The sequence below is a fragment of the Struthio camelus genome, chromosome W (assembly GCF_040807025.1).
Source record: "Struthio camelus isolate bStrCam1 chromosome W, bStrCam1.hap1, whole genome shotgun sequence".
In the NCBI taxonomy this organism is placed as follows: Eukaryota; Metazoa; Chordata; class Aves; order Struthioniformes; family Struthionidae; genus Struthio; species Struthio camelus.
In genome coordinates, this window is record NC_090981.1 from 33619251 (window position 1) to 33680198 (window position 60948).

Genomic DNA, 60948 nt, shown 5'->3' on the forward strand with positions numbered 1-60948 from the left:
ATAGTCTCTTTTCATCTCTAAAGCCAAAAGGAAGGAAAGAAAGCAAAAGTCATGTGTATTTTCTTCTAATAACATTTGGCTTGTACTCAGCTATTTACAGAAAATATAATCACAAAGAGTTCATTCATATGAGAAACCAAGAGTATTACAGATTATTGCTTGTATTTCAAAAGTGAAAGGAAAGCAAGAGTTTAGGTCTGTCCTCTCTACTGCTTTTCATGAAATAACAAGACTGCTGCTGATTTAATTTTACGCCTATTTTTAAGTCTGGAAATTAGTACTAGATAGGATCCAAGTACATTGGAAAGATGATCAGAGCACTGTTAAGACAGAGGATATGAATAGGCTGTAAGGTGAGTTCTTCACCACTAAGGCCTTGTCTACAGGAAAACTTGTACCATGTAACTTAGTCCATGATTCTACATTCATTAATACCAGCATCTGCGCATTAGTGGAGAGTCTGATAGTATAAATTTGATCTGGATTAAGCAAAGTATAGTCAAGAAAACATGTACCTCCTTTTTCATTTAATCAAATTAGTGTTTAAACAATTCTCACTGCTCAGCCTGGAGTATCAAACAGGCTAGTTTATTTACTTTTTACTCACTGCGCAAGTGCTACAGTGCTGGCATAAAAGTACGATCACCGTTTTGACAGATTAGTTAGCAAACATTATGCTTTGCTTATACTGGCTTTTTGTTAGCTGCTGGAGAGCAGATACGTAAACCAGCAAACCTACCAAAAGAAAATTAACTCTACAGAGTTTTCAGGGGGCCTTTTTATACAGGCTTGGTGCTTTTCATCATGGGGGCAAAGGGTTTTTGTCCAGAACAAGGCTTTCATGACTGACAAAGTAAATGAACGACACTTAGAGAGAAATAACATGTTAAATTAAATTGTCAGGGCAGAGAACAAGTATTTTTTAATGTTTCTGCTTTAGACAGACATGATTTTAGTTTACCTTTCATCCTGCAAGCCCTTATATACGCACTGAACTACTAGCACATACATAGAACTAGTCTTTTGGGACCGTGGCCTAAAATACATTAGACTTAAATAAAACAGAGAGCAACAACGACAAAAATCTTACAAACCTTTCTTTGAAGTAGCCTTTCATTTTATTCAGCTTTTTGAAATATTAACATAAGTCAAACAATACATTTCTTATTGACTTAACTGTATTTTCATTCTACCCTGAAAATAAATTACCTCTATTTTATCCCCTGTCTAATATTAAGCAATAATTTAGTTACAGATCCCAAGATAATTTCAGAGTACTATACAAATACATCCTTTTGCAACTGAAACTACTCCTAATCAAAATTAGAAGATTTGCTTCAAAAGCATCAAATTATCACGGCATGATTACATTTGTAAGTAATTGATTGCAGAAGTGGATAATGTCCTTTTTGCCAGATAAACTACTGATTGGTTTTCCTAGTTCTTCATCCAAACCTTGGTTACCTTAGCAACTTCCCATTATCCAAAGGAATGTAAAAGATATCAAAGCTACAGAACTTCTGCTAAAACAAAGAAGGCATGTTATGCTGTGTAAGGTAGGTGTTTTCTAATAGTTACCATGCCTATATGTAATGCTGTTAGTATATAGGACAGTGTTTATATTCCTGTCCTATATACTAGGACAAGAATCCACGTGATTCTTTGTCTACCACATTCTAATTTTTTCTTTGAGTAGAATAAAGAAAGGGTTGTATTTAATGGCAGGAAAGATCGTAGGAGTCAAGAATAATTGCAGTGTACGTTGTACAGGTGTGCTTCTGTTCTACAATTCTGCTGAATCCCAAGGGGAAAAAAATAACAGTGATGACTAGTATATTTACACTATCACAAAACAAATTCCAGTTCTTGTATTTTTTCAACAGACTTCTGAAAAAAGAAACCTTGCTTATGCTTTGATACACATATGTATGCCACAGAAATAAACACCATGCATACAAGTATATACATATATAGGCACAAACACATTTAGCGCTGAGAGAAAACAACCATTAGTTTAAAACACTGCATAGAGAGTGTGTATGAAGTAAAATAATTATACTTCCTAAATGCTTCTCAATCTTTCATGTGCATCATATGGCCCACTAACATGCCGAAATGATCCATTTAGGTAATTTAAAAATGACATGCCTCTCAATTTCACAGTCAGTAAACAATAGTAAAAATAACATACAAGCCCCAAATTATGGAAGTCCAACCTTAGCACTGTACAGATTTACGAGGAAGCTATACAAAGGACTAGGAATACATAGGAATTATGCATTTGGAGGCTTTATGAGACTTGCTGTGGGCCATGCAAACTCACAAAGAAGTAACAGGGAGGTTTTATTTTTTGCTACAGTGATGAATGACTCCATATAGAACAGGCCTTTAGGGATTACAGTGATAGTTATAAAAACACGGACGATACAGGTAATTCAGCATAGCTGACATGCTAGATAGTATTTAACTAACTTACACTGACATTTCATGAAGACAGTTCAAGAGTTTTGTAAGTGGTTAAGTACACTACAAAGTCAGTAATGCACTGAAATTTTTAAGCAGCATGTTCAGTTTTTATTTTTATAACTAATTGACTACTTAAGATTACATAAAACTAAATACAATCCTTTCTTATGTACATTTAAAGATCTTGTTTCCACTATCTGTAGAAGAGTATTTCTCTGTAGAAGAGTACTTTTAAGCTGTATAATGACAAAATGGAGACTTTTGTTGGCAGACCACAAAAAACGTCCACATCATTCACCACTCCATCAGCAGCATGAATTATCACCGAAGTCTCCATTTGCTTCTAAACTACAGAGAGCTCACAGTGCATTAAAGATGGCGCAAATAATGCAATTGGCTGCTTTGCAGCAGTAATTGGCTGTGTCTCCCAAACACTGGCCACTTAAATTAAAGTGCATTCATTAGAATAAATGCTGGCCAAAAGAACTTTAGGAATCTTGTTCATCCAAGTAGGCCACATGTTTCACTCTCCAGTGAGTTTTGAATTCGAAGTAATCAAGTAACAATGAAAACAAACTACAAAAACTATTATACATATTTAAAAAAAAAAGTGAAGTGGTAAATGTACCTGGTGATACAGGGAATACAGAGAAGGCAGCAATATTTTCAATATTTGGGGTTTTTTTTTCTCCTGATCTCAGTGCTTATGATTACGCACCATAATAAGAGTGGCCAGGACTGAAGCCCTTTAAACTTTGGTTATAGTAACTAACAATTACAAAAAAGAAATAAAAGGCATCTCCCAAAAAATACACACTGGGTCACGGCTACTGCCTGTGAGATATGATCCTACCGGTGTAGAAGTGTGTGCAAGTCCTGCCATTGATCTTAATGAGAGGAAGATCACACTGAAGACTTTTGATTGTAAAAGTTCTTTACAGTTACAGTCGTCTTTAGCAGGATCCTATCAGTCTGTCCAGGGTCTATGGTGCTGCATTCTCTTAAGCTAGTGTGACTTTAGCAGTGCTTTTGTACTCATAAACACCATCCCGCTCACAAGTGTGGTACTCAAGAGGACCCCTTGCTACAAATGAAGAATTTCCAAAATAGAACCATCTCCTTTCTCCCTTTATGAACACAAAACAAAGCAGCATGGGTTTATGATAACAGCATCACTGGAACTATAGCCTGATTCTTACCGTCTGTGAAGTAAGCCGAGGGCTGCAGCACTGCAGAAACTAACATGCCATGTATCTTACGACTGCTGCTAATGCTTGCTTTTTGATATTTGTTTTTTGCATAAATGAACTACGGTGTTGAAAAAACTGTAAATCACTTTTGCTCATTTCAGTATTGAGTGAAATAAGGGAAAATCTTCAGAAGGAATGCAAATAATCTGTTTTTATCCATCATTTCCCTTTGGTTTTTAAATCTTCTATCAGTATAATTGTGCATCTCTGAATCACATCTGTTTTTTTCCACGTTCCCCTCCTTCATCCTTTCTGCATATACGCCAGTCTGTCACACCTCAATAGGCAATGGATGAATGACTCCGTTGCCCAGCTACCAAGCTTCTTACTTTACAGTTCCTTTCTCCAAGCAGCTCTTCTTGGGCAAAACAGACGACAGAAGAGGAAATGATACACAAAAGTATCAGTATAATCACCCCCTTTCCTTCATGTCCTCTCCTTTTCCACTTCAAACAGCAATAACAAAAAATAACCAAATCTTACATAGGAACAGATGTTGTCCCCTATTTACACAAAGCAACCTTCAGAAAGAAACAAGTAAAATATTTTAAGCTTTTTAAAATGAACTTAGCTTGTTGACCTTGGCATCTTCAGTATGCTCTTTGAAAAAAATACTAGTTATCAGAAGAAGATATAGAAATTGCACAAATCTTAAAACTCATCTGAACGTAGAACCTGCACTTTAAATGACTGAAAAAAATGCCTTCTTTCAGATCCATCTGTATCAGGAGAGGAGATTACCTACTGTTTGCCGCTAAAGCAGTTTGTGTCAACATTTTTTAATTCACTTTTGCAAGATAAGCTTAAACAATTTGCAGTGAAAGAAAACCTCTGTCATTAGCCTACAGGTGTCCACTTAAAAAAGCTGCACCAGTTTAAGTAGCTCAGCATGAAATCACACCTTTAATTAAACAGGTGCAACTTCAAACATTGGCAAGACCACAGGTTCTTCTCTATATAGGTAAGCCCTAAAGAAACCAAAATCCGTGGCATTGAAAACACAAGTCCATTAACTTAAATGGGACACTACGCAGGGTTTTCTTCTGAGGCTGTTTTCAGGAATAGGCCTTACAATCTCACTTTACAAAACAAAAGAAAAAGCTTTGATAGAGTCATTAACCTGGTCCATTATTTTTACAAGTCTCATATCAATCAGCTGCAGGTTTGTATCCTTATTCACTATGATTCTGATAATAAACAGAAGCTGGACCAGCTCCTAAGTTAACTGAATGACCAGAAATGTTTCATTTCCTGCAAAAGATTACTTACATGCTGCATCTTCTCAGATATGAAAATTAACAGCAAAAAAAAAAAAAAATTGAAAGTAGATTAAATAAGGATAAGGCTTTGCTTTTGCAATTGCTGAACACGTTTATTTTTCTCAAGATAAACATTTGTCACAGCCTATTTTATTATATCCCCTGTTTCTATAGCTTACAGACAAGGTTCTTGTTGCTGTTCATGGAGCTGTTTGGGGAAAAAATGCATCTGCTTTCTTGCCAGAGTTCCTGCCGTGAAGTGTTTGAGAGATTACTAAAGGGGGGGGCTAACAGAAAAGTCTCAAAGTCATAACCTGAAGCAGACTGCTCAGTTCTTAGTTTTTGGTTTTCTCGATATCTGAAAATATTGAGGAAATGATTATATACCAAACACACACACAAACTAAAATGGAAGGAAAGTAAAAAAGTATTCCCTAAAGGACTGAGAAATAACAGAATGTGTTAGGGAATACAGAACTTGGATAAGGAGGAGGAACACGCTGGTTTCTCAAAAGCATGAACTCTCTTCAGCCCTCTCAAACAAAATACTTTTCCTTCTACCTTCTCCTCTTTATTTTTGTACAGGCTCTGAATTGCCACTTGCTGCATATGGTATGACATGGTGAAATGTACCTTTGCGCCAAACTTCAAGACCTACACATTGAGTTCTTTGAAGAAATCACTGAGGCCTGCTGTCTATATCCTATTGTTTCCTGTGATGTTATTTATATAATAACATAGTCATGTTAAGAAAGATTTACATTCCAGAGAACCAGTCTTGCAAAGAAATATACACAGGCAATGTTGATTTCAGCAGGGCACTGCACAGAGGCACATCTATATGTATAGTCTATATAGGAGTTACTTAAACCTTTCTTAAATAAGGAATGACACAGTATGGATAGAACTATGCATTATATGGTCAAAAGGTTGTGATAGTTCTTCTATTATTATTACAATGTATTTTACTTGCTTAGTTTGGCCAGTAAATGATCATCATTAAAAAGAGAAGCTAAAGAGGTATATACTGAGAAATAATCTGAAGAGGGTTGTATGACATATGATGAGAAAAGATATTTTATTCTAGGGCAGTCTAGAAGAAACAGCAACTACTAGGGGAGAACAAGAACAAAGCTGGTGGGGATGAAAGCTGAAATGATAAATCAGAATCTGAACATGGCAGTCAGGAGAGGTCAGACCAGGAGAGCGTCTTGAAGGTGAAGCTAAGTTCTGAATTTCTGACATAATGAAGGGTATCCTAAGCAGCCCCTCCCCTACAATAAAAAAATGCTTTTGAAAATGATAGCCAACCTATTTTAACTAACATGCTTTAACCCTGTAAAGATTGGGCAATTTTTTTGTTTTTGTTCTTTTTTTAATGTCAGCTGATTGAGATGAATCGTAGAGCAGCAGTAAGACTGGGAATGGGAGAAATGAAATTAAAACTATTTCAAGCTCCCTACAAAATTCTTTCCACATGCAGAAGTAACTTGAACGGCAACCTGCCGTCAGTAGAATTATCAGCGTATGATTTTGGTAAGTGCTCTTTAATGTCAGCTCCTTTTCTGCCAAGCACATGTAAGCTTTTGCATTTTTCGAAAACTGTGGGGCAAGAGGAGACAAGTGGCCTCTGATCTTTTCTCTCATTTTTTTCCCAGAAGAATTAAATAGATGGCATTTAAATGATCCTCACGGGGCACCTGCATTAGTAGTTTCCAGGCTCCTTGTAAATTGACATATCCTCCTAAGAATCAGGACTGGTCTGCATTAGAAAAAGCTATATGTAATTGTTCTGGTTACAAGTATTAAGCTGCTGTTTTACATATGACATAATAAAGAGAAAAGTTTTCTAGAGAGGCAGTCAGTTATACTTGATTCAAACTATAAAGCCTCTTTGACAACTTGAATAGCCAGCATCTTCTTTTAAAAAAACAGTAATTTGTCATAGTGGAGAAGCAGGTGCAAAGCTGGCAAAAATATACTAAAGCGTCAAAACACGCTAGGCAATATATTTTCTGATGTTTGTGTATATGTTGGCTGGTTTTTAGGGCCTGTGTAGTCTGACAGCTTGCATAACACAAGCCAGAGACTATAATTTGCTATGCTCTATATATGCTCCATCTGATGTATAGCATACCTTGAGGACAGCAGCCAGCCCTGCCCTGAGAGACTTCAGGGGACAGAGGACCCTCTCAACTGTAGAGTACCGTTTTTGTTAAAAATGTAGATCTTAGTTCTACCTGAATTTGTCTAACTTCAGATTCCAGCAGCTACTTCCAATGCCTTCTCTTCTAGATTAAGACGCTGCCATCAGAACACTTTCCCTCATTTTCGGCAGCCTGCTGGTCCTGGTCAAGTCACTTCATAGCCTGCTCTGGGGTGAGGAAACAGAATGAACATTTTAGACTTCCCCACAAGGCAAGTTAGCCAAACCTTCAATCATTCTTGCATTGTTATTTCCAAATCTCTTCCCTTTTTGTAAGAACATTTTTGAGCTGTTACCACATCTGAACAGCTTTAGTAGCTTACTTTCATATCATATACAAATGTAGTACGTTTTTACACCTTATTGATTTGATCCTCACTTAGATACCTGCCTAGTGTATTCACCCTTTGATTACAGCATCACACTAACAGCTTTTACTACTACTATATATCTGGACACAGACGACACCTCTCAGATGGGGTCTTTGGAGACACGTCATCTGGTTAATCAATTAACTCAAATTAGAAGATTCCAAGCACGGGAAACCCAGAGGATTACTTAACTGTGGAAGTGTGAGGTGTAGGCAAATGGGGTGGTGATGTTTTAGAAAGCCAATATGTTATTAGCACCTAGATTGTTTTGAAAGAGCCTAATTGGAGGCTAGCAGAGGAGTGTGTTTGGTTTAAAGGAGAAGGAGCAGCAGCAGTAACTTTGAACAAGCCGGGATACTGAAATGCAGGTTTGCAGGTCTATTTTGCCACTTTGCTTCAAGAGGGAATCTCCGACGACAGGAGAGTGAACCAAGAGACTGTGCCAGCAGCCAGGGAAACAAGAGAGCCCGTTTTCCAAGCAAAATGGGTAAATAAAACCCGAACCCAACCTCCAGCTTCGCATGGGCAGAAGGGCGCAGGCAGCTTAGATGGGTCGGGGGCCTGCACCCGCCTCACGTGGTGACACAGCTGTTTTCCAGGGACAACTCTAGCTGTATTTCAAAAAAACACTCCTGGGGGCTCTCTTTAAATGCGTTGTATTTGCTGTGCCAAGCGCCGAGGCGGGCGCACCCCCAGCCCCGCGCCAGGGAAGCCCTCGCCGTCGGGCGCGGCGGGGCCGAGGCTGCGCGCGGGGCTGCCGCTGCCCAACCGCCCCCAACCGCCGCCCCGCGCGGCGAGAACCACGTGACAGCCGCCGGCCCACTCACTGGGAACGTCAACAATGACATCAAACATGCTTTAACGCACTCTCTGCTGACGTCAGCCGCGCGCTCCTCCCCCGTCCCCCCCCCGCCTCTAACCGCCGGCGAGCCCCGCCCCGGCCGCCGGGGGCTCCTCCCCGCTCGGCCAATCGGCGCGGCGGGCCGGGCCGGTGGGCGGGCCCGCGGCGCGGCGGGGGCGGGGCGCGGCGGCGGCTGCGCGGTGGCGGGGATGGCTGGGACGTCAGCGCCAGGATGGCTGTAGCTGCGGCGGCGGCGGCAGCGGCAGGAGGTGGTGGCGGCGGCGCGCGGCCCCGGCGGTGGCGGCGGCGGCGGCGGCAGTAGTAGCGGGGCGGCGGCGGGGGCGGCGGCGGCGGAAGAGGGGGAGCGTAAGATGGCGGCGCTGCGGGAGGGGGGCAGGTACGGCGTGTCCTGCGGGAGAGTCACGGCGGACAACATCACGGTGCTGCACGTCAAGCTGACCGAGACCGCCGTGCGGGCGCTGGAGAGCTACCAGGGCAGCAAGGTGAGGCGGGGGCCCGGCCCGGCCCGGCTCGCCGCGCCCCCTCCCTGCCCGAGGGGGGCGCCCGCCCGCGGGCAGGTGGCGGCGGCGGCGGCGCCCCGTCCCCCGCGGTGCCCGCCGCCCCCTCGCGGCCGACCTGCCGCCCCCCGCGTCACGTAGGCACCACCGGCCGCGCTGGGCAGAAGCGGGGGGCGGGCGGCCCTTGCCGGTTTGGCCGCGCTGGCCCTGCAGGGCGGCGGCTCTTTCCCCTCCCCACGGCCTCCGGCAACGTTGCGCCCCCCCCCCCGGTGCGGCTCCGGCGGGGCTCGCCGAAGGGCCCGAGGGACAATGGCCTCCGTGGCAGGGCTGTTACGCGTCCGCGGGGGGCGCCCCCCTCCCACCGGGCTCCTGGCCCCCCCCGGGGAGCGGGCCGCCCTGGCGGTTGTCACCGGGCAGGGCTCGTCCAGCGCCCGCAGGGGCGGCTGCGGGGCTCGGCGCCTTCCCGCAGAGGCGAAGCCTTGGCAAGGGGCACCCCTCGGTCCGTGGGGGAGGCTTCGTAGGCTTCGCTGTGAGAGATAACTTGGCTTTTTTTAGTATCATGTTCTTTTATTTGATTTTTTTTTTTTCTGGCGAGGGTAACCTGACTATGCTCAGCTCTTTCAAAAAGATGATTGAGCGGTTTAAAATTCCTGATAGCTTTTGCCAAAATTAAATCTTGTATGCTATTCGGAAGCTATGTACACTGGTGGGGTGGCTTCTCTAATTTCTTTCCTTTTTTTTTTTTAACTGTAGTTTTCCTATAGAAATTTGAGACCTCAGTATGTTTATTGGAGTTAAAAGCAGCTATGTACAGCTGTGTGTTGCAAGGAGGGAAGGATTAAGCTCTAATTTGCCTATATCCTTCTATTACTTTTCAACTTAAATACCTATTTCTTTTTTTTCTTTATACTCTGTCCTTTCTGTATAATGATGAATAGTGGAGTTCTGGGGAGTGGTGTGTTTTTCTTGGTGGTGTGCAATGCAGGACCTGGGGAGAGAGGTGCTGATGTAGCATTTCTTTTCTTTTCTCTTTTTTTCTTCTGTGCCAGCAGGCTTTTATCCAAAAGGCCTTGCTTGTTGAATCAGCTTCTAGCAGCATGTCTTAAAGATAAGAGAAAAGTTAAAAGTCGTTATGTCAAAATGAGACATAAAGCTCAATGGTGACTTGTTTGCAAATAATAAGCTCCTGACTGATACCAGATTCTTTTCTCCGAACCCAGTTGCTCTTTTTCCCCTTTACATCCTCCTTCACACTAAGGACTGACTCAGACTTGGGCTTCCCAGAACTGACCCCCAAATTGCTCCTTTCCCTATGACTAATGACTGCTTCTCCTTCCTCCATAATAAGTGGGTTACTTTAAAATAGAGCATTCAAGTGTGCTGCCCTGTCTCCTCCGGTGTGCTGGCATCCTCTGTTTGTTTTAACGTGTTTGGCAGCTTGCTTCCATGTTGCGCTTGCGATTTAGCAGTGTCTAGTTGGCCCCCGTTTCCCTGCTGCATAATTACACCACTGCTTGACTCTTCTCTTGCCTGTCTGTGATTCTTAGCAGTTGTAAAGCTGCCAGCTGTAGGGGAATCAAATCTTGATTTGCAGTTCCTATTCTCTTTCTAAGTGAGAATTTGCAGCTATTTCTGGGAAACGCTTAGTTTTGGAATTTGCACTTTTCTTTTTTTTTCTCCTCCTCTGGGTAGATGTCACGCTGGTGGAGTGCATTGATTACTGCAGCCCTAAGCCTTAGCCATCCCTCCCACCCTTTCAGTCCCTTTGGGTCTTATGCATTATTCACAGTAGTGAGAGCTCAGATGCCAGAGCCAACTCCAGGGAAGGCTGGCTGGGCAGAGTTAGATGTCACTCATGCTTTGTAGGCTTTTAAAGACACAGCTGTTCTTCTGAACCACAGGCTTAAAAATGATGGCTTTCAGGTCTTAAATGCTAAATAAAAGTTGTAAATTGTTGCATATTCTGCATGTCGTGCACTTAATTCATAAACTTTCAGCAGCTCTTCAGTAGGCTTTCTGACTAAATTGGTTGTTCTCATTGTTTATACAATTAGAAAGCATTTCTTTGCTGTCCTCTGGAAGTCATGGTGGGTTATGTAATTTCGTAAGCTGGCTGTGGAGGTGATTTTTATCACTGTAAATGCTGTAAAAGGTTTAAAGTGAGCATATGTGTATACAGTGTTTAAAAGTGACTAAGATATCTGATATTTGCAGTTGCAGCTGTGTTTCAAGGTGTGAGGATCCTTAAAGCGTAAAGCTAATTCAAAGTAATTATTCAGGATGAACAAGTTCTATGGTTTTGAAAAGGCTGCCTTTTTACAGGTAGCATAATACAGATGAAACATACTTTTTGGGCTGGGATATTTCCCTTGTGATTGGAGCCAAGCATCAAGGAGTTCAAATAATTCCATGTTAGAAATTAGTGTTGTAATTTGGAGTTGATTTCTGAAGGGTTATCCACACACTATAAAAGTGATATATGTAATGTTGTAGTTTGAAATTGGACACTTTTGCATGTTAGAACATATGACAGCTTGGAAATTGTGCTGACTGAAATAAAACTGCTTTCTTTAGTGCGGGTAAATACTTCTTGGAAGAGGCTTACTTATTTGTAATTAGCTGTGGTAAACTATTTCCCTGTCTTTTTTCTAAACGAAGATCAATTTCCAAGTTCATATCATTTCATGTAAAAATGAGTATGCCTAGTCTTCAGGATTTAACAAACTTAGTAAAGAACTTTGTGATTATGATCAAGAAAATATTGAAATAATATTTCATATTTCACTATTTCTTCATCTCTGTAACTGTAAATGGGACTCCAGCTTTTCCCACAGACCCACTTATCATAATACTGCGGGAGCTAGAATGTGAGGGGCAGTGCAAACTGTTCCATTTGCATAGTGGTAAGTGAAAAAATAAATCTATCATGTAAAACTGTAAACTTTGTTGTTTTAGCCACTGAAATGTATGTTTTTAAAAATGACTCAACTTATAAAATGACCAAATAATACAATCTTAAGTTTTTTTTTTTTTTTTTGGCCAGTATAAAAATTATCAATGCTATTTGAGAAGTGCTTCTCAGGTTATTACATTTGCGATACCTTTCAGTTTTGGTGAGGAGGATCTTTGAGGATGACTGCATTTTTTGGGGGGCTAAGAAGAAACACTATCCATTTAACTTTTAAAGAAGCTCCAGTTATAATATGCTAGTTTACACAGATCTGCAGTGTCTGAGGAAGGCAGAATTTACGGATCTGTAGTTAATACCTTTCTTCTACTTTAATACTCAGCTACATTGCTGACCTATCTCATTTCTCGCTGTGCAATTGAAAAAATGTGTAATGAAGGCTTAAAGGCATTGCAGAGAACTGAAGAACGCTGTAAAGTGAATGCAAAGAACAACCTACAGCTCTGCCACTGCCCCCGTTCTGTGTTGGAAGACCTTATCTACGTAACACAAGCACTATTTCAAAAAGAGTGTAGAGGTGAGAATTCAGGATAACCCTCAAATGACCTGCTTATCCCATCACTTGTAGAAGCTAGGCAACATGTAATCAGGCTCTATAATTGCTGAACATTGAAATTTAAATAGTTTGCATAAAGAATGAAGCGCTTGCTCTGTGTTGTTACCTTTGCTAAGCATCTGTTCAACTTGTATGAAAACTAAAGAAAACTCAGGCTTTTGAATTCTCTTATGAAAAAATCTATGCTCCCCTTCCTCTCTACCTCTAACTTCAGAAATATATATGAAGGTCATATTTTCAGCAGGCCTAATCTGTTCAGCTTAGTGTAGGTAGTGAGAAATTCTGGTTCCCTACTTAGCTTTATACGCTCTGCTTTCAAGGCATCGGGTAGACTGAATTCGAATGACAGAACATTATTTTTGTTTAGAATTGCTTGGATAGTGTTAAGTAGTATGAGTAAAAATACTTGAGCATTATCTGTGACAGTATTAATTTAAAGCATGACTAATTGTTTTTTAATCAAGTTCTGGTTAGCAGGAAGTAATACTTTGGCTCTAGTTCAGTGAAGTGCTGCATGTTGCCATCAGAGATCAGAACTGTAGCAGTGTTTTGGAGCTGCTCTCCAGGACAGTGAAAAGAATAGTGAGAAATGCAGGATCGCTTACAGGGATATGATATATTTGTCCCATATTTGAGGATATATAGGCACAATGTCAGCAATGTTTAGATGCAGACTCTGGGGTCTTTAGTTAGCAGATCTGATCTAAAAGTAGTGCTAAACCACATAAAACACTGCTCAGAAGTAAATAAACATGACATTGTAAGGATGGTGTTTTCCAAATCTGTCTGTGCCAGCTGAGGTTAGGGTAAGCAGGCCCCAAAAGACATGGTGTGAACAGGCCCTCATCTGTTTCAGGCACAGCCATGTGGCTTAGCTCAGGTGTGCTTGCAGGTGAGGCCGCACAGCAAGGCTTAGCTGGTTTGGCATCCCACCATTGCCAAATAAGACTTCCCTGGCCATGATATGTTTCCCTTCCTACCCCGTTCCCCCCCACCCCAAGTCTCTTGCATAGTACTCTGGGACTTGCTTGAACCATTTTATTTTGTTGCAGGGTTCATTTTTCTGCTGCTTTAGCGCTGGACTGACAAGCATGACAGACATAATGGAAGGGAGTAGAGACCCTATGTCTAGGAAGAAATGGGAGAAGAACCTCCCTTTTCCAGTGGTTTTCTTTTAACTGTTAGATTAGCTCAAGTCATAGCATGCAACCCTGCCCTGGGTCCAACAGAAACTAAAAAATCTTTTTTTGTTGGTTTAGCTATAAAGTTGGCCTATTCTGCAGTCATCAGAGTAGTGTAAGGAGAACAGGTTCAAGAGAAATAGAATCATCTTCCTGCGGTGCACAGTGAGCGTCTAGGTCCTCATTGGTGGTGGGCTGACCTAACCTGCTGACTGTTTCTGAAGCAGATCAGGGAATACTGCCTTGATCTCCTTTGTCTGCAGAGCGGTGGGGCAGTACTGTCTTCAACTGACACGGCTTTTGATGAAATGAGCATCCATCTCCAGTCGCGTTTCAGCTTTGATTCCCCACGTAAAGCAATTTGAATACTAAGTCTTAAACTGCATGGTATTAAAGCAAATGTTTTTGGCCTGTTAAATCAGAGCTCCTCAGATCAGAGGATAACTGTGAGTCTTGGGACTGTGTGCCTTGTATTTGTGTACTTCAATTCCAAATGGTTTTGAGTTTAGGTGAGTATTTATTCCTTGAATAATCATTCAGATGTTCCAGCTGTAGAGATTCTAGATTAGTAAGCGTATGAAATGCAATGTTTGCTCAAGTTGCCTGATGTTACTGTGTTCTGAGCAATTGAAATGAAGTCATAGGACTCTGCCATATTTCGTTTAGCAGGGTTGAATTCTCCATGACTAATATGTGCTGTAAACTGCTGGGGCTTGGGGTGGGTGGTTGAGAAACTCTTCTTAGTTTTAAAGGTTTGGCCTTTTGGAAGAGTCTCGCAATATTCTGCTTCGAATAAGGAGAATTTCTGTTAATAGATGTGGCCATTTTCTTAGGTTTTTTCCCTTATGCATATACTGAGAGTTTTGCTGATGCTCCAGATGGAGTTATAAGGACTGGCCCTGGGACTTGGGAAAAGTGCAAGGGAGCCTGAGAGCCTGCCACAGGGAGGAGCTACCTCTAGATGAACAACTTGGGAGTTAATGAGGTAGGAGGGACTGAAAAAGAGTTGGTTGGAGGGAGAACTAAAGATGATGAAGCAAGGAAATAGAGAAGATAAGCCCTAGAAGACCGAAAAAGCAGACTGCAAACTGAGGTAATCGGGACTGCTTGAAAAGCCTGGGAGCCAGAATTATTTGGAGCTTTGAGTGGGGAGCCCTTGGCCTGAGGTCAGTTGGTTCCCATTCCTCACCTTTCTAAGGGAAGAGAATGAGAGTGCAGTGGACAAAAGCAGGGCAGGAATTACGTTAAGGAAAGAAACATAACATCGATTTAGGAACTGGAGTAAGCAAAAGGGTCTCTTAACCACAGTGCACTTCCAGAGCCCAGAGTGCAGGTAAGAATGCTTGAGTCACTCCTTTCTGCTGTCAGCAAATAAGTAAAAATCCACTTCTAGTACCTTTGCTATCACTATGTAAGCTAGTCTTACAGGGGAATAATATTCACTTTTATGCAAAAGAAGAGATGCCTTTGTGATGTGTCTGCATTTTGCCTCTAAGTTGCCAGTTTAAATGTACTGATTAAGAGTTGATGATATGTTGTGTAATTTATTTTTGTTTCATTTCTTGAAGTCTAAGACTGCATATGTCTTAAAATGGTGCAGCTGATATTGCAAAGTTAATTGCTGATTTAAGCAATACAGGTATTCATTATAAATGCATTTTCATCATTAATTGGTTGATCACAAACTATTTTTAGCCTGGTTTCTTATGGCAACAAGGCCTGGGTGATGTTACTCTGCATGTTTTTGTATCCTTACAAACTGTTAGTGGAAAAATCTTAATTCCTGCAGTTTCTGTGAAGTAGCTAAATGGAGGAGAGGCACCATTTAACAGGTGAGTTAAGAAAAAGGCTGCAGTGTAAGCTCACATCTGTGTTAGAGATAACAGGCTGCACTTGGGGAGAACTCAAATGGCTGAGTCTGTTTAATCAGCGCCCACCCTTGAGCTCTTATTTGTGCCCCCTTCTGGGAGCTGATGGATGTGTTGCACAGCTACCATATTGGCTAATCGGTCTGTATGACAAATAATACTGTATTTTGATACATATTTAGGGTGGCTCTGCCACAAAGAAGCCTAGAAGCCCTTCTTGCCACTTTCCATCCTCTCTCTTACTTTTTTACCCTTCCAGTGCAGTCTTCATTTTCTTTTTGCAAAGATTTGACCAGCAGGAAGCTGAATTGAAGGGGGAAGGGTGACTGCCTACTTGAGTTAGAGCAGTGCCAAAACAACCAATCTATTGTGAGAGAGACAACTCTAGAAAACAGATTTTTCTTTTGCTTCCAGTACTGTTGTTAGCATTATTTTTTTTTCTGCCCGTCACAGAACCTTGACCTTGTTTAGTGTGCAGGATGGCCTGTGCTCTGGACAAGGATCTGGTTATGAAGATGACTAAGATCACCTATCCTACTGTGGATGTCAGAAGACTGTAGTTAATGAGATGAGACTGCGGGGAAAAACGTGAGGCAATTAGACTGTGTCCTAACAGACTGGATTGTTTCTGTCCCTACCATGGAGTTGCTTTAGTGCTGGTCCTTTACCTGCATTCTGCACAGGTGTTCAGTAAAGGCATAACTGAGCTGAATATTAGTAGTGAAATTGTGAGGTAACTTGAGCAGATCTGAGTTCTCAGGGCCCCTGAGGGGAGGAGTCCTAATTCTTTCCACTGCAGAAAACTATTTTTTGGGAAACTTTCTTCTGGGCTAGTGAGGTGAATAAGTTTATGGAAGAGTTGCACAAATGCCAGAAGGGACAGTCTACCAGGAATACGTGGAGAGAGGAGTGAGACCTTCCTGTTCTAGGAACTGTGAGCTCTTAAGCAGTGTGCCTGAGTTGATGCAACTCTGACTTTGGTTTGAGACTAGTTCATACATCAGTTTAAGGTAAATTGTGGGTCGCTATGAAAAGGAGTTGTCTTATATACCCTCCAACACACATGCACCCTTCTGTTGGTAGTGGCAGTTGATGGCCATGCAGCAGTAATGCAACTTTTTTCTGTAATAGTTTAATAGGCTTAATATACTGTCTGTCTTACTAAGTGCCTTTTTTTTTTGTGAGGCCTCTGTAATTCCACAGCACAAGTTGTGCTGGTGTAAGGCCATGCTGTGAATTAAATAATTTTTTTACAGGCCCAATGAGTGATTGTAAGCCCTGAGGCAGGAATGAGAACCTACTGAAAGGTTGAGGAGGAAAGGGAGGACCTCCATAGGTTGGCACTGCTACTGACGCACCTATATTCTGGGACTGCATCTTATCCTAACCTCCTTCTGCATGACAGCTCTTTAAAAGTTATTAAAACATATGCAATTCTCATTATATGTCAGAATCTCTAACGTGCTGATTATAAAGGCATCTTTTGTTCACTGTGAGTCAACTTACCTGCAAAACAGTAAATAAAAACAGTAAATAATTAGCCTTATACACAAGGATGCTACCTTGTAAAAGTCGAGTTATTTACAAAGAACCAAATGAGTGCATGGACCTTGACTCTTGCAAGCAGACATAGTCCCTGCCCAAAGACTGTTAAGCGGCATGGTGAATGTGGACTGTTAAGCGGCATGGTGAATGTGGACTGTTAAGCGGCATGGTGAATGTGGACTGTTAAGCGGCATGGTGAATGTGGACTGTTAAGCGGCATGGTGAATGTGGACTGTTAAGCGGCATGGTGAATGTGGACTGTTAAGCGGCATGGTGAATGTGGACTGTTAAGCGGCATGGTGAATGTGGACTGTTAAGCGGCATGGTGAATGTGGACTGTTAAGCGGCATGGTGAATGTGGACTGAACAAGCTGGATAACCCTTGAGTTTTTTCTCCAAAACTGGAGATTTCAGATGTGATTGTAGTACCTCCTCTTAGTAACATTTTTTAACTAGTTCTCTGTAGGAAATGTCTTTAATAAAATCTTAAGATGAAAATAAAGAATAGTTACTTTAGTAAAATGTGCTTAGAGTTGTTTACAACTTTGATTTTTGGCTGAGTTGACATGGAGTTGATTACTCCTCTTACCTCAGTGAGGTGACATGCAAGTTGCTTCAGCTCTTTGTTTAGGGTATTAGCAGTTCTTCCAGGTCACTTCCTTTGATTGCTAAGCAGGATTCTAGAGTTTACGCTCAGGCTGTAGGATCACAGGGATTTTAAGTTTGCATTGTTACACAGGTCTTAGGCTGAACTAGCAAAGCTATGTGGTTATTTCAGGGGGCAGAGAAAGGGAGGAGGTGGAGGAGGATCAGCTGGATGCAAGTTAAGTGAGAGTTGGTGTCAAATTGTTATCAAAGAAATGATATGAAGAAATGGGTAGGGCTTAGTGGTCACTCTTCAGGATGGAAACGAATCAGCTTTAGTTTCCCAGGGATCAGTCCTGGATCCAGTTGTTTTTGCCTGGAGTGGTGACCTGGAGAAGGTATTGAACAGTGAAATGTCCAGGCTTGCAGATGATACTCGGCTTTTTCACATGATCAGAAGCTGATGTTGAGGAACTCCAGAAAGACCTCACAAACCTGAATAAGAGGCAAAAAAGGTGGCAGGTGATGCATAGATAAACATAAGGTAACACATCTACAGAAAAATAAATTGTGTGACACTAAACTCAGAGGCAGTAGCGACTGAGGGAAGATATCTTAGAGTCATGATTTTTGGTCCTCCAAAATCATGAAGTAAATGTGCAGCAGTCAGAAAAGCTAGAAAAAGTTGAGCATTATCAGGAAGGGCATTAAGAATGATGCAGAGGTGTAATTTCTAATATGTCTAGAGGACCAGTGGCTGCTGCACAGTTGTGCTCTGTCAAGAGATAGGACAAGAGAGTGGAAACAGGCCCACATTTGCTGGGATTCCACCTTTGCCACGTGTGTCTCCCACCTAGGTTCAAGATCCCTTCTTTTGGTGAGCTGAATGACAAGTTTGCCCAGTGTTAGCCATCAAACTGCCTGGGTGGACCGTTGGTCTGACCTAGGAGGACGTTTGTTCTGTTCCAATAATCATGCCCTGAGTTAAAGCTTAATGTGGATCTCTGATAGAAATGCTTGTTCAAAGTGGTAGGCTCATCAGAATTTGAAATAGACTAGTGGAAGGTTTGGTTATGGGCAGTCGTCTTCCCTTCTCCCCACCATAAGGTCCAGTGCTGCAGATAATGTGCTAGTGAGTAGGTGAACCTATATAATAACCTGTTAAATTTGGACTTTTCATGGCATTTCCTCTAACTGAAGTAGAAAACATTGCTGGTTCAGTCAGCATTCTTCCTCTGGATCAGAAACTAGCTTATGTTAAATTCTGTGAGCTACTGTAAGAACATGATGGCTGCCACATTAGCCTACACAATCGTTGCATTACAATGTCTGACTGAGTGTTTTGTGAAGTACTTTTGTACATAGCTTTTTTTATAGAACATTAAATTTCACTTTGGAAAACTGAAGCTGCAGGTGAATATTAGGATTTGTAACCGTGTATGTTAGTATGTAAAAGTAACCCATGTGTAACCCATCACATTTTTTAGAGGTTACTTTCCCTTGCTGGATGAAGGGATGCATTAATAATTTAAGCCTCAGCTCACTTAAAAAATTTCAGCTTTAAGTCAGAAGGCTTGTGAATGGGAAACAGCAACAGAAATAGACAAATCTGTAGCAAACCATTTCAGCTGTGTGAATCTCCTGCTGTGAAAAATAAACATAGTCATTATTAATGACTCTGCCCTCCTTGTTCATTTGGGAACTTCATCCTTTTCTGTACTCATGTATATGATGGTATTATTTGTGCTTGAGCTCTTCTGCATTTTCTAATGCTAGATGTTGCTTACATTGAACGCTCACATAATATTACATGCTCTCAGGATCTACTGATCTTGAGTTGATCCTTCTTGCCTATATGTACCTTGTGGGCTCAGGTAGTGCTCAGTACCCAAGCACAAGAAACCTCACTGATGGTGATACCTCAGCATTGCTTAGGTTGAAGTTTTGAGACACCTTCAGCTGATGTAATGGCTTGTTGCTGCTCACAGAGTGAGACTCAGCTGTTAATCTTATACACTTGCTACTTACACTGGGCTGACTCTAACAGTTGTCAGACTCCTCCATGAACAGGTTTGCTTCATTACCAAGCCTGAAGAAGTGGATAGTTTTCTGTTGGATTAGCAAGTTGAATTTTTATTGCAGAGGGGTGAGGCAGGAGTGAGTGAAGAAGCAGAAACTTCTGGTTGGAAGCAGGAAAGGACGGAAGTGGGACCTAACTTCCCATTTTAGTGATGATGAGCTATTTTGTTTGCTTATACAGCTTCACCCTCCTGAATGGCACCAAAATGTTAAGTTTGTAATCACTTGGTTTTTTAGGAATAGAAAGTGTATTAATTAGGATTTCATCCTTCAATGTGACTCTTTCACTATGAAAATGTTTACAGTAGGCTAACAATACAATCCAATTGACAAAGCCTGGTAAACTGAGTTAGCCAGTGTCAATGCTATATATTTTTTTTCTACAGCAATGTAATTTCAGAAGTTGTTAAAGCTAAACAAAGTCAGCCTTTCTGCTTAAAGGGGATGTTCTTGTTAGTAGGCGCTTGCTGGCACTGGTGTTTTTGCTGTTATATGGCAAGATGCATCAAGGCAGTTGATCTGACTACAAGCCAGCTTATGACAAAGAAGTAGTTTTCAACCAGACAAGCTTCCTGATTTTACTCAACACTTAAGTCTTCATGGATGGTAATGTCAGCACAGGAGAAGTGCAGGACACGTCCATCCTCAGTATTCAGGAGCAGGCTGCGCTTACTATTGTGAAATTACAGATGCAAGGCACAGGCAGCTCTTAGGCTATTTGGCTATGTTACATATTTCTTTTGGCAGATATGTAGCTGAAGAAAGCAGGGTTGTTTGAGGGAGCTCAGGGTTCATTGGAGCCTGCTTGATTATGTTGATCTGCTTTCATCTTTAAAATGTGTGTGAGCTGAGATGTTTAGCTTAGCTTGAGAATGGTTAAGTTCAAAAGGGTGGTAATCCTTGCATTTCTGGGGAAAGCAGGGTGCCCTGTACTACTGAGAGCAGCCTGAAAGTTCCATTGATGGGAAGTTTTGTTTGCAGTGTTTCAAATATTCTTCACGTTATTGGTGCACAGAATGTAAGTTAAAACCCCTGCATCAACGTTTCTCTCTGTGTGATAGAGAACTTGCTGTTCTATCAGAACCATGGTATTTGTATGTTTGGAGGGGTCTGGACAAAGTTGGTAGTCTGTTGAAGCTGGGAAGTAATAGAGGCATTAATGCTGTCCTAGTGATTAGGGACGTGTGTTTTTTATCTTTCAAGTAGGGCACACTGTGTAATTATACAATTCAAGCTGATACCCAAAACTCAAGTACACTTAAAAATGTAATCATTGAATAGTCTCTTCAAAAACTAAGCAGATACCAAACTGTAAGTGTCCAGGACTTAAGGACACTTTGTGAAGAACCCCACTACCACCACCTTTTTTTGAATTCTTATATTTCAGTAATATTTAGAGAGGAGAGGGAGTTGTTTTTTCTTTCAGTGATAGCAGTGCCTAGTATGCTCAAGTACAACTTTGGGCATAACTTTTTGGACTCCCCACAGTGCCCAAGTGTTCTAGCTGAGAACGGCAGAACATCAGATGTCAAACTTTTAGGTGCTTAGTGGAACGGTTCAGAGCTGCTGGGAGCTTAGTTTTAGTGCTGGGGAGCAACTGGTAGGAGCTTGGGTGTTTGCTTATGTGGAGGGTCTGCGTCATAGGAGGGCATTTGAAAAGTAGTCTAGTTGGTTGTGATTGTATCCATCGTATGCGTTATATTCATGCAGCAAAACTTTTACCAAAGCATGGAGGTTTGTAATTTTTCTGTTAGCTTTCTAAAAACTTTTAGGCAGTTAAATGAGTAGCTAGTTTTAGAATATTTATTTTTTTAATTAGCACTGCTCAAAATCATTAACATTGCAACACAAACCCTTTTCCTACTTGTTGTTGTTCAGTAGTCATAGTACTATTAGACAAAGTTATATTTGCTCTTTTAGTGAAACTTGTGTTTTCATTCCTATTCAAGTTTTTATTTACATTTTAATGTGTAGAATGTTAGAGAGAGGTTTAATCTTCTTGTTTATCAAGGTTTATTTAGGGAAAACCTTAAGGGTTTTTAAATTCAAAAGCTCTTCTGCTTCTTTTTTCGTGTACTAGTTAGTCTAATAAAACACCCTGCCCCTACTTAGTAACTTTGTCTTGAATATGTCCTTAACAAAAATAATAGAAGTGCAAGTCTCTTGTTTTTCTTAGCTTGCATGTTCATTTTCAAATAAAGATGGATTAAATCTTCAGTTAATAGTTCTGGTTGTACAAATTAACAATTTCTTGCTCCGTTCAATATCTTTTTTGATAACACATACAGAAGTGGTTTTGCTTGGTGGTACTTTAGAATTCATTGTTTATGAGTTTAGTTAAAGCATTCTAAACAGGTCTTGAGCTATACATGTCAACCAACAGTCTCATTTTTATATAGATAATTTGTATCTCTAGCTTCTAGTACATAAAAAATAGATTTTACTGTTCACATTGTCCTGAATACGCTAATCCCAGGTACTAAATTTGCTATCATCTGTGTGCCTCTCTTGTTAGAGGCATTTTTCTTTCAAAAAAAAAGAATCTTTTTATATTGTCCTTATTTTCTAGTAGGTTTTAAGATGTGTAATTTTAAATGCTTGTTTTTGTCTGTGTTTAAGTTGAAATAAGCATATAATCTGAAGATAACTTGGCTGTAATGTGTTTAGCTTATTTAAACTTGCTGTCTGTGCAAGCATCTAGCTGTAGAGACGTAAAGCTGAGTGAAAGAACGTAACTCCCATCTGAAAACAAGTGACAAGATTAAAGGCTCAAATCTGCACTGAATAGCTTCAAAATCTTAGACTATATTAGGCCTTTAACTGTTTCTAATCATTAGTTTCTAATGTGTGACAGTAATAAAAATTGTACGGTAATCCCAACTTAGATGTAAAGAGTTAAACTATTGGAAGATGCAGAGAATCTGTAAATTACCAATAGTTATATCTGACTCTAACTTCTTTATATGTCCTTTGTGGATGAAGTTCAGTATCAATATATGCAAGAGTTGGAGAATTTCTGGCATAATTTCTAACATATCTTTAGTACAGAAACACATGGTCACTGTATTTTATCCTGACAAGTTTGGGTGGGAATGAAGCTATTTAAATTCCACTGCTTACATATTCTTTCTCTCATAGGATCTTATTTCTTCTCGACCTTCAATTCAGTTTCAAGGACTCCAAGGGGTGAGTATTTTATACTCTTGTTATATTGGTGAATAGATTCAGCATAAATTAATCTTAATTTAAAAAAAAAATCCTGCGAACTTTTTTTAATATGTGCTTCGTTGCAGATGTGTTTCATTGTATATTTAGTTGAGAGTTATAGCTCAACATGGAAAAGAATCATGCTTGAAATATGCTTTTTTTCTTGTTTGTATCACCTTTTAGCCTAAATTTGAAAGGAAAAGAAACTGTAAGACAATACTACTTCCACAAATATGGGAAACTGTGATCCTGTTCCAGCCTAAGTCTGACTGAATAGTAGTCAGATTTTTTGGAGAATCATATCTGTAACAAAGCTATTTATATGGGCAAAATTGTCTTAACACGGGAGTATTTCTAAGAAAACCTTTTCTCAGTATAGCTTATTCTCAATACAAATTCTACTGGCAAAAGAATTTCCTTGCCAGAATAAATAACCATCTTGGCTAAGATGGTTAACCAAAATAGCTGTACCAGAAGCTAGTCAAGGATGGAGTGACTGGGAGTACAGTTCAATTTGAATCCATGCTACCATCAAAAGGGAAAGTCATACTTGCTAGTCTGGCTAAAAAGTAATCTGGTAAAACCAACCAACCAACCCAACTGATCAGCTTCTGGTCTGCTGAGTGTAGCAGCAAGAGTGCTAATGCTGCAAGGTGGGGAGCAGGAATGTGGACCTAAAACTGGCTCAGGCTTCTCATGAAATTGTGCTGTAGTGTAGACAAGTAACCTTAAGACATGGTTACAAAATTTCTGTAGTTCAGGTCTGGGCTGCTGGTGAGGGGCAAGTCCTGCCCTTATGCTCTGACTTGGACCAGTGCTAATGGTTATGCAGCTGCTTAGTGAGCTGTATCAGGGAAGTGATCCTGCTGAGGGAAGGGTGATGTTTTCCACCTCGCTTGCTCTATCTGCCCGAAGACTAGCCCTTACAAAGGGGGAGGCAGTGAGGAGAAATGCAGCAGCATCCTTTTAGGCACCTGCATGGATTTTTCGTGCCATGGCCATGTAACCATTCTGAAGTTTTGTTCAGTGTTTTGTTCTTGTTTACAAAACCTAAAACATTATGGTTTTACCTCATTTGTTCGAAATAAGTCCTCAGTTTATAAATAAGTAACCCGCCTATTGGTATGCAGTCCTGCAAATATTGCGTTGTGAAAGAAAAATTGTCAGCACTCTTATCTACCCTACACGTTCTCTTTTTCTGCAAAAGCTTATGTGCTTGTATTTTCTCAAGTAACTACTTTAAAGCAGTAGCATGAGAGTTTGGAGACACTGGTAGACTGGAGGTACCTTTATTCCTAAGCTGTAAACATCTGAGGGTTTTGTTAAAGTACAGTAGTTATTAGAGCTTTCAGGTTCACCACATGTTAAATATGCATATGTCCCTAAGAATACTCTAATCGGAGCAGTAAGGATTGCTAGATCAGCATATCAGAGCATTCTGGAGGCTCATCCCTGTACTGTACATGGAAGGGAAATGCTGAGTTTATATACTCAATATCAGCACAGTTGCCTAACTAATTTTGAGGAGCTAAATTGGGAAGAAGTTTGAGTTGATGAGTTCTGGGCGGGATGATGTGGGGGTGCCCTGCTTTTACCTGACCCGGCTTTGCTTCTCTGTGGGGAAAGTGGGGGCTGCAGGGGACAGTGCTCCTTGTTTTCCTTCCTCAGCTCCAGCAATGCTGGATCTGGGCTGGGAAAGGGGTGAGGCTCCCTGGTGTTCTGCTCTCTCCCCTTTCCTCCAGAAAACGAAGAAACGGAGGGAGGACACTTGCCACCACCTCGGACTGTGATGGGCACAGGATGCTATAGTGTGAGATAGAATCACAAACTTTTTCCCATCTCTCCTCCTCCTCCACTGATTCATGCACACATCTGAAGTCATATCCGTATCTAACAAAAATGTGTGATCTACAGAAAGTTTTCGATGTTTTAATTACCTGAATTGTCTTTTAGAAGGAAAGTAATACTACAGTTGGTAACTTGCAGCCTTTATCAGCTTGTGTTCAAGTCAGCAAGAAATAATTACTCTATCAGTTACTACTTTTTAAAGACAAAGGAACAGTTCTCGAGACTGAAGTAACAACCGTTATTAATTAATAATGTTGTCATCCTTGTTTCTATTAAAAATTAGTCAGGGTCTGAGTTCTCTCAAGAGTGAAACTCAACAGCGAAGTCTGTTCCCACACTGTGTGAGATGGAAATGTTTGCAAGGACTTAGATTTTGCTTCTGTAGCAAGTATTTACAGAACTCTTCAGATCTACTCATAATTAATGAAATTCAAACTGAGGAATTTATTGAAGGAGAATCCTATATCCGAAGTATCTGCAATAGGGACAGGAATGTAAATTCATTAAGACAGGTGATTAAATGTTATGAAGTTTACTGCTGTGCATACAATAGGAGGAAGATCTTAAACTCATTCTTTCGGCATATTGTGTGGCCATGTTCTAAGTTTCCCAGAGCGCACAAAATTGCATGATAGGCTACCAGTCTAGCTTCTTTGGAAGCTCTTTTATTTGCTACCTATTTTTACAGTTGGAGCTCTGGGTGGTGAAGAATGTTAGAAGCGCATTCCACAGAATGTAGCCATTTCTTAGGTGCCGGTGCATTGCAAGTTATCTACGATGGCAAAAGTATCTTCCTTTTCCTGAAAATGTTTTTAAAAACAAGTACTGATTTTATTTGTATTCAGTATCTTCAGAATAATTCCTCTGCAATTCAGGCAGCTGTGTAATGCTCAGCAGAGACTATAATACTAACATTAAAAAAAATTTTCAAAAAAAAAAAAACTCCACCTCTAGTTATTGCATATTCTAGTCCCCTTCTGTGGGTGATCAGAAGCACTTGACGGGAGAAATAAAAGGGTTATGCTTGGGGTGATCGAAAGCTGTGTTAGATACAGGAATTGAAAGCTGAGCCTTAAGCTGGAAGAGTTTTGTTTTATTCACGTCTGATTAGAAGCCAAGACTGGCGTCGAATAGTTTTCCACAAATCTTTTAATTCTGCCTCGCCTCTAAGGTAGTCTCAGATCTGTGGACTCTGTCAGTTAGTGCTCTTATTGTTTTAAGTGATCCACAGTAAGTGCTACTTACTTGAAATTTCAGTATTTAACTTACCTTGTGTTTGTTCTGTGGTTGGTCTGTGCTGTTGGTGTGGTGAGAGTGAAAGAGGCTGGATCACAAAAGTAAAACTTGATGAACGATTACATTAATGCCTTTTGAAATCTTGTCAATGTACATGTTCAGAATATTCAAGAGGAGACTTAGTCACAATCTGGTCTTCCAGATATCTTCAACCCCAACTAATTAACTTACCTGGATTATGAAAATCTTAATTTCTCAAATGCCAGTGCAGTTGATGTATTAGTATTTCTGATAGTAAAATATTGGAGTATTGTGAAAGTCATTAAGAAAAAATAGCTCGAGAGAGCTAGGTTTCATGTCACATCAATAATTTAGCATTAATAGAAATGGCATTCTTTACAGATACTGGAACTGCTGCTGACTGAGCTTAACATTGCGAAGACAGACTTTGTATCAATGTATTTCCTAATTTGAACGTCTGCCTTTTTGGTTCCTTGGTCGTGTCTCATACAAACACTTAAAAAGCAAGCTTAATTTCTTTTTCTGTTGTAGGATAGAGTTGCTCTGAAGGGATCTGAAAAGGGGTGGAAGTATATTGGCAGCCTCAGAAGGTACAATAGAAAACTCAGTGATACAGAAAGGTGGTGTGCATTTGAAATGAAAATGATTGGAGATCTTCTGTATGTGAAGCGTAATTAGCCTCTAGATGCTTTTCAGTAAGATACCATTGAAACAGTACTAAAACTTTCAGTTGTTTGTGAATTAATGAAATATATGTGAGTGTTAGAATAAACTTTTACCCCAGAGCGCACGGTTCCCCTTTCCCCCTCCCCCCCCCAAGGCGGGGGGACTTTTCTCCTGGGACATCTTACTCATAAACTATTTGGGCTATAACTTATATCTTCTGACGTAGCTGTAGGACAAAACTGCAAGAAATGGATCATTATCCTCTTTTAGATTCAGAGCAAGCATCCACAAAGTACAGAACAGTCATGAGAAATAAAGGGGGGTGATTGTTTGCTTTTTGGAATGCATGTGCAACTTCATGACTCAGGATAATTTTAAAGAAATATCTTTTAATTAAATATTGCATTTTACACATTGTCAGTCTGGAGAATGTAGAAGCTTTGCTGTTCTAGGTAGACTATATCTAACTGATTTGAACAATGGCAATATATGCTTCATTATTACATAGTAGGGGTAAGTAAAGAAATGTGTTGTAAGTCCACAGTGATATTCATTTTTAAACAAGTATGTTCTTCCCTCCTGTGTTTTTGCTGTTGTGTTTTTAACTGTTTCTCTGCCATGTCCTGTAACTTGCTGATACCTTTCTTACATAGAGAATTTAAAGACAAAATTGATGGAAAGTACACCGTATCCCAAACTGGCAGGAGTCTTGGTTTCTTTTTATAATGCATCGGCCTTTAGCATGTTTCTGCTTTGGTTGCTATATGTATTTGGGGGAGTTGCAGCAATGCTTGTCTTTCTCCAGTAAGCTTATAAATGGAGTTGTCTAGTTTGGGGAATTGAGTATTATGCTGAAATTTGCTTGTAACTGCGTCAATTTTCTTCTGCTCTGCAAGGTAAAATTACTTTTTCTGCAAAACTCAGCCCTATGACAGTTTACAGGATAAATGGTTCTTGGGAGATGAAGATTTGATTGTCTAAAAAGGCCTAATTATGTTCCTTTGTATATCTGTTTCTAGACTAATGCTTACAGTATTCATCTTGTCAAATGCTACTTCATTTCGTGCACATCAGTGACAGTCTGGTGCCTGACTCTAGTTTCCAACTGACTTAATATTAAGGGAAATATTCTTTGCTGTGAGATCATTTAACTAAACAAAAACATTTATTTTCATCTAAGAGCTGAAGTGCTGCTTAACTGTCATGTCAAAACAAGTAGTAAAGCAATTTGAAATCAGTCTTACTTGAATTTATACACATTATCTGTTGGGGCTTTTGTCAAGATGGTTACCTTGAACACTGAATTGAGAAATATCAGCTCTAGTTATTTCTCTAAACACTGCTTGAGTGGCTGGGAATGAGACTCGTTCATGAGAAACTGAATACGGCACAGTAAGTAGGTGTTTTCGACGGCTAGGCAGTGCCTTGCATATGAGCTTTCTGAGTTATTTTAGCCCTACTTATGCTGGACTGCTGTCAGGCCTGTGGCTGAAAGCCCTCTGCAATCAGTCAGTGTTTCAGCCAGCTCGGTTTGCAGAGCATTAGCTCTGCAGTTTGCCAGCACCTTGATGTAAGGCTAGCAGAATGAACTCAAAGGTGTGGGTCTGCAGGGTGTCGCATGCAGAGGTGGAACGATTAGAGGTGTTATTGCAGAGAGTCAAACTGTAGTATCTGCAGGTTTATTGGGCAAAGACTGCCAGATGTTTCTTAGTAAAGGTGTATAACCCTGCCACAGAGCAAAGCAGAATGTTATCAACTGCTGCTGATATCACTCTAGGGAAACAATTCTTTGACCCCAAATCTATTAATGATTTTTAACCAGAGCAGGAGTAGACGTCTGAGAACTTTCTTAGCACCAGTTTTGAGTATCAATGCATGCAACTAATTAGCTGATCTCTAGCTGTGGAAAGATTGTTGTTTTGGCAGGAGCATGGGTATGTGTGGAAACAGCAATGCTAAACTCTGTGACAGAGGAGAGGAGAGAGGAACATGATTATTTCTGGAAGCTGCAGGCAGCCAGCTGAACTTCTGTAGAATTTTCATCACCTTCCTGGGAACTGAAGTCAGATACAAAGCATCTTAATTGTGCAGCTCCTTCCATAAATTTACCAAGTGGTATCTTTTAAAACGGTTCTGGTTCAAGTGTCCATTACTGTTTAAACAAATCTTTTACACTTACTTTTTCATATGTTGCAGGAATTATTGCTTATTCATTGGTAGTCTCATAAAAAGCCTTTCTGAAAACACAGAATATGAAATGCCATTGTTTTACAAGGTTTTGTAATGTGTTATTTGTGTGGTGGCATTACAGATTAGAGTCAGCATGGTAATATTCTTATTTGCTCATTTTTACAAGATGCTGAAACTTAGTGTTGGACCCTACTTTAAGGACAATTGTTACCTGTCTTATTCTCTGTTCCTGTGCAAACCTTTGGTCTTCTCTCCCTGACTAATTACTTTCTGCGCAAATACTATTATCCTCCTTCATGTTGCTTGTGCACCTTGCCCTGACAAAAAAAGACCTCCAAGTGTTGTATTACTAAATACCTATTACTGCGCTGTTTCTGGAGGATTAAATCTCCTTTCACCGCTAGCCAGAAGCGTATATACTCTTAGGAAGAAATGCATGGCTGCCAGAAAGCAGAAAAAGCCTTAGTGCTTCACTGGAAACAATATAGAAAGATGGTAGACACAGCTACGCTATATAGTTTCAGTGCAGCAAAAAGAATCTAGTGGCCAACTTGCAGCTTCTTATGTTGGTGGGCGGTACAGCAGCGTAGGTGTAGGACAGCACTGCTGCTAGCTCTATTCTGAACACAATTTTTCTGCAGCAGATTTAGAAAGGTGATGAGGAATTCCTGTTGGCAGGCAGTGAAAACAACACTATTAATTCTAAAATTCATAAAGATGAGCTGTGTGGACTTTAAGAGAGCAAGCAAATATTGCCAATGGATAGAAAAGAGGCCAGAGAATTGGGTAGGTGAAGCTAGATGAAAGCTTTTTTCCCTTTAGCGTCCTCCAGTGGTCTACAGATCAGGAAAATCGGTAAAATATATGCATCGGAAAGGGATTTTATGTGGGAAGATGTTTAAATTTGTTTGCAAGGCAGCCACGTGTAATTGTGTCCTTTCTGTAGAAAGGCATCTCAATTTCCATTTAGAAGGGGGCATTGACTATTTTTGAAGTTCTGTAGTGCAGCTTTAACAAAGGAGGAGGTTTGGTACTTGAGGGAAACAGCATTTTGCAAATGGTATGATTGCTTATTTTAAAATGAAAATAATATAAATCAATGCTAAAGTATTTTTCTTGCACTTAAGTGTTTTGATATTTCAAATCGGGCATGCCGTTTCTCGGAACACTTCTGTCCCCTTGAAGGTACAGGCTAGAGATCTGTGCTGACACAAGAGAAAGAGCAAAATTTTGAGCTTGGGAACAAGGAACCTTGGGCAAAAGCTACTGCGGCCAAGAGCCAAAGGCTGCTATGGTAAAAATTGTCCCTTTTGGGATTTGTGAAACTGGAAGGTATGTAAAATATGATAGAATGGCCCAGTTAAGGACACTACTGCCCTTTTCCAGTAACAGGATTTTGCTGTAGATGTACGTTTATTTGCCCCTTTATTTATAAAGGGGCAAGTTGAGGGAAGGTCCTTACTTACAAATAGGGACTTGTGCTCTTGTCTAAAAAAGCTGTTAGCCAGTTTCAGCCTGTAGAAAGTAGGGACAGAGCTGCTGAGAAAATGCCTTGCTTTGAGCTGTCTGTCTCCAAAAGTTGGAACCTAATTTGTGAGACCCTGTAACTGCTTTTTTTTTTTTTTTTGATAGATTGTAGGAATTGTAGGCTTATGGAGAGAGATGTGTCTTTGAGTGAATGACTTGCATGGGACAGTGGGCAGATGTCAGTTTAGGCTTGTGAACTACCAAACCTTGTTTTTTAAAGGTAATTAAGGCTTAGAGGGGGGGAAAAATAGTGGTAAGAATAATGAGAAGAAATAACAGGAGGAGTGGCCTTACCTGCTAAGCAGCAGCTTAAAATAGAGCACTGTAAATACTCTTAACCTGCATGACATGCTACTATACCGCGGAAGAGCAAAAAGAGAGAATCGGTAGATGTATTCAGAAAGGACGATTAAATGTCTCAGGCTTGGAAAGCAAAACGTGTCTATCCTTAATTAAGGCCACTGTAACGGTATATGGTATTGCCAGAAGTGATGGAATAGTATAGGACAAAAGTTAAGAAAACTACAAGCTGGTGAAAGTGGAATCTTCAGCTTTGAAAGGAGGGAGGCTGTGGAGAAGCATCAGGAGAAAATTCCAAAAAATTGTTCTTATGTTAAAGAATCAGTGAGGACAATGTGACAGTAAAAGATTAATGATACATCTGGAAATAATTTATAAAGAGGCAGGGGATTAAAGTCAAGGGTCTGAGTTGTTCTAGTGGATATCCTCTGTTCTTAAATCCGTTAGATTATAAGAAATTGTTAGTTGGGGACATAAAATTGAAAATAATATTTTATAATTTGACTGCAGAGAGTCACAATAGTGTTTGGTGCTCATGCTCGAGTGCTCCAAGCTGGTAGTTTGTGACACTAAGGCTGGGTCAGCAAAAGCACAGCATGTAGGTTGGAGTACTCTTCAGACTGGTATGATGATGCAAATAAAATGTTCTGTAAGTAAAGTTTTTGTAGGGAAAACTCTACCTATAGAAGGGTGAAAAGAGGAGACAAAAATAGCGTGCTCATTGTGTGCTTCAAGGCACAGTTCTCTCAATATAGTCATCTGCCCGGCTTGTTTCAAGCCTTGTCTTTTTGGTCACTTAAACATGGAAGCTTATTTTCATTTAAGAAGACTTAAAAGCACTCTTGGTTGTGCCCTTTTGTTTTTGAACAGCTAGCAGAAAGCTTTACTGCTTTGTCTGAACTCTCAAATTTCATAAAACATAAGAATTTTAAAATTAAACTACTACAAAACGTTTATTTTCTCATTTTTGGCTACAGTTAAAAGTGTTTGTTAATTCAGAAGGACCCTGTACCAACTCAGTTCTGTCTTGTTGGGTTTTCCTTTAGCATATCCAAGCTGGCATCTCAATTTTCGCTATGTATGAATAAATAGCTCTGGTATCCCTTCTGTCTTATGCACAGGTGTACTTCATTTCTTTGCCCTTTGATGCTATCTATATCTTACCACAACACAGCTGTTGTTCTGGTTTTGTTTTTAGCTAGTGATGCTCTAAGAAGGGAAGGCCCTTCTGCAAATAATGCCGCTGTGTGATCACTGTAGTGAAAAATAGTTCAGGAAGCTAGCCTAGTAAAAAAATCTTTCTTCTGTAAGGTTAGTTTTCTGCCAGACTGGCACTCAATCTGTGCAGTTGCTCTCCTTCCAGAATCTGAAAGCAACTCTTCTGGCCGTGATTGAAAGCAACTCTTCTGGCCACCACCTTTTTCAGACCTCACCTTTGACAGAGGGAGGAAATAGATAAAAGGTGTGAGGAGGCAGTTCTGAAGTAAAGCTGAGAGGAAGTATGAGAAAGGAAGGATTTGAAATGAATAGCTAATCATTAGAGAGCAGAAAGTTCAGTCAAAACCATTGGAAAACTGTTAGCGTTCACCTGTCGATGCATAAACTGCATCTTCTGCTGCTTTTTCTTGTCTTCAGTCTGTGTTCTCCCTGTGTAGTCTCCTGACAGTGCAGGAAAGTCAAGGTTTGGGGATACACCTAGCCTCATCTTGATCTAGGAACTGTAGGCGTGAACAGGCAGTATTTACTGTTTTGTAAATCCTTGGCTATAGGAAGTTTCCTGCCTGAGTTATTTTCTGAAATATTACCAGTCAATTGGCTGCGAGCTAGCTGTGAGTTATCTCCTGAGACAAGTGTTAAGAGGGATCCGAGCTGAACGTTAGTAGAACCACAGCTGCTAACCTATTTGTTAGAATAATTCAAATGAGAAGGGCAATATTAGGGGGAAGACACACACGGTTCGTTTTATTAGGAGTGTGCCTAAGCCGGGGGGGAGAAGTTGTTTTGAAATGTGTTTATGTAAAAAAAAAAAAAAAAAAAAAATTGTTTTCAAGGTGGCTTGTTTCATTGTTTAGACACATCCCGAGTGATTCTTTGTGGGTAAGGTGTACATAGATGCAACTTCACTTCAGAGCTTTCTACGTTCATTGCCTTTTTTGGTTGCCTGCTAGGAAGTAGACAATAGATCTAATGAAGGGTTGTAACAAAGACTTCACTGTTTCTACAAGAGCATAGATCAGCTATAAATAATGCATTGTATCAGTTCTTATTGTAGAGAAGGCTTTTACTCTTTAGAAATCTTTCTCTTTGCTGCAAGAGAATATAGCAAATTCCTTTTCAATATTAAGCAGCTTTTTAAAAACGAAAGTATTGACAACTGGCTTGTAGTGCTGCTTCCTGATACTAATAAGAATTTCTGTTCTGGACTAATACAGTTGCAATGTGTGCTTTCTTAGTTAAGGCTCCCTGGCCTTCTGCTGAAAGCATAGCTCAAATAGGAAAAACAAACTTTGGGTCACTATGCTTATCTCAGTCGGGATTAAGTACAGCATTCAACTTAAATCAGAAGTCCTTGAACTACCTATTGAACTTCTAAGGACTATATAAACTCACAGAGTAAAAGCAGGACTGTGTATTCAAAGTAGGAAGTTTATGTGCAGGAGTTAAGTCTATAAACTAGTTTAAAGTGTTACTTGTTTCCTGTTTTTTTTTTTCCCTTACTTTGCAAAGGATGTCAGCTGCATCAAAACTTGAACTGAAGAATGTGTAGTGGCAGTAGGTCTACTCTGCAAAGCTACATGTTGTCCCCAGGCTTACGTATTTATGCTAAAAATGAGTAAATAGCATAGAACTCTAAGCAAATATATTCCAGACTTCATATTGCCTAAGTGGAAGTTGTACGTGTGCCCCTAAGAAAAGGTTACTCAGTTTAACAGGAGATAAGATCTTCCTTGTGAAGAAATAAAGAAAAAGCCTTGGAGCCTATTGAGTTGAATTCTGTAGTAGTGCATGGCAGGAGGATGTTCGGTAGCGTGCAGTGCCCCAGGGTTGAGACTTGCCTGGAGGGGCCCAGGGAGCCCTGTGCTTCCTTGGAGAGATGGTGTTTGATGTGGATTTGGGGGCGGGGGGCAGAACTGCAAAAAGCAGCAGTAACCTCTGAAGAGCAAGAAGGCAGATCAAGAGAGGCAGCAAAGAATGCTACTTACAAGTGTAGGGAAAACAGGTGGATAGCAAAACAGAGTGACACTTTGGTGACACTGGAGGATTTTGAATGTTATCCTATAAAAATTAGGATTTAAAAGGACCTTATGAGATTGTCTACTGTCCATTGTGTGGCACGTGCTTTCTGTTCCCGTCCTCCAGTTTCAGCAGCAGTCCAGTTTCTGAGATCTGTCTAGTTCTTCAGGAGATCCTTTATTGCCCAGTTGTCTTGCCTCAGGGACGATAGCCATCTCTGCAAATGAAGTCTTGCCTACCCACCATGCACATGGTGAGCAAATGATGCCCTTCTCTGATACAACTCTGTGTTTGGAGCCAGTCATCAGACCGGTCTGTGTTCTCACCTTGGGCTGGCCTGCAGCTCCTGATGTGGCAGTGCCTGGCTTTCTGGGGCTGTGCCTGCCCTTGTCCTCCTTGCTGTGGGCTCTCACGAGGTATCTGCATCTGTCTTCAACTGCTGACCTAAATAGACCTCTTCAGTGCTGAGAAGCAGAAAGACCACTTTCCATGCGCAGTCTCGCATCATCTTGCTGCAGTTGATGCTGTTATTTCTTGTTGCTGTATTCATGTTTGTATGTTCTAGTATCATAAAAATGTGATGCTACTAGCCTGCGTTCGTTTTGTTTGTCTGTAATATGCAGATCGGTTGCTGTAGAACTGCCTCCCTAGTCAGTTGATCCCCATCTGTTACTTCAAAGTACTTTACACTGCCTCTTTGAATAGTAGAATACTTCTATTTTCAGACCTCTTCTCCAATTTTTCAAGACTACTTTGCATTGTAATTCCATCATCGTATACTTTGTCCCTGCCAGCTTTGTCTTATCTGCAGATTTAATAATTACACTTCATTCCACTTCGTAAATGTTTTGGCTTTCACTTTTGAACCATCATGTGGAAAGTAGGCTTATCTGATTTAATTGGTGTAATATAATTTAAAATGCTTTTTTCATTGAGAGCTTTTGCAAAGTTTAATAAAACTGGGTTATCTGAGTTATGATGGAGTTTTCTTCAATAAATTTGCTTGTATGAGGGACAGAGCTTTGACTCTGGATACTCTGAACAGGTGCTTTTCCAATGCTGCAATAGCTTCTGCTGGGTCCTTCATTCCACTGGATTCACATACCCTTAGAGAGAAACACCATGTCAACATCCCCTCTCTCCCACTATGTTCTTGTTTTGTGTTCTTCAAAAAAGACTGCTATTTCTAACTGTAAGAACTTAAAGGTCCCCCTCATTTTTATGAATGAAAATGGTGCATTACAGATGCAATAATATAATTCTGCAATAAAACAGGCAATTGTATATGAATATAGAATGATTAAGAGTTTTTTAATACTCTAGACCTAGTCAGAAACCTTTTCCATTATATCTCTTCCTTGCTCTGTTTGAAAGTGGAAGTAACAAATAATCTGATGGTTGAAATTGAAGATGAAAGCATTAAATTGTTGTCCTCCGTTGCAGTTGGTGTGTAATTTTAAGTCTTAGATAAACATCCCCCACAATTCTTTCTGCTTTGTCCAATTTAGTGAATGCCTGAGGAATGATTATGTGGTTCTAGTGAAATTTTTGAAAAAGATATCCTAAAAATTTGAGAATGAAAGTAAATTTCTAAGTAATTTAATTGTGCAATTAAAAAAGAGCTGTCACGATGGCTGCAGTAGTTGATTCCCTCATCAGTGTCTTGTATACAGATTTTTTTTTGTGTATGTGTGTATTGGGGTGATCTGAGAGTCCTGTTTCCTAAATCTTGCATCACTTGAGGTAAATGGGGGACAGGGGAATTGTCATAAAAGTTCAGATCTTCCCTTTTAGTTTACTCCTAGTAAATCATTGTTGGTGATAAGCTTCGTAGGCCTCTATATGTTTTTGAATGTCCTCTTAGGTCAACTTCTGTCTTCACATTATCAACGTTATCATATCAAAACAGATTTAGCCCATTATGTAACCTTAATATCCACAGAAATCTTTTAGAATTATAAATCTAAACGTGAGGGTGTAAGTATTTCTGATCTTAATGTGTTTGCATGCGTATGCAGTCTCTAGGCTGCTCAACTGAAAATAGAAAGATTTATACAAGATAAGCTTTGAAAATAAAGTCCAAGTATATGTGTTAACAGTTGTCTACTTCCCTATTTGCTTGTGTTTTCTGAGGCATAGTCTTAAGATGGCAGTGCATATTTCTCGGTTTTCCAAAAGGTGTAGCATGTTAAAGCATTACCTCTTCTTCAGTGGGCTGTGTTTTTAATTCTCTGTTTATGGTGCTGTCAAATTCATATATACACATCTGTGGGGAATTTTTATACTTGCCATATATATTGTTAAATCAATATACTAAAACTTTTAGTAAGTGATAGCTAATTTTCTAGAACATAGATAAATTCAATTTCATTTGGGTGCCTGATTTTTTTTTTTAGATTGATATATACACTATCTAATTATTATGAACTTTACTGTAAAGTTGCATACATAATCCAAAATTTTGCATTTGGTAACTTAACTGCCTTATTTTCATTCTTATTTCAAATGCACAAATAGCTCTTTTTAAGAATGCTAATGTTTTAAGTTTAGGTAACTGAATATGGTGGTCAGGTAACTTATCTGTCGTCTTCATGCCTGTTCGTTGTCCCAAGCTGTTGCTAAGCTCTGCCAGTATTGATAATTTAACATATAAATAGTAGTAGAATTTCTTGGTTTTATATTATACTTTGTGCAAATGATATCATGACATTTATGAAGATTCGCCAAACAAGCAAAAAGTTGAGAAGGATTTCTAAATATCGAATATTGCTTATAAATATCTTCCTTTGTCCAATGCATTTCCTAATCTGTTAAAAGTTCAAGCAACATTTGGAAGAACAGCTTTTTAGACTTATTGCAAGCTAATTTTGCCTTCAGAATACAGTAGTTGGATGGCAGTAGTTTCTGTGCTTCAGTATTGTTTTTGTAAAGCAGCACACTGAAAAATGTAATGATGTCAAAAAGCATTTTAATTATTTCTCATAATTTACATTTTTAAGCTTCAGTAGATTACAGTACACCCTATTCTAAATGATCTGTGCTACCAACAAAAGCAACTTTTGTTACATCTGACTAAATGTACTGAAAGCTCTATACACTTTTACACAAATAATTTAATCTAGAGGTGAGCAAAAGAAAAAGTTTTAATGCCTGTTGGAGTTGAAATTCATCACTAAAATAAGTTTTAGTCTCATAACTTGGTTATGGTCTCTTTTTCTTCCATTCCTGTTTTCTTATTTTATCCTATAACTGAATCCTGTATAAACTTCATTAGGACTGAATAAGCTAAAAAGTCAGGGAAGTTTCCTGTAGGTTCTGTGTGAATTGCTCTGATCTGTATTGTTAGTTGAAGTTTGGTTCATTTAACTATACTCAAGTATTTGCATTAAAGTTAAGTACATGCATGTTAATTCCACTAAATTTGAAAGGATTGTTTGCTGCTTTAAGAAATGCTTTGCTGAGTTGGACCCTGAATGACTGCAGCTTTTCTAGTATGGTTACAAGTCTAAGACATAGCCAGTGTGGAGAATTATGCCAAAGCAGACTTTATAGTGATATGACTGAAATCATACAAAAACTGCTTTCTAAGTATAGTTTGTCATTTCAAATTAAATCTCCAGAAGGCTTACAGTTGTAGTTTATTGTGAGCAAAGGAGTGTAGATTTAAGTTTTTACATAAACTTTTTTTTCCTTTTAGCTTGTTAAAATTCCCAAAGTTGATCTCCCAAATGAAGTACATAATTTTAACTTCTACTTGTCAAATGTTGGCAAAGATAATCCTCAGGGAAGCTTTGACTGTGTCCAGCAAACGGTCTCAAGGTAAGTTTTTTACTTAACATTTTCTTTCATAGCAAATTTAAGTAGATTCTGTGGCTTTGAATATGTAGTGGAAAGGTTTACCAGAAGCATGTTCTTAGTGATGAGCTGCAGTAGCAAATTAATTCCTAGCAAAAGCATGATTTTTTGCTAATTTTAGATACTTGCTTTTACATAGAACTCTTCTTGGTTTTGCTTTTTTTAAGTAACCTTTTGAGTCCTTTCTCACCTCTTGGTGCTATTTTTAAAAGTATTTGGAATTAAGCATCGTCCAAGCTAAACCAGATCCATTCTATGACCATATGTAAATATGATTATAGCTGGCAGCTAGCTAGCGTGCTGGCCATGATGGATAGTTGTCTTATTTTAAGAACCACATAAATCAAGAACCTCATCCATAATTGCATGACTATCGTGTTTCAGAACCCAAATGCAATACAGCAGTGCCTTGTCCTTGTTCATTTGAATTAGTAACAAAGTGAACAGTGTTAATGCCTACCTATTAGGCAAGGGAGTACCATGCTTTCACAATAAGTTTGCTTCAGCTCCTGGAATATGGTATTTACCTGTAATGTAGACAGTCGGGTGCTGTAGAACAACTGCCTATCCTGCTCGATTAGTAGCAAATTGCAGGCAGATTTTATGTATTAATCTGGGAAACTAATAGCAAACATCCATTTTTGTGTGTATCTGTGAAAGATGCTGTTCAGGTTCTTGGTCACAGGAGAGCTGCTGCTCTCGTCCTTGAAATAGGGATTTGTCTAGAAGAAGAATTTTGAGAGCAGTAAGAAAATGAGCTGATTTAATACCTCTCTGCCACCTAAGGTGGGGAGGTCTCTGAGTACCCTCATCTTCTTTCTACTTTTCTTGTATCAGTTCACTTCTACTATAATACAGCCTTTTTGTGAACTGATTTAACTGATGGAAGTGACAAAAAGCTGAATGGTTTTGTGTCAGACTAAGACACTGTTTTGGGGTGGTGGTAGGGATTAAACTATCTGAAAGGGGTCAGACAGCTGCTGAGGCTGGCACAAAGTAAGGAGCCAGAGTGCATGCAGAGAGTGAGAGAAGGTCCTGCTTCCTCTCTGTCCAATGAAGCAGTCCCAAAGGCCTGCTGCAGCAGCTGGTGTACTGAAACTCCTGCATACTGTTAGAAAACCTTTAAGTGGCCCTCAAGGGAACCATTGTATAAGATCTCTCATTCGTCTGAGAGAAATGGCATAAGCTACCATGTGTAGACAAACCTAATGTATAGGGATACTCGAGTCTGACTCAAGTGTTTCATGGAACCTCTGTGTGCACGCTTTCTTGTTTGCGAAGTAGTTGCTTCAGTTAAGCTAAGCTGAATTCATTGTGTAAGTGAAATTAAATTTAAGTCACTAATTCTCTGAAGAAAATGCCTATGTAGTTTTAATGTGGCTTTACTAATCTGCTTCAAAATCTAATTCATACTAGCCTTTGAGTCCCTTTGTAATCAACTCTCTGTACAAAGTGTAAAGATAGTACAAGACTTATGTGATATTATGTGATAATTATGTGATTATGTGATAATATGTGATCATATTATGTGATATGAAGCTTATAGAATCATAAACAGTTAGGTCAGGAAAGACCTCTGGAGGCTGTCTAGTCCAATTTTTTGCTCAAGGCAGGTCTAGTTTCAAAATTGTCTCGAGGTCTTGACCGCTCAACTTGTAAAAATATCCAGCCCAAGGAGGGAGATTACACAGCCTCTCTGGTCAGTGTTTAGCTGCTCGCACAGTGAAAAACTGTCTCACTTAGGTCTGAGCGTTAACGCTTCCATGTAGGTGAACGTGCTCTGTGTATTAGAATGAGTTGGTTTAGGAGCTAATCCGTGCTGTAGACTTCCCCAGTGGGGCCCTTTTTCTCTTACAGTTCCACTTGGAGTCTGGCCACTGCAATCTTGGAAGTGATAGCATGCCATGTATAGTTAAGTGATGTACAGTGCTTAAATGCTAGTTGATTTTTTTTTTTTTTCTTTTAAATGTTGAATTTGTATGAGGTGTTAAGACAGCGGCATTCAAAGAACTAGGCAACAGGTAGAGCTTGTGTTTTGGGTAAATGTGTGATTTGAGAGCAAGGCATAATGTCTAACAGCCTCTGTTTGGACAAATCATCACTGTAAATTCTTGAAATGAAATATTGTGCAGTGTAAAGGCTTGGCTTGATCCAGCTTTCTGACTTTCAGAAATAACCTGGTGGGAAACTAATGTCAAATCTTCCTAAACTTTTCTTTTTTGGAACCCTAACTGGAGAGTTTTAGGGTTGTTAAAAATGTTTCAGATTAGCTAAACCTGTTATCCTCTGTCTGATCAGAGTTATTTGGATGTTGCAATGGCAAGAGCAGCACAAAAGATTTGTTGCAGCTGTAATACTTGAGCCAGTTTAAATGAAGTCATTGTTCAACTGCTGCTCTCTTGGCTGAGTGTAGACATGCACTGTGTTATAACAATACATGTACAACTGACCCAGAGGAAATGAGGGTACAAAATTCTGGGGAGAACCCCCCTCTCCGAGTCAGTAAAACACAAACCCTCACCTTTTGGGAACTTCAGTAAGCAACTCTGTCCATGAACCACTGCTGATACCTGCTGCTTGTATGAATGCAAAGTATTCATTGACCCCGAAGAACCATATTATTTAAGAAACTGTTTCTGAAATCTAGTGCCTTTATTAACTCTATCAAAGAGGTCGCATCTGCCCTTAAATTTGTTCCAGTTGTGGATGTGTTGGGGGGGGGGGAACCAAGTGTCTCTTATTAAATATAAATCCTCACAACAACAGATAGCACTGAAGAATGTTTATGGTTAACCTATCAAATGTACAAAACAAGCAGAGAGAAAAGGGAACTTTTTTTTTTTAAAGAAAGAAACATGAAGAGAGACTGGCAAAGCAACAAGTAAAAATTGTGTTTTGCGAGGTGGCTGACTTAACCTTCTTCAACTTCTAGAGGATTTGAACATTCATAAGTGAGACAGACTACCTATTGACAAGCAGAGGAAGCATGTGACTTTCAAATGTTTACTTCATTAAGAGTTGAACATTATTTGAAAAGCCCTTAAGGCATAATGTGTGTACGGTTAGGATACCGATATAGCTGCTTCCATTCAGATTTAATTTTTATTGCAGTAGTTATCAGTACAGCTGCTATCACGAAGTTACTGTACATCTGTATATGAGAAAATTGTAGTTGTATTGACAGGTAAAATCGGTACAATTTGGGTGTTTGTGTAGAGAGGTTCTGAAACACTTGAAATATATTTACGTGTTAGCTAGCAGTCAAGAAATGAAAAACACTTCTCTTTGCCTGTTAAGACAGGCTTTAAAGTTTCTAATGCAACTGCGCTTCCAAACTTGAAATAGTGCTTGGCCTCAATTATTTTTTCAATGTTCTTATAGTTCTGGAGCCTCTCAACTCAGTTTCCTGGGATTTATACAGGATAAAATTACAGTATGTGCAACAAATGATTCCTATCAGATGACCAGAGAGCGCATGACCCAGGCAGAAGAGGAATCGCGCAATCGAAGTGCAAAGGTTATTAAACCTGGTGGACCATTTGTAGGTATGGTTGTATTCAATTTTCTAATAGATGGCTGTAAGGTGGTGGGGGTCCCCCCTCCCCCAATTCAGTAATTAATCTTGTCAACTTGTTGGCAAAGTTATACATTGAAAGGTCTCAATTTTAGGTAGCTCACCCTCACGTTGTAGATTGAGTCTCCTGTTGTTCCATTCAGACGTTAGCTCTTTTCCCTTCCTTCGATTCCTTATTCCCATGTTGCTTGGCTGTTGCAAATTTTGTCCGTTGAGATGAGTTTTTAACTTTCTGTACACTTATTCTCTTCAATAGCTAATGTTTTTGTAACAACACTTCTGAATAACTAAATACTGTGCTAACTTGTACTTAACTTGTAGAGTAAGAAAAAATTGGGAAATTCTCATATACAGATTTTTAAGCTTAATAGTTGGAGAAAACTGCTTTTCACGCATGCTTATGCTAATTAGGTTTTATTTAACAAGATTAGTTTTTAACAATAAATTGTTTGATGTTTAGCCTCATAGTTTCATCATTAATAAGCAACGGTTACTGTGAGACCATGACATTTTTAAATAAAAATGTTAAGTAACGTTGGAGTCCTCCTGAGGATTTGTAGTTTTCTGCAAAAGGAAGTCACCTAAACACTTCCATGGGGAGTCTAAAGTCCAGTGGAAATAGGCCTGACGTGAGGACTCCATGTTACAGGTGGACGTTATTCTGCGTACTCCAACGTACTCCACGTTACACTTTATAGGCAATGGCAGTCCTGCCCGCAGTACTGACGCGTACCCCTTATAGCGGTAACTGCTCTGACTTCCAGATATAAAGGCTAGACAGTTTCCTCAGGCAAAACTGAAGGTGACCCGACCAAAGGCATTTCTTGCTGTCTGCCCCACAGTTGGGTGTGAGGCCTTTGCTTATCCTATCCTCTGGACACTTGCATTCATTAGCCTTTGTAATGTGCAAGCAGGCTTTCACTTAACAGCTTTAACTGCAGTACTTCCTCCAGCGTGAACGTTCATGCCAGTGATGTTGCAACGCTTGCTCAATTTGCCTTGTTTTACAGCGGGGCGTTTTAAGTAGGCACCTTCATGGCTTCTGGAATACAAAACTAAATGTTTGTGACCTTGGCACTAATGGCATTGGACAAGGCATTTGTTAACATTAGGATGTAAAAATCACATCTGCTTCCCATGTATTATCTAAACTGATCTTTAATAGCAATTTAATATCTACCACTTTATTTTAAAACTTGCAATGGGATTGTCAGTTCTGTTTTACGTGTAAATCATTACATAATTCTCAGTGGTTGTTTAAATAGAACTTGAGGGACTATATTAAAGAAACAGAGTTTAAACACAGTAACGCTAGGCAGCCTTCTGGGATACTTTTTGTTTCAGAGTTTTGTGAGATACCTTGTTTCAGACTGGCATAGCTGAAGCTCTGATACCAGACAGGTCTAGTTGCTGTTGGGGCATGTGAGGGTTACTTAAGTGTTTTGATATGCAATACAGTATAAATTAGAAACCAGTGTTAACCATGTTAAGGTTTGGTTATGTTTTAAGTTAACTTTTCTAAAGTGATTCACAGACTTGGCAGTGTAGGTAGTATTCAAACACTTTCTTATCTGTTATTCTGGGGGTTGGGGGGGGGTATCTAAATAGAATTTAACTTGTCAAAATATTTATAATTCAGTTAAACAACTGACAGGTTCATACTGTGCTAAAAATGTAACCATGTATGTTTATATGACTCAGTTTGTTCTTGAAAGCTAGAAGGGCAAGGTCCAGTGCACATGTGTGCTTCTAAGAAAGGTTATAAAGCTTTGGTCTGCACTGCAAAATAAAACAAGTTTTTACTATTCCTGGGTATAGCAATACAAACACAGCTGAGTCCTATGTGTTTTGCTTCAGAAATGTCCTGAATTTCAAGCCCCTCTGATAGAGGTAGAGCTTCAGGTTTTCTCTCACATATTCATTAGTTTGACAACATGTGTCAGTTGCTAGTTTGAAGGAATGCCCCATTTGTCTCACCTTTCTATTAGATTGCAAGTAATTTTCACTGCAGTAATTTTCTTTAATGCTTTGGTAGATTGTTCTGCACCGTAGGCAGTGCCTTAGACATGGCTAGCTATGAGGAGAAGTTGGGGCTTTTTCCAGAAAACTCAAATTTAAGGGAGGCATTACTGTTTGTTTTGGATGTGTTGTTTACAGAGTTATTCCCCCAGTTGAGGGAGACAGCTTTTTAGAGTCTGAATGAGAATGCCGTTCGGGCTTTGTTTTAAAACTTCTCTGAACTAGGTCCCAAGAACTGTTGCATTTTTGATGTATTGTTTCTGACAAACTTGGTGCCATGTATGTGGAGGTATTGAGTAGCAGAGGTGAACCCTTTAGTTTGAAATGTGGAACAAATGGTAACTTGGGTGATTAATACCAAGTGTCGGTAGTTTCTTTAAGCAGTGATGCAATTATTTGTACAGACTCGGGCTCCGAAGGCATTCGTGGGGAACTTTTTAATTATGTAGAAGAGCTTTGCCTCATACTTTAGAGTGCTCTTTTTCTAAAGGTAGCCTGATTTTAGGGTATTCAGGGTTTGAGCCTACAAACTGGAAAAAATAATAAAAGCATCTATATAAAGAAATTAGTAAGATCTTCCTACAAATATTGCTCATTTGCCTGTTTTTTTTAATACTGAATATTTCCTGGTTAATTCCTAGCTTGATGCGTCTTTACTGCCTCTATATGCTAATAGGTCTTGATCTTAAAATGCTGACTAAATACAGCTTTTACAATTCATCTGGCTTAGTAATTTTTTTAAAATTACCTTGCTTGTCTTTTCTCATGTCACTTTTTTTTACTCTTACTTTAGGAAAAAGAGTACAGATAAGAAAAGCACCACAAAGCATTCCAGATGCTGCGCCTGAGAGGAAGAGGTCAACACCCATGAACCCAGCAAATACAATACGGAAGACTCATATAAATAACACCGTTTCTCAGCGACCGTACAGGGACAGGGTGATTCACTTACTCGCACTGAAGACTTACAAGAAACCAGAGTTGCTTGCTCGCTTACAGAGAGATGGTGTTAACCAAAAGGACAAGAATTCCCTTGCAGCTATCCTTCAACAGGTGAGACCATTGAGGTTTTTGTCAGCTTTTTCTTCTCCTGCTGTTCTTCTAATTGTAACTTTGAGGTATGTTGCTCCTGTATTTAAGCTAGAAAATGGTAAACACCGTATATGATGCTCTTCTCATTTAAGTTTTTTCCAATCAACTTTGACTTGCAGTTTGAGGCATTTGTATAAAGTGAGGGAAGGAAGGAAAGGCTGAAAGATTTTGGGGGTGTTCCTGTTTTGTTAGAATGTTAGGCAGTGACTAACTATTGTTAGCTCTTTTGCTCCTAATGCCTTTTTTCCCCTCTTTCTGTTACTTTGGAGTGCTTAATGGGTGACCATAGTTTCTCTCAGTTGCTTAAAACAATTCATCACAGTGCTTTATATTTCTTGTGCTGAGTTTATGGAGGGAGAAGTTTGGTAATCAAATAGATTGGTATTTCATTTGGATGTATTGGCCTGTAAGTGACACTTGACTCCGCTCGTCTTTCTGTTAGAATTGCAATCCTATGAAGGCTCTTTCAGCCTAACAGTAAATGAAAAAAGTGGTCAGTTTTTCTGAGCATAGTTGTGTTTTTTTTTTTTTTTTTTTTTTGCTATCATGTGAATTCTGTCTTTATGTTGCTTGGAAGCTTTTTTTTATCCAGTAGCTTTTCCAATGAGTGAGTTCTCCTTTGAGTCCAGTTCCATTAGTATCATAGGCATCAACAATTTGGTAAGTTTGTAGCATTATATAGGTGAAACTCTTAAACTCTGTATTCAAGAGTATCATATTTAATTTTCTACTAAAACAGCTCTGAGAATGCTTGTTAAGGGAGCTGCCACAACCTTATCTTATTTCTTAATGCTACCTGTTCCCACATATTGTGGCTGAATTACATGTGTATTAATATTTAAGGTAGGAATATTTCCTGTTTGTCTAAGCAAGTGTTTTGAAAACAAAGCAAGTAAAATTTAACACTTCTACAGTTTTGGCTGATCTTGCATTAAATTTTAAGTCATTGCTTGAGTATGTTTAGCGTTGTTGCTTTAAGTTTGCCCAGTGCAAAATGGTCATTTGTTTGATCTTGACGGTACATACAATTTAGTGAAAGCAATGTTCTTACGTGAATTTGAAACACTCAATTTATATTTTAAATTGATCAGCACATTTTTTGCATCCTCCAGAACACTGAGCTTTTAAACTTTCTTATGTCCCATTATTTCTGGCAACATTTAAGAAAACTGTCTTGGAACCTTTTCCCAGTATGCAGTGCAAAGTACTTGAAGGTACTTGGTTCGCATTCACACATTAACAGGATGGTTACAGTACCATAGCACTGCAATCTTGTAGGTCATAGGAGCAATGATTGAGCACTATACTATGAAAAATCATGCTCACCTTTCTCTTATCTTCATAATCAATTCTTTTGTAGAAATGTAAAGTTTGAAACTTAAACATGTTAAGATCCAATATGCACACGTGTGCTTCTCTGGGAATACTGTTTTAATTCTGTTTTTAACAAATTGCTGTTTCTGGGTATCTTATAATTTAGCAATGCTTGTTTGCAGTGTGTCAAAGAATAAAATTAAAATCAGCTCTGAGAATCTCAGAAAATACATCAAAATAAAACATACTTTAATCCACAAGCACGTATTGAAATCCTTTGAGCACCTGCGTTTACATTTTGAGCAAATATTTTGGAGAGGGGAAAAGTCAAAGCTACATAAAGCACTAGTTTTGTGTTCAAGAGTAATCTAGCATTTTGTCTGGGGTAAAAAGACAGACTGTTTTACTCCCAGGTTTTCTCTGAAACTCTGAACAGGTCTCAGATGAGGAAGTCTAAAACAACATTTTAGGCACCAGTGGTCATAAGGTTTTAATAGCTTATTTTACCATTTGGGTATAATTTTCTTAAGGAAAATAGAAAACCATTTAACTTTCAAAGGTACAGCAATGCACGCACATAGCCGTCTCATGAAATTGAATGGCTGTAATGAACGCTACGTGTAAAACTGAAGAATGGATCTGGGCTCGTATAGCTCTTCATAACTGTTTTAGCACTAAATTTTGTTTTCAAAACAGTTTGTTAGGTATATAAATGGAGTTACTTTTTTTTATCAGTAAATCTTTGATATGGCTTAAAACTAATGAGCTGGACAAATAATTCATCAAGAAAGATGAACTAGAAGAAAAAGTTTAGTGCTAGTTAGGTAATCACTTAGGAGTTTTGCTAGGAAGCTATCGTTTCTTGTGGCACCTCGTGCATCGCATGTACTAAGCTATGCGACTTGGTCACTTCCGAAAGACAAGCCACTTATTTGTCATCATTTGTTCTGATAAATAAAGCTGCTCTTGCTTGTACTACGGCAATTAATATGTTAATGGAAAGCATATGTTGTTCCAGTAATAGTTTGTGCTCTAGAATTGTTTATGACAGAGGATCCTGTTTGCACAGTATACCTATATGAAACAAAAGAGCAGGAGGCTTCCTCCTGAAATTAAACAAAACCAAATTTGGATTTGGAAGTACATATTCAGGCATCTCAACCCATTTAGTGCAGTGAAAACTGAAAATGTTGCTGTAGTTTGCCTTGATTCTTAATGCTGTATTAAAGACAAGAAAACAGAGTTAGTGTTTCGGAGAGCTTTTTCACAGAATACGTTTCCTATATACTTAGAGTAATTTTGGATTCACTTAAATTTTTAGATCCAAAATTGACCATGTTTTGAGAATCAGGGCCTATTAGATGAGAGCTACCTTGATGAAAACCATCTACAACCTGGAAAACTGTTACTTGCTTTTGTTTTCGGCTTATATTTAGCTCTCCAGTATTAATCTTACTACTGTAGTTGTTAAGTATACAAATGTATTTAAGTATAATAAATGTATTTGCTTTTTAAATGTCTGCCTGTAGGTAGCCAACTTGAATCCCAAGGATAACTCTTACACTCTGAAGGATTATGTGTTTAAAGAGATTCAAAAAGACTGGCCTGGATACAATGAAATAGATAAACAGTCATTGGAGTTAATACTTGCTAGGTAAGTTGAGCTTCCAGGGGAAGGAAAGTAGCAACCTTTAAAACATGTCTGCTGGAAAATGAGTGTGTGTCTTCCCAAATAATGAAAGAATTATGACACAGACATTTTTGCCTTGTAACCTGAAATGTGGGTAATCCTTACAGAAAAGTAAATTCATCTCAGAATACCACCAGCAGCAGTCATATGGAATCTCCAGTAACTTCTAATAAAGATACTGCATCAACTTCTCCTTCTCAGGTATTTAAATTTGTGGCTTTTTTAACATTACTTAGTGTATTAAGATTTAACCCACTTTATATTGATGTAAAAGCTGCAATATGAGGCAGTAATACGCTGTCTTTAACATATGAAAAATCAAAGCATTTATTTCTAATTTGATGATTACTTTTTAAAAACGGTTGCACTGTGGAAGACTTTAAAAACTTAGGGTCACATAGCCTAAGGACTACTAATTTAGATTCCCGTGTAGACAGTATTTTGTAAATGCATGCATATCTCTGGACAGTGGCCATCCCTGTAATGTTTGAACAGCTAACACGTCGACCTAGAATTTAACTATCAATAGCATGTTGACCTTACTGAAGCTTAAACTCGTCCGTAGAAGCTTAACTTCTTAGTTATCTATTATTGTTACGCAATCGTTTGCTTTCTAGTTAAATACTTAAAATTGTTTTGTATTGCCAAATGACTTGTTTATCTTTGTGTACAGGGAATTCTAAAGACAAGCGATACGTATTTTTGTTATACCGTTACATGTGTTCAACGTTCTTTGTGATATGTTAGTTTTAATATGCCAAATACGCACAAACCTTCTTGTGCTACTTTTAAGCACTGTTTAAACACACAATTCAGAAGACTCCAGAATAAGCAACAAATAATAGTAGTATTCTGCTCCTTTGAGATATTGGTAGAATATTTCTTTTTCTATAGGCATTATTTAAATTCCGTCATGATTCAGTGTAGCCTAGGTGTTAAGACAGCTGAGTCAATGGTTAGTACCTCAGTCTTCCCTTAGGCTTTTCAGACTTAAAAGCCTTTTGTCCTCTTCTCCTATCAATAAAACAGGACAATACAGACTTTCTAGAAGGAGCTTGAAAACCTTCATGTAGAAGGCATTACTTTGAGGAAAAGTGTCCTTGATACTTTCTGTGACTAAAACTGCACTTCAGTAAATCTAATTGAAATTTGAAGGTAGTGGGGGACACAAGAGCTTGTCTGTATAGAGTGATGAACTAGTAAGTACTGAAAATATCTTACCATTAAGGTATTTCTGTTTAAAAAAAACAAAAACACGGAGGGTGGGTGTTACATTCCTGCTTCTTCCTAATTTGCTGCCCGTCAGAAACGGTGAAATGGTACAAGTCTCATGGACCTCTTCACGTCTACTTCGGTATACACGGAATCTGGGATTATTTCAGCTGAGCAGTATAAAGCTGTGCCTGGCGCTTCTGGTCAAAGCTGCTGCTTTGTACATCAACATACGCAGTATATGCTTGTTAAACAAGAGGACACAAGCTAGTGTTTCAGCTGGAGAAAAGCTAGAACCGCAACTATAGCAAAACCTGGCTCTTTACCTGCTCTCTATCGGCTTGGCACTGTACATGTTCTCATAAGTACACAGTGTCACATGCTGCTTAGAACTGCTTTAATAATCATTTTGTGGCAGCAAATGTTTATTCTTACCAGATATATCTGTACTGAAATTGATACCTAAACAATACTGGCCTGACCTTATTTTAGTAAAGGCTTTGATAGAGTGTCTGAGTGGAGCATCTTTTTTCCAAAAGCCTTAGCTGTAGATCCGAAGAAGAACTTGCCACATCATAAGAAGTTAAAAACTAAATATGAAATATGGCATATATGTAGCTGCCATAATTTTTTTGCTGGTTATTTATAGATAAGAAAGACGTTTTCAATAATTACTTGTTTGGAAATGTACCTTTCAGCATCAGAGCAAAATTAATGTTGTTTTTTACAGAAACGGCTTTTGGATTCCGATTTTATCGATCCGTTAATGAATAAAAAACCAAGGATATCTCACCTTACCAATCGAGTTCAGCCAACGTTCAATGGTCACTTGCCTGCCTCCAGCGAGAAAGCTGCTGCAGCCCCCCCGCCGCCACCTCCCCCTGCAGCTGCCGCTACTCCCACTCCTCCACCGCTTCCCTCTACTCACCTTCCTGTTTCAAACCCTCCTCAGACTGTAAACTCTAACTCCAATTCCCCCAGCACTCCCGAAGGCCGGGGGACTCAAGATCTGCCTGTAGACAGCTTTAGTCAGAATGGCAGCAGCATCTATGAGGACCAGCAAGAAAAATATACCTCTAGGACTCCTTTGGAAATCCCAGCATCCACTGCAGTTCAGTCAGAGTGTCCAAAGTCCACAGATGAGAAGCATTCAGTGTTGCACAAAAAATCCAAAAAGAAAGCAAAAAAGCATAAGGAGAAGGACCAAATCAAAAAGCATGATGTTGTGAGTATGGACGAAAAGGAGAAAGACCCTAGGAAAGAAGAAACTGCCAAGCTGAAAAGCTCCTCCAGTTTGGAGTCAAGTGAAGGTATTAATATGCTGCTTTTTCTATCTGTAATGTGGGTAGCCCTTATAATTTGATCAGTGAAACCAGGGACTGGAAATGGGAATGATCTAGTTCTCCCTTTAATTAATTTAATTTCCATTAAATTGGTAACTCATTGAAACCTGCTCTGCTTCTTAAATCGACAAGTCCTTGAAGCCTGCACACTCAAATTAGATGATCAAAAGCTTGTCGCACACACTTGTTGCTATTTACTTGTTTATTGAAACACATGCCACAGATGCAAACATATTTCACCATATGTGAATGTTCATGGTACTGTGCCTTTGGGACATAAATTGGCATATGGTTCACTAGAGTTCTGGTATGGACAGTGCTATGAACTCTTCTCCCTCTTGGCTACCAAAAATTTTTACTTCAAAAAAACAAATACAAAATATGAACACTTTTAAAATGCCTCTGCAAAGCTAAATGGAAACTCACAAATTATACTTGATTTCTTTTTTTAAAAAAAAAATCATAGGGCAGAGGTCAATTCCTTTGTTAAACCTGCGTCTTGCGTTTTAGAGGTTTGCCTAACAACCTGGAAGTCAAATTCGGCCTTTACCTACAACAATCACAAGGCTTATTTAGAGTATACAGGGTGCCTCTCTGAAATACTGTTGTGCTTATAGATGAAGGTGCTTTGAGGTGGTCTTCTCACGTTTATGCTGGACATATTACACAGTGTCCACCTGTGGCCCAGGATTGTCTTGAAAACATTCATGCTGAATTGGCAAGCATGAGAACTTTTCTCCAGAGGCCACTAACAAAATTTGGAATGGCTAAAGCAGGGGGGAATCAATCTTATGCTTCAGGTTGGTGCTTGTATTGAAGTTCCTAAGCGTGCTGAATCAGTCAGACAAATAATACTTGAGTTTCTGGAAATGAAATGTTCACAGCAAAGCCATATTCACGTAAGTTGTACTGTATATAGGTACAACAAGCAGTTCTACTACTGTTTGCATTTATCTCAGAAATTTTGTTCCCGCTTCTACCTTTTATACCATGATTCTTTTGCTTTTAATAATAAAAACATTACAAGTAGAACGTAGTATGATAGCTTTTTACTCTCCTTGATGTATGAGGCTCAAATAGCTTAGAGGTTGGTAAGGCTGTTTGAGTTTTAACAGAAATACTGCGTTTATACTATCTTACGTTATCCCTATTTAAAGGATTGTGTGGGGCTTTTAAAACTTCCCAACAAACTCTAAATAAAAAGTAGAGATGTATTAAGTTATTGAACGTTTCTTCCTGTTCCAGGCAACCTTTCCTTACAGTAGCTCTTTTTCTTATTTAGCAAAAAGATAAGTGTTGTTCAAAATATTACTTAAAACAGAGGGATTAGGGATTAAGTGTGCTCTGCTTTCATTATGCCAACTCAAAGAGCAATTTACAAATGCAAAAAACTGTATCAAACCCAGTATTGACACATTAATGAGGAACAAATTGTTGCACATGTATGTATAATATATTATTGCAGTCCTCTGGAACCTGAGTGTGGACACATGTGTGTGTATATACGTGTGTGTGTGTGTGTATATCTCCAGCTATCTTAAGTTGTGCAGCTACATCTGTTGCTGCATAACTTGAAGTGCTGTGCAGATGCCACATCAGGTCTTGAAATAAGAAAGGTTGACCTTGAGTTAATGATGTGCTACCTGTAGACTAAAGCAGCTGTGCTTTTAAATTCTGGTACTGCCTACTATGAGTAAGGCCATGTGAGCTCTATTATTAAATTGTAGAGCTTATTCCTAGTAATCTACTGTGAGAATACAGGCCTATCAGACTGGTATTGTTTGGCTACGTTAAATCTGTTTCATGAATGTTGTGAAAGCGTTTATCATGAGTGTCAAACTTCTGCCTTTCTATAGGAGATAAAGAAGCTTGCACTGCCTCCACGGATCATCCTTCATCAACAAGTGAACTACCAGATTACTTCATGTGAGTAAAATAATGATCAAGAATCTCTCACCACTCATTGAAGCAGTTGAAAAATCACTTGTAAAAACTCTTGCTTATCCACAAAATTGAATATTTGCCAAAATATATCTCTGGAATAATGACAAGTTCCTTTAATGGTAAAATAACCAGGAGCCTTATTTGAATATCTCTTTTGAACTCTGAGGTAGTCCTTAAGGATTTTGAGCAAAAAGTGTTAAAACCAAGGGGTTTTTTTATATACTTCAGAAGAAGACTCAAGTTATTTAATGTCATGCTCCTCCTTCATAATAGTAGAATAGAAAAGGAATATCAATATGTGCTGCTCTCTTTTTAGAGGTAAGGCAACACAGGAGGACAGCTGAATGTTAAAATACTGAATATGTGAAGTTCAGGCATCTTTTCTGTATTTTCAGTGCTTAGACCATCTAAGTAGGGTAGGTGGGAGGGGAAAATAGCAAACTCTAAAGTTAAAATTTACATATTAAAGAGAATTTTCAGCCGTTGTTGCAGTAAGACAAGTGTTAATGAAATAGCTCTAATAGTAGAATCAATTGGTTGCCTACATACTTTTTTCTTATAATATTATAAGTTGACTTTTGCCAGAAGGTTTATTTTCTTACTGCTGTAAAACTGCACCGCCAATACCCAGGGCATGGAGGTTTTTCTGCTGTTTTAATGATACTTGTTTTTTTTTTTTTTTTTTAAAGGCTAAGTCACATGACTGCTGTGCAATTATTGGAAGGCTTTGGGCACTACAGCCTGAATTTCTAACAAAATACTGTGTCGGGGAGGGGAGGTGTCCAAGCCTCTTTCCTCAGCTGGAAAGATGATTTTTGAGAAGGTTTTGATGGCTGTTGATCCGAGCTTGAATGAGCAACGTGATCTGTCAGCCAGCGGGTGCTCGAGGCGTTCTAGCAGTGCAATGACATGGCGGCAGCTGCAACAGTGACGCTGGGCCCTTGTTGTCACATTTGCAGTGCAGAAGGGGAGAGACTGCTGTCCCTGTCTGCTAAAATGCCGCTAATTGCCTGGTTCTCCAGATCCTATCAGAGGAAAGGATCAGTTATACTAGGAATAATGTCAGCTGTATTAAATGAGTGAGTTGAGGCCTCCCTGCAGCCAAACACTTCAACTTTGGTACGTCTTCCGTTTGTGTTAAAGCAGACGGTGCAGTAATGCCCTTTATCGTATTTAATACAGTAAGTAATACTTCATGGAAAGACTGAAAATACGTCTAGCCCTGCAGAGAAGCAGTTTAACGCTTAAAAGTGTTAGGCTGAGGATTCAAACCTAGATTTTAATTCCCAGTCTCTGCTTAGCTGGGGCACTTATGTCCTTTGCTAGGACTGTGTTGCTGCGGTGTTGCTTGCTCTTGTGATGTACCTGTTTGTAGGCCGATATTCCATGCTGTCATGTCACTGGCATCTCCTGAAAAGTTGAAGAGCATCTTTAGTTTTATTGAAGAGACTGTATAGTAATATGTGACTGGAAAAAACAAACAAACAAAAAAAGCCAAGATCATATCTATTACTTGCATTGCTACCTTATCTTGGATTTGTATAATAAGCTTATTATATCCTCTTATGTTTATTTGGAGGAGAGAAGAACAAGGAAAGCGTGTCGATAGCATCAGTGGCTTTAAGCGTTTGCATTGTATGTTCCCCTAGGGAGGGGATGTGATTGTTTTTTCCAGGTTTCAGAATTCACTGCAATTATTTGCTGTATTTCAAGTAGGGTGGACTTCTGTTTACCGAAATAATTAATGTTATCAACAACTATGATTTATGTTAGATTGGCACAAATCTAGAAAAACCTAAACTGCATCCCAGTTCATAAATTTAGTCCCTTCCAAAAAGGCAACAAAAATGAATTTTCAAAAGGAAGTAAGACTATTAATCTGTCCCTTCACAGAACCAGACTATAATCTAGCAGTTTCCCCTTTCACTTAGGTTGATGCATCAATTGGTCTTTCTAAATTTGAGTGATTGCTTATGTTATGTAAATATGCTACAGTCTGCACGACTTATGAATGAAATCTCCAAAAAGCAAAACAGTACCAAGTCACTGACATAAAAATACAGTAGATTATTATGAAGATTTTATGTACAATTATACGTAAATATGTTCTTTCGCATCATATGTAGAAAAGCCAAGTCAGTCAAATAGTTAACTGACTTTAAAAGCAAGCTTGGGCATCTATTTGATACTGACTAATTATGAAATGTCCATGGTATAAAAATTCAAGTTGTACACTCACTTTTTCCATTAGAAAATACATAGCTATAGTCTCATATGAGCAACGCCAGAGTTACAAGGATGACTTCAATGCAGAGTATGATGAGTACAGGAATTTGCATGCTCGAATGGAGAATGTCACTAGGAGATTCATGAAGCTTGATGCACAGCGGAAACTTCTTTCTCCAGGATCCAAGGAATATCAGGTAAAGAAGAATAAATCTCTACCGAATGTCCACATTTTCAGCACAGACAGATGCTTCAACATATACATCTATTAAATTATATTGAAATGGTTTTAAAAGGCTTGTCAAGTTGAATGTCTGTAGTCATATAACTGAAGTTATCAGATTACGTCAGGCTCTAATGAATGTTTGGCAGCATCTTGGTGAGATAAAGAGTGCCTCTATACAAATGCCGAGGTTGGCGGGGGGAAAGCACGTAGAATTAAATGACCATAATCCCAAGGCTTTCCTGAAACCCCATTCCCCCTGATTTTAGCAGATATTATAACTAGACTGAGATTCACAAACGTGTTCAGCTCCTACGTGACTGGCCCAAATCATAGTTGATGTTTTTAGCAAAGTGTATTAAAAACTGGTATTCCTGCTTTCAAGCCTAGATTCCTATTATTTGGACAAATAAATCCCAAGTGTTCAGTACCAGTGTTCAGTGCCACAATTATTTAATTCTGTGTGTATCCTTTGGATTTTTGGCAGTATCTGCCTGGCTTTTATAAGTTTTTGGATAGATTGCAGATGAATTTGTGAGCAGAAGGAATAATTTAAAATCTTAGGTACCGTACAATCTGACAAATGTGAAAACCCTTCACAACTCCCATATAATTAGCGATTCCACGATGACAGTGATGAGAGACGTACCTAAGCTGCTGCTGTTTTCTCTCATCTGTGCTCTGGCTCTACAAGGGCTAACTGTGATTTTTGTAGCTTGTCAAAATCCTACAGAAGTTTAGTCCTTAATTCAAGATTCCACCCACTTCTGAGCCGACTGTGAATGCAAGTATTTTACAGTGGCATTCAAGTGACTTCACAAAGGGGATCTTCAAACACATGCTTCTTGTTGCTTATTTACAGACTTAATGGCAGAGCTGGGGGGGTTTTGGTAACATAGCAGGAGCGGTGGCTTATGGATAAGAAAATTCATTTAGTAAAACTGTTTTTTTCATAAAGTTTTAAGTCGTGTTGCATTTTGTAGTAGTAGTAGTGAAAATGGTCTTCACTTTTTTTTTTTCCATGAAGATCCTTCACGAGGAAGTCCTAGAAGAGTATCGAAAGATAAAACAGGTATGTGCAATAACTTGATCTGTGGGAGGTGGAAAGAACTGTGTCTGGCCTGAGGCCATCTTTAAAGCAATGGACATGGAAAAATTAAACTCTGTAGAAACATTTCCATGCCCTAATTTGCTTTTTGTCTTTACAGTCTAGCCCCAACTACCATGAAGAGAAGTATAGATGTGAATATCTTCATAACAAGCTGGCTCATATTAAAAGACTAATAGGTGAATTTGACCAACGGCAAGCAGAGTCATGGCACTAGTCTTCTGCTTGGACCAGGAGATGTGAATGAACCTACGCTTATTTATTTAAAATTCCAAATGAGTTGCTCTAAGATTCTAAAAAGATTAAACTTTTGCATTACAAAAGTTTCAGTATTAGCAGACTTGAGTTACTACTTTTGTTGTTGTTGATGTTGCTTATATGCATATTTGAAGCTGCTTTTTCTGGTCCCTTCTTTTCTTCAAAACTTATGTTTGTCCATGGAAATCATTTTATCGGTAGACGCTGGGGATCCAGTACATCTACTTTGAAGTTGTGCACATTTTAAGAAAATATTGTAGCAAATTGAAATGCTTTTGGATAAATATAAGGCTGTTTTCTGACCTTTCTTGTTAATGCAAACTCTTTGCCTTAAATGGTAGAAGGTTTAGAAATTTGCACAAAAATAAAAATAAAAAAAACCGAAAACATTGTTTTGGAGGGTTAAAAGAGGCGTGTATATAATGCTATATACAGCCCATCTTTGTTACAACAGAAACTTACCCCTGCGACTTAAACCCCCCATTGCAATGATTGCCTTAAGGTGTTTGCTTGTGTATATTTAGTGTAGTTAAATTATTAGCTACACTGCTTCCCGCTTTACTGAAGCACCTGGGAAGCACTACGTGGCCTACCAGTGTCTGAAAGTGTGTGCTTGTACTGTATGTGTGCAAGAATGTGTGGGTGTGAGCATGCATGATGGGGGAAGGAAAAAAAGCTGCTACTCTAAGTAGGCCAAACGCTCAGGTTAAAACAACTGATGAGTGTTGCTGTAGGTTTTTTCCTATAAAATTGCTACTTCTATTGTGGAAGATGAGAACATTTCCATTTCAATAGTTTGTCAGCTTTATTAATGTTGGAAATTGATACTTTACGAAATTAAACAGATATATAGTTTTTGGGCAAGATTATAAAATTAAACATGTAGGTTACCTATTTATATACTGCTATAAAGTATTTTTTGAAGAGAGATATGCAAAGAAGCTATTGCCTACATGAAATGTATATTTAAAGATTTTTTGTCCTGGGTGCCAGGAATATAACAAAGAACAGATGTATTTAACTATAAAATACTGTGATCACCAAACAGCACAAACTTTCATTTCATGCAGTTTTTTGGTTTAATTTGATTTAAACCATTGCTTACTTTATCATGTGGAAACACAGGTTATTTGGTCAAAATTAAGCAAAATCTTTGTTTGTCTTATTGTATTTGTCTTTTCAAAGTGCTGCCAATTGAAAAGGGAAGCATTATGTTTACAAATCTGATTTTGGAATGTTTGCCAAAAATTTGGTAGTATCTCTAATAAACTTTGTCTCCAGCATCAAAAACTGTTGTGTATCACTGTAAACCAGAAAATGTTGAAAATTGCCAGAAAAAAATGCATTCAGGGAAATGGGAGCATTGGAGTTTTCACCTTTAATTTGTGTTCAGAAATGTTATGCTCAACAATGTTATGCTCATGAAGATGAAATAGTATGCAAGGTACACCACAGCACACAGTGTGCATCATAGCTGTGTCTTATTACTTCCTTGAGACCAACTTGATTTTTGGGTCCCTTAGATTGGTACAGTTGTCTTCAACTTCACATTTCAAATAGTAAAACAAAGAGGAGATTTCTTGCTTCCCGTTAACAGTGGCGTGCATGTGGATTTTGAGACTGACTTCAATCCAGAGTGTGTACACAGTTATGCCCAAATACAAGTGCAGGAGTTGTTAACTTCACTGCAGTTCTGGTGCAACTGCACTGGATGCTTAGATTTCAATCTTAGAAACAACTTGGCTGTGTTAAGGTTAAAACAATGTGAAGTTCCGGGTATTGGGACTGATTTAGGCAGCAAGCGTTCTTTTGTAAAGTCCGTATGCACCAATCTGACATTGGCTGCCATTGTGGACACACAGTGCTGCTGCAACTTCTAAATATGTTGTTACCATTTATAGTACTATCACTGTATAACTGAGACCCTGTGCAGTTAACTAATTTTTTTTCCCCTCCTCTTGTGTAGAAAATGACCTACCTGTATTGGCATGCATCTTCTGGTTTACAGGCTGTGTATCTTTTGCAGCTGGAGGCTAATACTACTTCAGAGGTCCAGCACTGCGTATCATCATGAGACCTGACAAGCTACTGTAAAGGCCTTAAGTGAAGATTTTTGCCCATTTGTATTGATTATTTCTTAAGCCTTGCAAGTATGCCTAGCAGCCTACATATTGCAAAATAGTGCTGTAAATCTACGTATCTCTTGTTTCCCTTGAGTTGACATTCCTGTTCAGCACATGTTGAGAGCCCATAAGTAGGGCCTCTGAAACTGTACTGCCTTTCCTGTAAAACTGGCCTACTCACTCATAGAAACAAACGTTGCAGATGGTGGCATCTTGGCTTGGGTTACACTACTATAAAGCTGAAGCAAAAGATTGATGTAGAGAAGGGGCAACTGTGCATGTCTCCTTTATGGAAACTGTGAATCTCTGCAGTTTAAAGGAAAGAAAAAAAAAAAGTTAAAAGGGAGGCAATAGTCCTTTCCAGTTGGCTAAAAAGCAAAAAAAAAAAAAAAAAAAAACACATAGGCTAGGAGGATTGGTTTCCAATTTTATTGTAGTTTGGGGAAGGAAAACCTGTGCTCAAAGTAAAATATATATTTTTTTTAATTGTAGATATGCTCTGAACTTTCATTTAAAGCAGCTCACTGTTGACTGCTTTTAAGTCTTCAGTTGACTTGGTCAGCTAGCAAAAGAGAAAAATCTTTTGGAAGTATTTTATAAAATCACATAAGTGTTGGAGGCAAATTACTTAAACAGGATTTAAACAAAAGTTGGATTAAAGTGTTGATATTGTAACTTTGCTCATTCCATTAGCTTTTTTTAAAAAAAAATAGTAATGTTACAACCAGTCTTTCTGAATATGTAAATGTTGGTTCATGCTGAGACCTATGGCTACTTTGAAGTATAATTCTTTTCATAAGTTTTAATATAATTTGTTTGTGTACTTGAGGGGGGAGGGATGTGGCCAGCAATTCCATAACCTTCTTTCTTTTAGGGAAGGATATGAAATTGAAAAAAGGAGGACAGTATTTGGGAATGGGAAGGCTTAAAACAGGGCTGTGAATCCCCCTTTTTGACTTGGAGAATATTTTAAAACTTTTTTCAAGTTTTTCCATACAGACTGTATTAAAAATCTGTAAGTGAAACATCCTGGGGCGTTTTGTTAATGAACACTTGAGCCATTGTTGCCCCTCTGTTCTACATCAATTTCAGTTCAATAAAATGTTAACTTTGCAATTCTGAGACTTGGGGGTTTTCTTGTTTGGCGGTGGGAAGGGGATGCTCCTGCCTCTTTTCAATGACGTGCTAATTCTGTCATGAGGACTACTTATTGCCTTGCCATTGGCGTGTACGGTAAGTTCTGATCACAGTAGGTACCTTGTACCTTCTGCACCTCATGGTGTAGAGTGTCACGATGGTATGCTACAACTCATTTATGAAGGGGACACCACTACTGTGCAAAAGTGCTGCTGTGAAGTGTAGACAGAGCAATGAGGAAGATATGCATTAAGAAGTGCCTCAGTGCATTTATCTTGTTAGTGAACAGAAGGTAACTTGTTCCTGCTTGACTGAAAGCATGCTGTTTTAGTTAGAGCTGAAAAGTAAAGAGGTATTTTTCCTTCAGGTTATCCTCTTTTTCTAACTAACTAGTCTACTTTTTTTTAACTTTTAACCTCCTCCTTCGTTTACTTCCCTTTCCTATGCTGACAAGTGAGCTGTGTTCCTTCTCTTCTGGTGCTGAGACTGATTTCTAACCTAAAAACAAAATGTTCATATGTGAATTGTTGCTGTTATATTTCCTGATGTTTAAATTTTGGACTTAAGTAGAGACAGAAGTTCTTTACTGCAAAGTACAGGACCTAGTCCTGGCAAAACACTCTGAAATCCAGCAAACTTATCTGGGAAAGCATCAATGGCAGTAGGGTTTTTTTTCCCCTGCCACTAGACATAATACCCTGTCAAGGAAAGAAGCAGCTGCGCAATCTTAGGAAAGTCTAGCTCTTAGTTGAATCACTAGAGTTTTCATTAAAGAAATTGCTTATCAGTTACTGTTGGTACACCACTTGCATCACTTTTGACGGTTAGTAATAAAGGAAAACTGATGCATGGATAGAAGTTTTTAAAGCAGAGATCCTGATTCATGCTTCACATCTCACTGTGCCAGTGAACTGCTGTCAGAATTATGCAAGTTCTAGGTATTAACAGGCCTATTCATTTCTGGCTATTGTCTTGCCCTAGATCCCTAAAACCAAAACATTTAAAGTTTTCACCCAAAAAAAAAAAAAACATTAGTGGTCCAGTAAATCATAGTTAGCTGAAAGGTGGAAAGCTGCTTGTTCGCTTGCTTGCTTGCTCGCTCTCTCTCTCTTTTTTTCCTCTCTCTATATACACACATATACATATATATCTCCCTGTTGAAAATTGGTTTGGAGGTACTAACTAGTGACTCTTATTACAAAAAATCCCTTTACACATATGATGAGTCGCTTCCGTTACCACAAGCCAGTATTATGCTGGTTACAGTCCCAGTAAACTATATAAACTTGGAGCCTACACTCTTCATGCTGCCTCATTCCAAGTACTCTTCTAGCACGTATATTCCTATACAGTCCTAGGCCTAAACCAAGGTTACCTTTTCCTGAAAGGGATGTAAATAAAGGTTGATGACAACAGTTATAGTAGTAGTCACACTTTTTTTTTTTTTTTTTTTTCATTTAGCCAGAGCTTTATACAACAGGATTTGTGGTAAAGCAATAAGCGGAGGGCTAGGAGCATTGTAAGGATCCTAACTTTTAGTTGTGCCTAACTGTCCAACTCGGAGTGCTTGGTACTACACTGAGGAGTTTGGAGTCCTCATCCTATTTCTTTACTGACTTAATGCTTAGCTGTGCATGTCCTCTGTGGTGCAGAGGTGCCTTTGCATCATCTCGTAAGCCATCCCAAAGGCATTTCCATTGATAATTCCAGTTAAATGTGGTTTAAAAAAAAAAAGATGCCATGTTAAGATAACAACATGAAATGATTTGCTGGGACTCATACTGCAAGATGTGGTTGTGGTCAAAAGCGCAGCCATTTTTATATGGTTAAACTTCTTAAACTCTGCTACTCCATAGTCCTATTAGCCAGGAAACAAGGCAAGAACAGTGCAGGCCCTCTGAAAGGCAG

The 60948-nt window shown here is 39.0% G+C and overlaps 1 protein-coding gene across 5 annotated transcripts; it reads left to right on the forward strand.

The window, feature by feature from the left end:
- The first annotated feature begins 8555 nt into the window (after window positions 1-8555).
- LOC138064086 (RNA polymerase II elongation factor ELL2-like) lies at window positions 8556-59027 on the forward strand. Of its 5 annotated transcripts, none has more exons than XM_068924989.1 (12): window positions 8556-8662; window positions 22832-22879; window positions 37620-37741; window positions 41159-41322; window positions 44164-44423; window positions 47306-47430; window positions 47574-47667; window positions 49409-49988; window positions 51878-51947; window positions 54217-54388; window positions 55442-55486; window positions 55623-59027. In XM_068924989.1, the coding sequence occupies exons 4-12, from the start codon at window positions 41238-41240 to the stop codon at window positions 55737-55739; spliced, it is 1548 nt and encodes a 515-aa protein (XP_068781090.1). In that variant the 5' UTR covers window positions 8556-8662; window positions 22832-22879; window positions 37620-37741; window positions 41159-41237; the 3' UTR covers window positions 55740-59027. The 5 variants fall into 5 exon arrangements, with proteins under 5 accessions (XP_068781090.1, XP_068781091.1, XP_068781089.1 ...); XM_068924988.1 differs by lacking the exon at window positions 8556-8662 and adding an exon at window positions 8729-8896; XM_068924992.1 differs by lacking the exons at window positions 8556-8662; window positions 41159-41322 and adding an exon at window positions 8755-8896.
- Window positions 59028-60948: the final 1921 nt, after the last annotated feature.

What these genes read in the sequence shown, in the direction of transcription:
- LOC138064086 (XM_068924988.1), top strand. Translation starts at nt 8,765, where the DNA reads ATGGCGGCGCTGCGGGAGGGGGGCAGGTACGGCGTGTCCTGCGGGAGA. An exon ending in AGTTTCAAGGACTCCAAGGG is followed by an intron (nt 22,880 to 37,619) that starts GTGAGTATTTTA and finishes TTTTCCTTTTAG; the next exon opens with CTTGTTAAAATTCCCAAAGT. An exon ending in TTGCAGCTATCCTTCAACAG is followed by an intron (nt 44,424 to 47,305) that starts GTGAGACCATTG and finishes GTCTGCCTGTAG; the next exon opens with GTAGCCAACTTGAATCCCAA.